The 71,929-nt window shown below is 43.5% G+C and overlaps 3 protein-coding genes across 3 annotated transcripts; all 3 read right to left on the minus strand.

Annotated features, from left to right (window-relative positions):
* Nucleotides 1-13,031: 13,031 nt before the first annotated feature.
* On the minus strand, nucleotides 13,032-42,920 carry MTX2 (metaxin 2). Its single transcript, XM_036386773.2, is given in 11 exon segments — nucleotides 13,032-13,521; nucleotides 15,491-15,567; nucleotides 16,164-16,289; nucleotides 16,693-16,731; nucleotides 17,395-17,487; nucleotides 18,234-18,310; nucleotides 19,617-19,689; nucleotides 28,782-28,828; nucleotides 29,823-29,870; nucleotides 42,807-42,866; nucleotides 42,869-42,920. Coding segments are annotated over 11 exon segments (900 nt in total). The 3' UTR covers nucleotides 13,032-13,313.
* A 13,247-nt stretch (nucleotides 42,921-56,167) lies between these two features.
* HOXD1 (homeobox D1) lies at nucleotides 56,168-57,425 on the minus strand. The gene is made up of 3 exons (XM_054515424.1): nucleotides 56,794-57,425; nucleotides 56,551-56,738; nucleotides 56,168-56,430 (listed from the first exon to the last, which is right to left on the minus strand). The coding sequence occupies exons 1-3, from the start codon at nucleotides 57,423-57,425 to the stop codon at nucleotides 56,168-56,170; spliced, it is 1,083 nt and encodes a 360-aa protein (XP_054371399.1).
* An 8,262-nt stretch (nucleotides 57,426-65,687) lies between these two features.
* Nucleotides 65,688-67,357, minus strand: HOXD3 (homeobox D3). The gene is made up of 2 exons (XM_036386855.1): nucleotides 66,862-67,357; nucleotides 65,688-66,439 (listed from the first exon to the last, which is right to left on the minus strand). Exons 1-2 carry the CDS (start codon nucleotides 67,355-67,357, stop codon nucleotides 65,688-65,690), a joined length of 1,248 nt encoding a protein of 415 aa, XP_036242748.1.
* Between the last annotated feature and the right edge of the window lie 4,572 nt (nucleotides 67,358-71,929).

Genomic DNA, 71,929 nt, shown 5'->3' on the forward strand with positions numbered 1-71,929 from the left:
AGCTGAGAGCACCCACCTGGATAATTTTGTAGTGAGCACAGCTCAGGCGTCCCAGCCCTCCTCTTTGGCAGTAGCTGTTGTCTGGTAGGTTGCACGGAGCATCTGCTACAAAAAGGAATAGAAAAGAAACAAAAAGATTAGTGCACATGTGTTTAGTATCATCTGTGTGAAGGCAATGGGGTATTTCTGTGACTTCTTCTGAAAGCTGGTACAGTTGAGTTTCCTTCTCAAGCATATCCAGCTGCCTGGCTTGCAGAAATCCTGAACAATACAGATGAAAATTTGGGCTCTCTGAAGTTCACAGATAAACTGCAGTTGGTATCAGTGAGAGGCAGGGAGTGAGACTCTGATTTTTCCCTAGTCTGCCTGCCCTGAGAGCAAGGGCATGGATCTGGCTGAGTCCAACCTCCTGCTTTGAAAGTCTGCTTGGGATGCTGAGGTGACCTGCAGGAGCTGAGTGCAGGCCTGTGAGCAGTCCATTCCTAGGGGGACAGTGACAGTGCACAATGAAATAGCCATGTCTCCATGCAGAGAAGTGGACACATCTTTTGAGATCATTTCCAGGCTTCCTAGAAAGGAAACCCTGCAGTGAAGCCCTGATGTCTGGCACTGTGTAGGCATCAAAATCAATAGCAGGGCAGCATCATTCTGTTAAAGACGGGCTTGCAGACCCTGGGATAGTGCTGTCCTCAGCAGGGTTGTGCTTTCTGCATTACTCCAGATTGGGGAGGAGCTGGAGCTGTGTCCTCAGGTCTAGCAGGATTGAAAATACCTGATTTCAACTCACGTTACCCAGTAGGAAAAATTGCTTTTAAATTTCTCTTTTTCTCTTTGTCTTTTTCTTGTTTTTTAACTTGAAGAGTGATTGCAATAATGAAGCTGAAGGGTGACCAAATATTGAATGCAAATTGTTTCATTTAAGATAGGACTTTATAACTTCTGGCAAGCCTCAGACAAGTCATTCCTAAAACCTCCTAATTGCTTATGGCTGTCCACATTTGAAATTTAGTTTACATGAAGATTTAGGAGTAGTGCTAAATAATTACACAGCAGGATAATCTGTTCTTTTATATAATATTGTAATAATTTTAAATCTATCCATGGAGTAGTTCAGCAAAAACTGTTCTTCAGCAGCTATTTTGGGTTAGCTCAATGCATAGTCTATTAGAGGTATTACTTCTGCTGCAGAGTCATGAATCATATTTGCAGTCACAAAGTCACTTGTGTAATGGTAATTAACTATAACGAATACAGGGCTATTTAAAGAATTTCAAGACTGTCTGATGTTCTGTTAGACACTGTTTTTCTGGAAAGAAAGGGTACAAGTCCCTTATTCCAGTGTTCTCAGTGGTTTAATATGGAAGAAAGGGCACTCTCAGGGTTTGTGCAATGGGATATTGCCATGCTTTTGCAATTTCTATATAAAGTGAAAAGAGGGCTTCTTAATTTGGAAAATTGACTGGTAAGGAGGGTATAAAAGTATAGCAGAACTCCTCTGCATATTAAAGCCTTTATTATTGATTTCAAAACCATTCTCTTTGATTATTTATTCTAAGCCCTGTGTTAACACAGGACTTAAACCCCCTATTGCAAATCAAAGCAGAAACTCTGAAAATACTGATTGTTGCAGACAAATTCCCTGGTGCTTCATTTGACAAAAAGATGGATTAGAACAAACTCCAGAGTGTTATTATTACCCCATACATGAAAGATTGTTTCTTTTATTTGTATTAATTACTGATTAGTGCTTTCTGTATCTTCAGCTCTTTCAGATCTTTTGAATGAGATGTATTGCCTTCCATAGTTGCTTATCTAAAGGGAGCCCTGACAGAAAACTGGTGTCTAGCAACTGTGCACAAGGAAGTTATTGTGCTGAGACACTGTTCTTCAGGGAAAACCCTGGGTGAGATTCTTGAGAGGTAAAAATAAGTTCACAGGTAATAATGCAGACAGATCATCTTCTACCCAACAAAACTGTCCTGAGTAAATATATGGTTTTAAATTGAAGTACAGGAGAAGGAAGGTGAGCGTGTGGGGCTCCTTGGCTGTGTGGTGCTTGGGGAGCAGCCTGGAGCTCACAGCAGCCCCAGCTGTGGGAGGAGCGTGGGGCATCCCTTGCTGGATGGATTTCCAACCCTGCAGGGCTGCCCAAACCCCTCCTCCAGGCAGACTGGCACTGCTGGCATTGTCTGCCTGTGGAAATATTCGGGGGCTTTCAGTTACTTGGAAAGAAACCCAGCACAGTGGCTCCCACCCCAGCTGGGACACTGGGGCAGAAAGCTGTGGGACATGTCCCAGCCAAGGGCATCAGGGACAGACAGGGTGGCTTCTGACTGCCAAGGGCCACATTGCAGCCAGCCCTGGGGCTGGCAGCTGCCCCCAGTCCGTACAGCTTGGTGTTCCAGTGGTCTCAAATGGGGGAAGAGTGTCCTCACACCAAATCCCTGAGTCCCACTGCTCAGAGGGAGCAGAGGCCTTTCTCTCTGCCAGGGGAAAGGCACTTGAAGAAGCAGCAGGTACATAGGTAGATGGAGGAGGTTGTGCTTAAGAACTTTAAAATATTATTGAGCCCTTGTTTCCCTGTGGAGATTTCAAAACAGAAAACTCCAAGGCAGGTTGCCAAGAGTTAGGTCTGCAGGTTCAGCATCCTACCTGAGTGTTAGGGGAAAAAAAAAAAAAGAGGTTTTCTGAGGTTCAGTGGTCTTGTTTTCATGTTTTTGCATATAACAAAGTGTTTTGGATGCTAGGAAGTGAGGCAAGGTATCAATTAAGGTATCAATTAACATGAGGCCAATGTTTTGCCAGGTGACTGCATGAAATTCAGTGATGAACCTTTTGTGGTCCAGGTTCTGTTAAAAAGGGTAGTTTTAAAATAGCCTGTTGTACGTCATCAGTTGATATGTCATTTTCCATAATTCATGAGCACTGGTGCAAGATTAGACAATGGAGCCCAGAGTGAGAATTCATTAATTTCCTCCATGGTTTTAGAAATGTCAGAGGTGCAAAGCTGAGAATAATAAAAGTCAAACTCCTTAGATATATCTACTGTGCTAGGAAGAATATTACTCTGAGCATCTCTGATAGTATACAGTGTCTTAGTGTGCATGTGTCTTTAATTGGTATGCAAGGAGTTTATCTGCTTTACTGCCTGCACTTATCAGAAAAGATATAAAATGGGATGGTGATAATGGCTGCCTTCAAAGAAAAAGATATGTTCTTTCAAGGGTGTAAGTGCAATAAATCTTTCTGCTTTAAGGGCTCACTGGAAGCAGAAAGATTCTGTTCTGCTGACAACTGAATGTGGGGAATTTTCCCAGGGGAAAACAAATCACATTTCTCCATTCAAAATATAGTAAAAAATATCACTGAAATGTGATACTCCAGAATGTATATTACAGTATTTCCCACTGAGTCCTTTACCAATTAAGCACACTTACAGTTCTCAAATGGTTAATCAAAGGTGTCTGGCATTGAATACGTTTAGAATACACTTGTGAACTCCCACTGTAATCTGCAGTTCAAATTTAAAAAACAAAAGACTAAAAATAAGTGGTCAGCTTTAGGTCTTTTTTTAAACTATACTGCAGGAATTAATTTGCCAGGAATAAGAGAGACAATGCTGAGGTCATTGCTATTCCAGCCCCATTCTGCACGTCTGTGGAAAGCAGAGTTAATACTACCGGTACCTACCACGTCTCAAAGGGATCTTTTGTGAGTTGAAATCATTTTATTTACTTTAGAAAAGCCCACATTATTCATAAGAATCAAATGTTGTGCCTGACTGTTATAACAAAACAAAACAGACAAGGGTGTTTTAAATTAATCTGTCAGTATGGTGCTTTCCAGTGCTCACTTTGTTCATGCAGCCAGCAACTGATGTTAGCATGAATTTAAATAATTCTTCTTGCTCTGAATAATGACTGTGAAAGTTGAGTAATGGTATCTAAGAAATATCCAAACTTTTGAGGAGCTGCCTCTTATCTAGGACTGTTTGCTTGCTCCTCATCTCCCCCACCCCTAATTGCAGGGGGGTGCTCCACACAGCATATAACTGAACATAATACAATTTGATTTGTGTTGCAGCGTTCTCCAAAGAACAAATCTGTAAAATTACAACATGTGAAAGCTTAACACAATGATATAAAATGGCAGTGGCACGGTTCATATCTTAAACTGACAGACTGATGGTGATTATTGCAAGGACAATGCCCTGCATATGTCAAACGATTTGCAAATAATTTATGTCACCTTATCCTCCATTATTGTTTTTGCAGAGGACATAAACTGTGTCACTAATATTAAACTGTCGGCAAAAAAAAGCCTACCTCAGCTCTTTCCTAGCTGAGAATGCAAAGACATCTGCACAGAGACAAACATGCATATGGCCATCATTTGTCCAACATCTTACACATTGTGAAGGTTTTTTACTTGAAATGCCAACCTATGTGGCAGATGATGTATGTGTTTCTTCAGTCCTGTGATTACCAGCACAGAGCTGCTCTGCAGTGCTCTTCACCTCATCAGTTCCACAAGCTGCACTCCAAGGTGTGTGAAACATTTGCAGGGAGATGGCATCTGACATGCAGCAAGGCAAAAGCATTCTGGTGTGAATATTTGACTCCAGATTTTGTTCAAATCAGGGTCAGATTCTGACCTGGAGAAATTAGTGTGGGTAGAGATTTAGTACTACAAAATAGCAATTTGAAAACTGGAATGAATATATTTTAAAGATGGGGAAGCAGAAGAAAGTGGTGCTGTCTCCTGGGTGACTCCCAAGGGGCTGTGAAGGAGAGGGGAAGGGGGAGGGCTTTATAAATGACCTGGGCTTTATTCTTTGGAAATAAGCAGAGGACAAGGCAATCTTAGTCATTTCTGTTTGTTAAGTTGCATCATCTCAACTGCCGGGTTCTTTGTTTAGGTTTTGATGGTTCATTTATTACTACCAAGAAATGCCTTTGAAGAGTGATTTTCAGAGGCTGTTGTGGTTAAAAAAGCAGCAAAGAATGCAGTGTGGTGGTTGGAGCGTGGAGCTGGGAAACGAGCCTTCAGCCTCCCGCTCTAGATTTTGCCCTGCTCACATTTGGGACAAATTACTTGCAACTGCTGTGGCTTGACTTACTCTTATGTCAGGCAGGTTTTTCTGTGTGACTCATCCAGTCGGTTAAATTCACCAAGTATTTCATAATCCTCAGCTGGAAATCACTCGTTTGATTGCAGATCAGTGACATTTCAAATAAGATGCATCACATAATTTCTATTGGCTGCAGTGCAAGAGATGGCTCCAAATCACTGCGATGAGAAGGACAATGCACTGACAAACTCTCTGAGTAAGGACTGAAAGGGTGCTCCATTCTCTTGCTGCTACTAGTTTTTCCTCTTTTGGATGCCTCATTTCCCAGACTGAGGGAGCTTAAAGTGCAAAGTATTTTGTTCTTTAAACTCCCTCAGGAGTAAAGAATCTTCTTCTTGCCCTTCCAAGCTTTTCTCAGCCTGCTTCGCATTAAATCAGAGTTTATGACTACATTGATAATTTTCTAGTGTTATAAGACATAAATGCCAATGAAATTTGAGAGAACTGCATTATCTATATGAGTTTTAATCTCACTTCCCATTCTTTCAATGTTAAATTTTGTCAAGCTTTAAAAAATCCCAGTTAACACCAATTACCTTGTTATTGCAACTGTTTCTGATTACTGAGTTAGAAAGCAAATTTTGGGCATTTTAATTTTTTGGAAACAAAATGCGTTTCCTGTGGCAGCAGCTTTTGGACTCCCTATAGATGCACAGAGCAGAAGGATGCAAGCTTGTAAGATGACTCTCTTTGCCTAATAAATCCTTGAAAGCATGCTTGTTTCTCTACTCACACTAAAGGGATTTTACTGGCACAAGAAAACTCTTTCGAAGCAGAGGGAGGAATAGAGTCCACAGGTGTGAAAACCTTTCCCAGGAGTGAGACCCTTCCTTTTCTCCATGCAGGAAGACCCTGAAGCATCAGAAAGGGCAGGGGAATCACAAAGGATATCAGGGAGAAGGGGCAGCAGGATGGGCCCCAGGTAGATGCACTGAACCAAATGAAAGTGCCTCCATAGAAACAGGTCTGCAGGAGCTGTCCTGTGTGTGTCACAAGCATTTCCATCAGATGACAGGCAGCTTTTTCCACAGCAGTACCTTTGGGCTTTGCCTCAAATGCGCTTTGGCACAACAGCAAGACCTTTGCACTCACATTTGCATGTAATACACAAGTCATGGTCAGGCCTGTGGTCTTTACACACACATGCAGAAACCTACCTGTCTTTTGCAAAATGTCATAACCTACAATAAAACATGCTGGAAAATTTATTTAAGTAGTTAAAAACTTACCCTTCCCATAATGCCCCCAAACTACTGATCTTCATCAACTGGTTCCTTAAACAAGCCACAACATAGACTTAAAGCTGCAAATGAAAGAGATCATGGTGATAGCCAGTAATCTCAGTTATACACTTCTTTGCTAGGAGGCATCATAGATCAAGGTGCTACACACTTGTGAGGGAAGGAGCCTGTAAAAACTGCAGAGGAACTTAAGGGAGGAATTTACAGGAATTAAGTTAGAAACAGCAGTGAACCTAAAGAAAAGTTTTCAGTGTCATGACAAGAAAGTGGCTAGCTCTTATCTAACAGTCCAAGTGATAACAACTGAAAGATGAAGGATAATTTCCACAAGATAATCTCATGTAATAATCCCATGTGTTGGTGAACAAAATGTTGATCTCAGCAGTGAGAGAATATTATAACCAGAAACAGATGTCTTCAAAGCCAAGAAACCTGGACAAAACTGTACTTTGTAGCCAAAAGTTGAAAGAGATGTCATAGCCATGAGAGTATGGCGGGGCAACCTGAGATGTATGACTGGGGAGGTGGACTTGCTGTTGACAAAGTCTTGGCAGGAGAAGTGACAGAAAACGTAAATTCATGCTGAGAGAAGACAGCCTTGGAAGAGATAGATGCTCTGGGGACTGGGTGATGCCATAGCTTGGCCAGACCAGCTGGGTGATGATTGGTCTACAGAATTTGTCATGGCTAAGCTTCAGTGGTTCCTCCCCACAGTACCTACAACAAGGTTCATTCAAACACATTCTGGTGATTCCTGCTTAGCCTCAGAAGATGGTCTATTGTTTGCAGCAAGCCGTTTGCTGCCATTTATATTTTCTATGAATGATCATCCTTTTCATTCTTGTTTCAAATCTTTCTGTGTGAACTGAGAACATAAACCCTGGAAGACTGATGATTTGAGCAGTGATTGTAGAGAAGGTGACCATTATATTCCTAAGGTCTTTCATTTTCTTCTTAAGTGCAGAATAAACTTCCAGGTATAAAAAAAAATCTGGATGAGAAAACATATATGTGACACAACACTTACATTAAAAATCTTTATTGACAAACTGGGTTACTGTCAACCCAGTACTATCAACCCACAGCTACTGTCAGGAGAGGGGTGAGTTCATGTTGACCTCTCATGTCAGCTCATTGTTTCAAGTCAGCTTCTGAGCACACCAGCTTGTAGACAGGAGTTACTTTGGCTGCCATAGATGTCATGTGTGGCATGGATGGCAGTCCATCTGTGTCAACAATGTGAAGTTCTTTTTCTCAACTAGCACCATATTTGAGGTCTGAAGCAATAGATTGGAATGGTTGATATTCTCTATGGAAAAAGCCTGTCCTTTCTTTCTAGATAATGAATTACTTGAAGCCAAAAGGGGTCCCTAAAGCTCTCACTGTTTAAATTTTTTCTTGTAAGTCTCAACAAGCTAAGATTCAACAACCACTGCTTTCAGAGGTGAGGCATCTCCCCCAGGCTGAGTTCTTTGACCATAGTCAGGGCTAACACTCCATTTTTACATCTCATTTATGAACTCAGGAATCAGCACTTCTGTGGGCACACAGCAGCTCCTCAGCTGCCCACAATGGCCTGTCAGGGAGGGGATGTGGTGTCATGGTCATTTGGTGGCTTGGGGTTGTAGCAGCACACACAGACCTCACGCCAGTGCAACCACTTCTGTGTAGGCCAACCCTTTCTGTGGGTGAGGTACATGTGAAACACACCTGATGAGGCAGCTGTCATTTGTGGGCCCCTTTAATCCCATGGGTGCCTAACGGCCCCAGTGTGGATCCAGGGTGTGAACTTCACTCCATTGATGTTGTGGATCTTGTTTCCTGCACGCCTCTTATTGCCTTCACACAATGGTATTTTACCAGGCTGGTAGCTGCTCCTGTGGCAAAACCTTCCAGCCTAGACAAGCCCTAGAAGCTTTAAGTCTTTCATTTCTTTCGAGGCAGTTACACAACAGGCCTCAAGCTCCCTGCCAAACACTGGTTTTTTACAAAGTTGGCACGGGGGATGTAAGCCAAGTATCACAAACCTGTGAAGCACGTGTTAGTCAGTGAATGACAGAGTAGATCAGCCAGGAAGTTTCAAACTGCATCAGGCTAGAGCCTGACTTTGCTAATGCTTTCTACTTCCTACTCCTACTTTTATCCTAAGATCAGATAACGAGTAGCAGTTTTTCTTTGTAACAATTCATTAATCAGAGAAATGATCCTTGCTGGTGTTTAGATGTTTTACTTAATTTGGTACTTCTGGCCTGCTGCCCCAGTAGTGCCAAAATTATTATTTCTCACCCAGCAGGTGATAAATAACAACTTCAGTCATGATTAATACCATGAATTTCTCAACCTGACTAATGCAAAAACTTCAAACCTGCAGAACAAGTGGGTGCTAATTGTTGTGAGAGCCATTGGAGCTGCACCCTGCTTATAAAGAAAGAAAGCCACAGGAAATGAAGTGTTTTTTAGCAGCACAGCTGATCCTAAGAGGCATCATTAAGTGCAGCTCAGCAGCATTCTCCATGTGTAAGGCTATGCTAGCCTCTTTTTTTCCACAACACTGAGCTTTAAGTACATTCAAGAGGTAGGAGATTGCCAGGTTGTTTTCCTTTCCCTGGGGAGGAAAAGGAGAAATAAAACAAAAGGCAGAGAAAACAGCAGTTCAATGTCTCATTAACACCATTCAGTACTAAAATTTTTATAACTGATATGTGAAAAGTGATAGGTCCTAGCAAAAACTGCTCGCACCAAAACCCTCTCACACGTCTCCCTTGAAATCTCATCACATAATAAAAGGCAGCATCAAGAGGCTACCCAGTCAAGGAGAACTTGCTTCAGAGAGGAAGAGGAAAACCAGAATATCAGGGAGGACTGTCAGCTGGAAACAATGCTCCAATACTATAAATCAGCCTGTGGCTGTCTGGCCACTTTCAAATCACCAGCTGGTTTGCTACAGCCTGTGGTGGAGTAGGGTGGTTGCTCCTTTTCCTGTGCTGTACTTAAGAGTGGCACAGGGCACACAGGATCCACAGTCTAGCTGTGTGTAGAGTGCTGTGCTGGTCAGGCCAACGAGACCTTCACACCTGGAACTGGCACCCTGCATATTTCTGATAGGAGCAGACACCAAAATCCAACAAGAACATGAGCAGGTAACTGCTGCAGGTGCTGAGGGGCGTCTGTGCTGAGCACAGTCCCAAAGAAGCATCTAGGGAATGGAGAAGCAGTCCTGTTTTCACCAGGACTTCCCCAAATGTTTTAGCTCCATCAGGTGAAGAAAGTATCTGCTACTTTCCAACTTGAGCCTTGCCTCTGAAGCTAATTACTTGTAGAAGGAAAAGACTAGGAGAAGCAAACCACAATGGTCAGGTGATTTGTACTCAGACTCAATTATGTCTATTCACTTGTAGCTCTGAGAGCTTTTGTAACTTTGTGTGCTGTTTTGGTTGGGTAACTCCTGCACTTCCTGGTAAGGCATTTTTAGAAGGTGAATGACAATCCATGGTACAGTTGATTCTGACATTTTTTTCTGTTGGAAACATAAATTTTGTCTTAATTTGGGGAAACTTTAGAAGTTCCAGCTATCTCTCTTCACTCAAAATCGCCTGTAAGAACTTTGTAATTTTGAGCCTGAAAAGCTAGGGAAGAAAACCATCATACCCACTGTCCTGCTATGTGAGACAAACCACAGGCCTTCCTGGCCTGATTCCTGTCTGGTGCAGCAGCTGTGCTTTAGGCATGGGAGATCTCCCAGAAACACCCACAACTCAAGAGTCAGTTCTCACAGACTGCACATGCACAGCCTTGTCTACCAGAGGGCCACTCAGAGCAACAGAAAGCCCTTGCTACTACACCTGGGAGAAGGCAGCTCAGTGCCCTTGCTCAATCTCTTTGTGAGAAAGGTTCTTGGGTTAGGGTTGGTTTGGTTTCCTGCCAAACTGTGCACCCACAGAAGTGCTAATTCCTGAGTTCATAAAGGCTATTGGGTTTGGGTTGGTTTGGGTTTTTTTCTGCCTTTAATTTGTTTTATTGCTGGTGTTGTTAAAACTTTTCATTCCCTTTCCTGAGCTGTGCCCAGCATTTCAGGAGCAATCCGCTTAAGTGTCCTTTGTAGGACTGCAGCTTCACTGAGTTAAAGCACAGCTTGCCAAGCAAGCCTTGGTCCCTGGAGCTCAGCCCAGTCAGCTCCACAGCACCAGTCATGCTACCAATGTCACTTTAAAAAGCATAATAGTTTCTTGTATTTATGAGGTACAAAGTCTGTCATTTGGCTAGGATTTTAACAGCTATTTTCAACACGGGTAGCAAAGCCAAGATTTTCCTTTTAAGTTTAGATATCACCTAGAATGAGCTGCAGCCTGAACTACAAACCAGCTCTGTAGCAAATATGCCAAGAAAGAATCCTCTTCAGTCAAGGAAGTAAGGAATGCTCTTTTCCATTTAAATGAAATTATCAAAGTCACACACGAGGAATGAGGGGTGGTTAAACTTTCAGAAACTTCAGTGTAACTTGAGAGCTCAGTCTCTGCTTGTCCTATCACTTCAATATTGAAAATTCGATGTGATTTGCCTGTCTCTGTATCCTTAAGTGGAGTCTGAGTAGCTCAGGTGGATTTACACAAACTTTGTTTGCAAGAGATCAGTATCTTTTGCCCAACCACTTCCACAGCATTTATTTTCTAGATGAGACATTCAAAGCAGGTTAATGCATATCGTTCTGTGGGGTTTTTTTACTACTCTGAAGTTATAAAGCTCACTGTATGCTACTGCACAAAATCTGCAATAACTTGCTGTTCAGCATTCAAGGTGTTGTATTATCAGAGCTTGCTCTGCCTCACCTTGCCAGAATACAAAAAGTTTCATTCAATGCTGTTTCAAAGCAATTGCTGAAATTCAGCTACAAGGTGGCTAATGGCCACTGAAGCCTTGAAAGAGGAGGAACACGTGTCCACCTGCACTTTTTAAGACCAATAAAAATTAATAGGCAGGTTTAAAAATCCATTAAGTAAATTAGTTCTGTAGTTCAGTCTACTGGTAGCAGAATTGTGAAAACAACAGAAGCTAGCTTAAAATCTTTCCTCGTGAATGGTGCTCTGCAAATAGCAAGAGGGTAAAAGACCAGTTTAATTACTCTGGATTAAGATACTTGAGTTTTCACACAGGATTTCCTCATCACCACAGCATGCTAACTTTAGTCTGAGTGCTCAAAGTAGCGTGTATCACAATATTCTCTCCAAACTTTAAAAAAAAAAAGCAAGTTTGAAAGAAATATCTGGGTTCTCAGCTACCAACTGGTTTGATAGTAGAAATAGCCACTAAGCAGTCAACAGCTGATGGGGTTTAATTTCAAAAGGTATTCAACATAGAGACGTGAAATTCCAAGACTGAAATGCAGGATAAGGGCAATCTGCCTCTCCTGGCAAGAGTGGTTTAATGAAAGACCAAGACACCCTGATACACTGATACTTAGTGGATTTGGCTGCAGTAGGACTTAGGACTGTTATATCAAAAAGCAGGCAGTAAGAATTCAGCTCTGTTTTCCAGTCCAGCTGGCAAGAGCAATCCCCACAAAAGCAGTGAGTAAGCAGGAGTGGTTCAGGAGCCTGTCATGGGAGATGCAGCCAGTCCAAGGCATGCAGCTGCTTTCTGCTCAGTTTAAGAGAGAAGGAAATAGCAGCCAAAACCTCATGACCATTGTATAACCATTTATAACCAGTTCAAGCCATTAAGTGTTCTTACAGTGAAGCATATAGTCAAATGAACATATTTCAAAGTAAGAACACAATGGTTCCAACAAGCCAAACAGCCTGAGCTGGTTCCCAGTTGTGCCCATGACTTCCTGAATGCACAAGGTTTGTTTCTGCCACCAGCATGTTCCTGGTGGTGCTTTTGGAAAAGCATCAAGTACAACTGACACAGCAGAACAGAGCAGCACCATTTAATGCACTTGAAATAATACTAGTCAGATCAGTCCTTGCCTGCACACAAGAACTCTCCCTTGAAAAGTTCCAAGTTGCCAGGGTTTTTGGAACACCACAGTGATATTTCTTTGTTTACTCCTGTATCATTGTGGCTACATGTACCATGAATAATGTGGAGGCAGAAGGACCTAGACATGCCAGCCACAGGCTCACAGTGACTCCTTTTTCTATGAGAACCACATCTGGTAGATAGATCAAAGTTCACAAGCAATGTCAACATACTGGAAGTGGAAACAGTGAGGCAGACACTTACATTAGTGTGCAAAATTAGCAAATTAGTTTCTTAAACACATTGCAGGACAAGCTGGGGATTAAAACTGGGAAACTACAGGATGAAAAAATATTATAATCAAAAAACCAAAGGTGAATGAAAGATAAAAGCAGAGGCAAGACACACACAAGATGAAGGACTGACACCCAGAAGGTACTTTGACACAAAAACAGGAACTGACTGAATAAGTTCACATTAATTGTGTGCTACAGAGCTCCAAGACATTTTTTTCACCCAATTTCTGATTAAGTTTTAGCTGAGGCAGACAAACATTAAGATCTCTAATGCATACTTTCATTCTCAGCCTAGTAATTGTAACTAGTTCACAACTTTCTTCCAAGTGTCCTGTCAAATGGATCCCATTCATGAACTACACAGAAATTAAATTTATTAAAAGAGGCATTTAGAAAGATCAGGGATCAACTTTCAGTGTTTTATTTTTTGAAACAGATATAATATTTTTCCGAGGTCATTTTACAGTAAGTGGCATACAGGCTATTAAAATGGAAACACTCGTACAGACATTTCAGCTTAAATGTGCACAGTATATTCTACAACACAAAAACTGTACTGAACATTTATTCTTGCTCCAGAATGACTTGGCAGCTTCAAAAAGCTAACACACATCTCCATTCTCAAAATCCATTTATAGAGCAATGATAAAACCAAAACTATGACATGATCCAGCCCAAGCACCACGCTTATCTCAGCAGGGACCTCTTGGAAGATCGGGCTGCAATTGCAGTGCTGTCTCTCTCCTGACCCTCAAAGTACTGCTGCTCTATTCGCCGACAAAACGCTGTGAGGTTACTGTAGTTCTTCACTTTTTCAGAGAGTTCATCAGTGATTAGCTGAGTAGTAAGGATTGTGAACAGATGTCCAAACACCAGAGCATCTAATTCAGTTGGTCTGGAAAAAAAAAAAAAGAAAAAAGAAGAAGAAAAAAAGAACAGTTATTTTGGAAGACAAGTCCTGATCAAGAAAAACCGTGCTGTTCTGAGTAACCTGTAGCTAGCCATACTGCCTAAGAATTGGGATGAAATCAAGCAAGGCTAAACCAAATGTATGAAATCTGTCTAAAGGGTGTATTAAGAACTCTGCTTGTTCTCAGGATGGCATTTTCCTTGCTTTAGGGAGCTTGGAAATGTGGAAATAACATCTCTTAGACCAGAGAGACTTACTGATCTAGTTTCAAACCATGCTCCACCTTTTAGTCCTGTAACAAGGGCAAGTGCTTATCAGGTGGTTTGTGGGTCTTCTTTTTCTTCTGCAGATGTGTGTTGAAAAAATCCAACTATTATCTCACAAGGGGGGAAAAAAAAGGAGATGAGTGGAAGCTTATGACTCCCATTCCTTTTTTTGTGCTCTGCAACAGTTTGGAACTACTCGACCAACAAAAAAGGGAGTTCCATGGTGGCAGCTGCTGGAAACATCCCTTTTCTGAAAGGGGATTACACAGAAGAAAACAGGTGTTTTGGGAATGTTTTAGGTATGATGACCTGTCTGAATTGTCACCTTGGACCTTTAAGTAGTCCATGTATGTAAGTAGTCCATTTTAAAATAATTAATTTTTTTCAAATCTATTAATAACTTCAGAGTCCCTCTCTACTAACCTTCAATGTATGCAGCATGAAGCTTTCCTAACTTCCCTTTTGATTTGTGGATCACTAAGCACTCTCCAGTGGAGATGTGGACCTCTGCATAACAAACTTTAATCTGTCAGAAACAGGCTGCTTTTCTTATTTACCTCCCAAAGACTCGCAGAAGTCACAGACTGAAAACTACTGGACTAAAACCACAGATTTTCTTAGTAATATTTGAGACAGCTAAAAAATTTAAAGGTTGAAACCAGCAAAAAAGTCTGGTTAACAACCAACCAACACAAATTCCCCAAGTTACAATTCTTTAGAAATACAGAAAGAAAAATTAATATACACTATGTTTAATAATCAAAGGAGAAGATGCACCTTAAAGTCATCTTCTGTAAGGCATATTTTTGTATCCTCTGAATTAAGACTACCCAACTAGTCTCAATTTGGAATAGACTAAGGGGCAAAGCCACAATGCAGAGAAGTAACCAAATGCTGCCATTTGAAGACATCTCCCTGTTCAAATGCAGTAAACTGAAATCCAGACCTGAGCATTTCTAGACTGATCTGTGCACAGGGGACAAGGGGGAGCTAATGTGATGTTATTTAAGTGTGTAACTTAATTGCATATTGCAATTTCCAAAATTGTGAATTATTGGAGAGAAAAAAAAAATTAATGAGCATATTGCAATTGAAAGAAACTGGTGAGAACAGAGGACATTCCATGGAGGTCAGGTAATTTCTTTTTTCTCTCCTGGCAATGTGAATCCTGTTTTTCACTTTGCATTTAGTTCTTTGTGGATCAGCTAGCCTCTCCCCCAGTTGTTAGAACTCAGACACCCTCATGCTAATTCAGTTCATTCAGAACTGCTTCTCGTGTTAAGCTGCCCTGATCAGGTTGGCACAACATACATTCACTCCTCTAGCAGAGAATGTTACCTGAGAAATTCAAGTAATGCTTTAAATGTATCATTTTTAATAAGAAACTAACTATATAAAAATGTACATTTGTAGCCTACATAAGTTGTGATAGAATCTGCAGAGAAGACAAGCAGAAGTAAAATGAAATCATAAATACAACAAACTTCCAGAGGCTTTCCCTTTAAAACCTTTAAATACTTATTCCTGAAATTTCCTGTTTAGATTCCAGTCACACATTTGTATTTTTGCAACTACTCACACAGCATTAAAATAAAATAGGATTTTCATATAAATACATTTGTATGTATGTGGCTATATACCTATATCTCATATTGCTGGGTGCAGTATTTCAATGAAAAGTAACTTACTGCTTATTGAAGAAATATGGTTGTGTTCCTAATCTCTGGGAGAGAGCATGACAGCACTGATCTACATCTTCAAGCACCTATCAAAATACACAGGAAAGAAAGAAAAATCCATATTGTCAGGAAGTAACACCACTGCAAGAAATAACCTCCTTATTCTATTTGCACTGACAGTGGCAACAAGGAATGTAACATGTTGGAATACCAAAAGCAGTTAAAGTCAGTCAAACCTACACAGCAGGCAGGTAGCAAAGTGTTACTTAATCTAACATTTGATGCAAGGCAACTCTGATTAAGTGCTTCCCATAACATTTACAACTAAGCTTAATGAAAGGTACTGAGTTAAAACCCACAACCTGCCACGATCCCACAAAGAGTGCCTATCAGCATCATACAGGAAACAGGGCACAGAACTCACAACCTATTTTCCAGACTATGGCCTAAACTAACACTGACAGAGTTGTACAGTCATGGCAAAACATCCTTCCTTGGACCCCATCAAGTTGCACATAATTTAAAATTTATTGCTGCTGGAGGCAAATACCTGACTCCTGATAATGTTTAAAGTACAGGACATACATTTCACTACATCTGTTTCAGAAACATACTACTCTCATATGCCTATTAAAAAAAAAAAAAAGAAATTAAAGAAATAAGGTTCACTTTTCATAGTTACCTGTTCAAGTGTCTTCCCAGCCCATCCAATGGCTTTCATCTTCCTCCTAACCTCCCACTGCTTCTGATAGGACAAAATGCGGTTCAGAGGCCAGGGGTAAGGAGAGCCATACCTGGGGTGAGTAATCTGTGTTGAAAAACAGAAAGGTACTGTGTTATAATGCAAGAAATACAGATACCTCTTGAACAAAACAGCTGATATTTAAACATTTCTCTCAGAAAAGGAGCTGCAGAAGAGAAAAGCAGCTGTGTGTATGCTCTACTATTTGCACAGAACCCACTGTTTGCAGCATAACTATTTAAAGCTATTATTTCAGAAACATGAACAAAACCTGTATCTATTCTGCTGTCAGCTCCCTCCAGTAACACAGCTTCCCTAAAATGTGTATGAAAGTGAAATTAAAGTGAAAAGACTTTATCATTAATGGTATAAACCCCCATGTTTCATTTATGAGTAGGGACTTGCAGTTGTGAGCAAAAGTGTTTTCTCATTAAATTTTAATTAAGATGAATGCTGCGGAACCACTCACCTCCTCTACTGTAACATCATCACACCACTGGAGATAGAGCTAGGAAAAGAAAGAACACTTACTAAAACTCCCTAATAAAGGAGAATACAGAGACAATCATTTTTCACTAGTAGAATTTTCTTTTCTAAATTAGATTAAAACTTCCATTTCATTTCTTCTCATAGACCTTTGATGTACAAAAGAAATTAAAACTGGGAGGCAAAAGCCCAGCTGCTATTCCTTACTTTACCAGCCCCAAAACTAGGCTGAGACCAAAAGTCTGTTCCTGTTGCCCACACCACACCCAGCCCCAGGCACAGGTGACCAGCCCTCACTCCTCAGCCATCTGCATCCTCCCAGTGCTTCCCACACTGCTCCCACACCAGCACTGAGGCACCTGAACTGGCCACACACAGGCAGCACAGAGGATCCCAGTGGGACAGTGACAGGGGGTGGCTGGCCAGCCAGGGGATGCAGTAGGACCCCAGGAAACACTGGCATTTTCTGTCAGTTACTTCAACAGCTGTGTGCCACACTTGACACAGGTGAGGGGAAACCCACAGGAACAGGTCAGCAAGCAATCCACAGTGTAGGAGAATTTGTTCCTGTCATTTCACCTCAAAAGCTGATGACCTAATTTAGGAACAACACTTTTTCCACTACAGGGAAAAATCCTAAAGCTTTCTTGCCTACAGGGTGTGCAGTTACTAGGGTTTGCTGTACCTCTGCTGTCAAGAGCATATTATTGACCAATTCCATGTAGGCTTTCATCTCAGCTTTTTGGACTTCATCCAACCCATCACTGAGAGAATGGCCCTAATGGGGAAAGAAAAAAGACACACATGTAAGAATGGGTATTGGAATATTCAGCAACATATGACCCAAGGACCTTAAACATCAATGAGCTTTGGCTCAGATCCTATTCTCTTGCATAGTTCAATAAAAAATTACATGTGAAATTTTTACATACAGTATCCTTTACAATTAAAACCAAATCATCATTATGTAACTAATCTAATCCATAAGGAATCTAAGCTAATCTACAAGAAATTTAGACTGTTATCAGTTATAGATGAGCACACTTTGAGCACACAACCTCCTGGTTAGTGTACCCCTATAGCACAAAGTAAACACAAATTTACATCCGTGATACAAATTCAACTTCTCAGTGAAAACATGGCGTTTTTTAAAATAGAGGGGAGGGCTGGGGGTGGGAGAATAAAGGCAAAGTTGAACAGTATCTGACATTTCAGGATTTAAAACAGTCAATTCTAAGCTTAAGACCTTGAGACCCAGAGATAAAGCATGTAGGAAAACAGTCTCAGAAACTGGCACTGGAATGCAGCTATTCTGCATAGAATTTACTGGGAGAATTTGAGGAAATTACAAAGAAAAATATTTTCACCTCACAAACTCCTGTTCCATAATATCTGTCTTTTAAAAGAGTACTAGATTCCTATATTGTTTTAACAAATTTAGTAAGATTCCAGAAAAGCACACTAAATCAGTGCAATGCTAAGCAGGATTAACATTCATAATTAATGAAAACAATGTACTTTTACCTTGGCTTTTACAAACTGGACTATGGGTCCAAGTTCAGATACTACTTGATTTCCCACATGAATAAAGGGTACTTTGCCTGTAAAAGGAGAAAGGTATTGGAGTAATGAGACAGAGGTGGTGGGGCGAGAGAAGGGAACAGATGTAAACCTTCTCTGAATTATCATTAAACCAATATAAAGAAAGGAAACAAGGGAAGTGAGTAAAAGTGAGTAAAAACAGTAAAGGGCTCCAGGAGTAAAGAAAGGGCAAAAAGAATACATGTAATTCTGCCTACATTTAAAATTGAAGCAGAATCATTTTCCCTCTTGTGCTCCTTGTTTTTAGGAGAAGGAAGTGTTCAGACCTAAATTACAACATCAAATGCCAGCAAGTGTGGACATGAGATGTGAGTGGCAGAGAAGCCATAGCATGTAAGTGTCACCAGTCCTAGTCCTGCACATGCAAGATGTTCCTGTGTGCCTTGATTCAGCATTGCAAAGCTCTATTTGCTAACAAATAATTCATATACCTGCATATTTTGCTTTTGCATGGGTTTCACTCCTCCCAAGCAACTGTTGGTTTTGGGTATTTTTTAAATCACCTAATTTCACTGCTTTAACCAAAAATATCAGTACCAGCAGTAGAACCCATATAGCTGGCAGACATATACTGACAGGCACTTCCATATGGCAATCACAGCCAGAGCCAGGGAACCAGTAAATGTGGACGTCCTCACATAACAAAAATCTGGGACAGAGCGCGAGGATCTTGGCACCTTGTGTTCTGTAATTCTTTCTGATTTTTAGGCAATTTTCTGAAGCTGGTGTCTGGGCATTTTTAGGCAGTCACTTCCAACAAAAACAGGCTGTGTACCCTTCTAATACTTAACTTTTTGGTGGTGGGTTTGAATTTTTTTCCAGACAGTCTCATGGATCTGAGGAAGATTTAAAATCACCTGTCACCATTTACAGTGAAAATGCACCATTTGGTCTCCTGCATTCTGGCAATCAACTCCCACACAGAGAAACAAAAGAGAACCTTTCTCCTGTATTGTTCCATTCCAGCAACAGGAAAATATAACAGCATTTCCTGGAATATTCCCTGGATGCAGAATAAAGCCATTTTAGGACACATATGTCTTTCTGCTTTAGGGCATTTGAGAGAAGGTTTCCACCAGGCACTGAGCTGCGTGAACACTTTACACAGGTACTGTTACACATGGTGCCAATGTTATTTTGCATTTCACTGTTTTGATTGCTTGCAGAGGAGAAACTGCTCTGGAGAGGAGGGGGAAAGGCAACCCACACACAGCAGCACTGCCTGTTATCAGCAAGACAAGGCCTAGTTGCCATGGTATCAAAATGGAGGTGTAACACAGTAATCTAAATGAAGGCCACACTTACCAGATGGGGACATGTACTCGGCGTTTGCCCTGCAAATCACCCGGATTGGCAGATTGCACATTTGCAAAAAGGCCTGGAAACAAAGAGTCGCATTTGAAAAGCATTCATACACCAGTGGCAAACAAATGTGGTGTTCTCCATGCATTTGCCTGTGTTAGCTGGCTCCCAGCACACACTTATGAAGTATAGCTCCTTGCATACTGTTCTTAGGAAGAAAGAGGAAGGGTAAGTAAAAGAAAAACAAAGGAATATTGACTTCTTTAGACAACTATTTATCATTCAAATGCTGACTGGAATTCTTCTAATGCAGTTTCATCTATTTTTATTGTTTTTTCAAGATGGGCAAAGAAGCAGTATCTGACAGACACAATTAGTGCTGTGGCTGTACAAAACTGAGTGGCATTTTGCCCCTTTTAAAAACCACAATACTCATTTCTCCTGGCTAAAGCTGGCTAGTCAAGGCAACGTTATGTAACATGGCAAACACATATGGCACCTTTCCACATTATAATTACAATTTTGCTCTGTGATACTGTCAAGCACAAGTCTGGTTTGGGACAAAGTATTATTTTTAATTTACGGGATTCATGGAGAGCGTAAGTGATAAATTTGCCATTTCTTCTATCTGTGTTCTTAGATTCAAAGCTTTCTCAGGAGGGTAACAATTTCTGTCAGCACCTGCCACTACCACAAAATCCATAGGCTGTTTCTGTTGAAATACCAAAATGTCAAGACAATTATTTGCAGTTTGGACAGAACACGGCAAATAAGGAATCTCTTACTTGCTAGAGATTCTCACAGCTCAGCTCACTCCTATCATTCATTTTGTCTCTGCAATTAGAGAGGTGACAAGTCCAGATTCCAAAATTATTCTATTAACTATTTATACAATGTGACTTGAGGTACAAAAGGCCTAGAGCAACAAGGCTCCCACCATGAAGAAAAAGAGTGCTGTAACACAGCACTTTGTACACAAGCCTCCTCCCTGCTCTTCAGAGAGCAGGATCTGGCAGTAAACCACATTCTCACAGCTTTAGCTGCTCAGACTCTAATCACACACATGAAAGCAAACTAAACCCTAACTTTAAGATTCGCTACTCTTCATAATAGAGCACAGATTCTAGTAATGTTAGAAATCATTTAGTCTACCCTCAGCTAAAAAATTAAAAATTAAAAATAAATATAAGAAGTCCCTAAAGTAAACACCAAATCAAAAACCTGAGAAAACTTTCTTGGAATAGTCATCTTCAGTTCTGATGAATGCTTCATTAGGACTGACACTGAAAAGAATGATTCGTGCTTAAAACTGGATTAACCCATCCAGTGCTGAATTTACCAGATCAGTCTTCCTGCGAGGTTCTGAAGCAGTGACCACTGACCACTGGAGCTGCCCCTTCAGCAGCTTTACAAGGCTTCTTCCAGCACCCCCTTCAGCATCCTCATGCCAAGACCTGTTCCACTTCAGTCTTTGTCTATATTTAGGATTGGCTTTAAGATGAGTGATGAAATACAGCTAAATACGTAATTTACTCTGTAATATTAATAGTATAATCTAAATAAAAAATACAATCAACCCAAGAAAATAATTTTTAACAAACCCTGCTATTACATCTTTTAAAAGATAGAAACCCAGGTAATACAAAGACCAGTATATCTGTTTGTTATGAGCTGTGACTTGTATCCAAAGCATGACCTGCTCAACTTTAGGTGCTCCTTACAAAATGTTCTGCAGCAAAATGAAGGAAAGGTCCACAGTATAAGACAATTTTAATCCTTATTGAATCTACACTGCTTAACTAATCATTAACTAGAGAAGTAGGCCAGTATCTACTTCTTGCTTCAGCTTGAACTAATGGTCCACTGGACACCCTTCATGTCAACTAAAATATTCATGTGAATCAGTAAAAGACAGCAGTATTATCCCAAATTAGGAGGGCTCAGTCTAAGAAACAAGCCTTGCAATTTGCATTACTATGAGTACTTACATTCTTTCACTGATGTAACTGACAGGCTTTGGAAATTATTAGCATTAACAAGTCAGGTGGTTTTGACTTTTCAAGCACAGTGAATGCATTCCATATTTATGGAAATTATAGTTTCTTTTAGAAAAAAAAACCATGGACAAAGATCATGACCAATGCATCCCTATAAATATTCACAGCCAGAAATTTTTTTCTGATGCATTCAGCTAGGTATGCTAGATATTAGACAATAACTGATATTAGATAGTAAGTGGCATGAACTATTACCAAAATAGTTGAAACTGGAACAGATCAAAGAAATCTTAGAGAGAGAATATAGAACAAAGCAGCAATTTCTCTGAGTCTTTATCTCATTACACGCTTTAGCCCAGTGATCAAGGGAGGATTTGTTCCCTTTTTGACCACTCACACAGAATGTCAAGAACAAGCACATTTGGTGTGCAGATGGTATGAGACCACCATGGCTTCCAACTCTGATAAAAGATGCCACGGAACACTGATTACTTCAGCTCAGAACATCTTGTTTCCCTTTGGGTATCTCACATACACAGTTTGAGCAGGCAAGTTACCCTTGCTTTTCTTGTGAGAGAAATCTTTTTCTGTGAGCAAATGGGAGTGTACTCAGCTCCTCTGAGTGCTTTTGGGCAAAAGACTGAAGGCTGAAACCACCCCAGTGCAGTTTCACTGAGATTTATGAAGATTTATGAAGATATCAACACCCCTTCAAAGACAAGGCATCAGAAGTTGAGCAATCTGAAAGACCAAGGGCCCAGGCTCATTCTAGTACATCAGAGATTATTGTTAACATCCTAAATTTGGCTGATCAACTTAAAAAAGGACTGAAAAGGGCCAACTGAATTCCAAGTAACATACAATCTAGTTAATGACACCCTTGTGAAAATTCACCAGAAAATGGCAAGCAAGACAGTAACAGCAAAACTAGAAACAAGATATTTAACTGAGCACAGCCTGTCCCACCTCGCAAAGTTGCCTGTAGTTCCAACAGCATTACACTTCCAGCTCCCTTCTCCTCTGGAAAAAAAAGTGTACTACCAAAGAACAAAGAGGGTGACCCTACAGGCCTCAAGCTGGATCTCCTCCAGCACCAGAGGAACAGAATGTATCCTTTCTTTGGATGAGCTTAATGTAAGAAACAGATAAAGGCGTTAAAAAATAAAGATTTGGCTTAATAGGGTCTGTCAGTTTCTCTCCCACACATGCTCTCTGCCTTTTTCCTGCAGTCTAACAATCTCCTCTCTCACACTCTTCCAGCCTCTCTAGCTGTAGCATTACCTAACACCCAGAAAGTGAAGGAAGAAATATGAAAAAGAAAACATTTTTAGCAATGATACCTCTCTTTTTCCAGGCTGAAACCATTGCATCTACAGTGCTGCTACTGCCCCTGTGCACCTTGTTTTTAATGGGAGACTTTGCTGTAGACAGAGATGGAAGGTTTCTGCACATCCATGAGGAGAAAGGGATGAGAGCAATGCAAACAGAAGCAACCAGATGAATAATGTCTGTCCTCCCCTATGGTCCCAATATTTACTCTTACAGAGTAGGGAAGAAAGAGTTGTGGACAATGAACTGAAGAAAAGTATGGGGAAGCATCTCAGTGCCTTTCCTGCCCACTGCACACTGCCTGTGGTTTGTACTGAACTGCCTTGCAATCACAGAGAGGAGCATGAGCCACTCTGCTTTCAAAATACGGTGGAACAACCAAGTTGGTATTTTTGCTGTGAGAGAATGAGGTTGTATTGGCAACTATGTAAACAGGGCTGATAGGAAGCTTTGGGATGACACTTGTTACAAAATTAATCAAATATTTTATGCCTATCATTCATTTCAATCATGGCAGGTGACACCTCCTGCCAGAATTATGAAGTATATTTACAACAGCACTGCTTAAAGGACACAATCCATGTAAAGCTTGCTTCTTATAGCCCACCCAATTTAAAATTCAAAATTTAAGTAGGATGTTTGATTTCAATTATCTAGAAAAACAATCAGAGCAATCACCTTTGCACTGATTTGGCACAGTTCAAAAGCCCAGAAACCACAGCCAGACACAGGACAACTCAGCCCACCTTTCCCTTCCTCCTCCCTCCCCACCCTCCTCTTCTCACAGGACTGACATTCTCATCTCTGCTGCTGCCACCCCCAGAACAATGCAAGAAAGGGGTTCCATTGTGTCCTCCTCTGATGACAAATACGGGAAGTGGCTGTATATGAAATACAATGGGAAGGCACAGGAGAAGGGAAAGAGGAGTTTTTTTTAATTTATTACTACAGTTGATTGGTTTAGGAGTGATTTTCACTCTTGCTCTCCCTTCCTCTCTGCCCTGCCAGCTAAGGACACCGTCAGCCGGACACACGACACGCGCTGGGCAGCCAATCACCCTGTCACAGCTCCACCACAATGCTCTCCTCTTCCCCTACAGCTTCCTCCCAGAAAAACACATATGAGCAAACACATACACTCATTAAAAATGAGTTACAACTTGAAGTAAATCATATCCAGATTGCAGTTTCTGAGATCAGAGGCAAGAATGAAATTACTTATGCCAAGACTCAAATAGCTCACAATTTACGTCGCCACATGAGGAACACTATTTTCAGATGGCACAGTCCAGGCTTCATTTGAAGAAGATATATTCATGGTTAGTTTTTAATAAAGAACGAGCCATTCCAAACCATCTCTTACTCAGCAGCCCTTCTAAAGGCACTCACACAACATACTGTTAGGAAGAAGGAGTGAAATGCATTTTCTGTTTTCATTTTATGTTATTTCATGAGCATACAATGGACAGTATGTGATGACAACTAAAGAGTTATTCTCTACTTTACTGCAGGAACACATTTTAAAATTAAAACCTATGAAAAAATCTACAGAATAATTCAGTTTTCATATCAAACAGCTGCAGTCCCTGTAACTGAAATAGTGTGTCTAAGGTTATAAATGAAAACTGTTCAGTATCATTGCTTGAGTGACAGATTAAATTCCTAATCCAGTTATGGTAATGGCCACATGTGTAGTTTAACATAAATTAAGATCTTAATTATATTTGTGACTATTTTAAACAAAATAACAAATTCCTCTGTACCTGTGAGTGTAATTTATAGCAAAGCCACGTTCATTCTCCAAAACAATCTATTTTATACTGCATCATGGCACTGCCTCTAATGGTATAATGTAATTCTTGTTGTAGAATGTACAAAGAGTGGATTCACTGGTAGCACAGAGGTTTTGAAGATAAATGAAGATTCTATTCATTCAGAGGTAATTTCATCTTAGAACTATATGAAAGATGTTTCACTCACAAACAGTACCTGTACAGCTTGGGATTTAAGAATGTTTTCAGCAACAACACAATGCTGCTAGATTGATTATGTTGATACTGCATTCCTCATCATGAAAAATTCCAGCTTTTATTCTCTTTTAAAAAAAAGGGATTGGCAGATTTTCATTTCAGTACCAAGCTTTTGTTTAAGACTCAGCAACAAGTTCAAATTTCTGCTAATGTTTTGTCTAGAGAAAAACCAAACCACAATTCATAGAAACACAGAGAAAAAAAATCACAGATCTGTCAAGGGCAATTAATCATGTCTGATTTACACATTTATTTGATTACTTGTTGAAGTAAATAAGCAATTGGTCTGTGTAACACAATTTTAAATTGCTCAAACTTCCTTCTATCCTTCAGGCCTAAGAACAGACAATTTTAAAAGCACTTTCCTGGAATATGTTAAGACCACTTACAAGGACATTGACTGCACAAGCAATTAATACATATCTTAACCAAATGAGCTGCAGGCTCTGTGACCTCAGGACAGCTGTCAGAATTTCCAGAATTCTGAACATTTTAGACAGCCTTTTGAGACTAACTGCATAAAGATTCCAGAAGAACCTGTAATAAAAGAGACAGTCTCAACATCCACATTCCTCTTCCTGACAAGTTGGAACAGTGCAGAAGATGCTTTGAGCTGCCATTTGAGGCAAGAGGCCTGGCAGAGTGCAGCTGTATTAACCCCCTCCCTCCTACTTGGCCAGGCACTAAATAAAATGGCTTTACCTGCACCAGGCATCAATAAGGAGACAGAGCCTGGACAGACCCTCTGCTTCAGACTGAAATACACTCTCCTATGGTGATTCAGTTTTAATCTACTTCATTTTTCCCCTCTTTAAAGTTGTAGCATTGTTTTGCTATTGAGATATATCTGTGTATTGCTTTTGGTGGCTTTTTTCACTGTGATAAGCCAGATAAGCAGGAATGCTGTATAACGATAGTTGCACATGGAGAATGGTACATGTCATGTCACCCAGGAGGTGTGTTTTCACTAACATTGATGGGAAGAGGGCTGAGTGTCCACAAGAGCAGAGCCTTCATTCTGTTACATTCTCCTTTCAATAGCTCGATATTCATTACTGATTAGTATTTTCCCTTAATTTTAATTAATTTTCAGTGAAAATAAAATTTCATTCAATATCAAGGCTTTGCAGCCCAAGATCAAGTGGACTTGGCTGTATAATACACTACTTCAAGTTAACAAACAAGAAGTGCAAACACCAAGATCTACCAGAGATAATCCACTTGCTACTTGAAGTTATGTTGTATTTTCAGAAAACACAAAGAATCTGAACCCAGTAAAAGCCAAAGAAATTGCTAATTAGTCTGATTCCAAAATAAACAATGAGCAGAAGAGGAATTAAAAAACAAAAATAAACAAAAATAAACAACCCTACCAGAGAAGTTCCACAAGATGAGAACAATTTTTGTGTTTGGTTGGTTTTTAACTACTATAGGCACCAGCACAGTTACTCAGCAATTCCCAGAAGACTGTCATCCCTTCTCTCATCTGACATGTGGTTATTAAGAGTCCAGACTTTATTGCACAATGAGAAGTTGTAAGTCCAATCATTATTAAAACAGCAAGACTCAATCAACTTCCTATATTCAACGTGCAGCCCCCTCTCCTCATTAATTACATCTGCAGTGAGAGCAGCTTGCTCTGCTGTCTGCTTGCTCTGCTCCCTCAACCAGCAGTACCTGAAACGCCATCTGTGTTGCAGGGTTGGCAACTGTGAAACAGTCAAGTTTTACTCTGGCTATTACTTACTATGGCACATGGATTGCATGTGTTATTTATGTGTAGATACCAGTGTGTGTGTCCCTCTGAGACCTGAGAGCAGCTTTACAAAGAGGTGCTACAAGGAGATTTTATAAAATACCTGAAAGACTGGCTACAACACATTCAGAGTCTAGCAGTTAAACCTGTGTTTCTTAAAGATTTGGTGGTGGCTGATTCCACATGCTCTTTTGACTCAAATTGCTCATGTTTTCACCACATGGAAGTTCAACAACCTCAAACAAGTTATGCATCTGCTGTGGTGATATTGATGTGCCCCAAATCAGTAACAGGGGGAAAAAGAATGACAGTAGTAGGAAAGAAGTCCCAGGTACCAGGCTCCTGTTTCTCCTCCTATCCCTCATTCCCAAATTTTCCTTTGAGAAAGACACATATCCCCCAACTCCCACCACCCCCTTAAAAAAAACCCAAACCAATAAACAGACAAACAAGCTCTCATCAAAATAAAAAGCTAATTCCTTATGCAAAACACACTGATGTATTTAAACCTCTCTGATCACTACATATCCTACTATCGTTTCAAAATGGATCAAAGACATCCTTTCCCTGTCACAACCATGTTACACAGATTCTTCAAAATTGATACAATTCCTCAATACAGAATTATTCTATAAAGTTTAAGATCAGATATCCACCAGAGCCATATTTATAGTCATGGCTACTATCAGCTGTCCAGCTAGAGAATATTGAAGAAAAACAAGGATTTTTAATATATTATAGTTAATTTATCATCTAAGTGACATGTGTAGGATAACAATGTACTAGAAACAGTAAAGAAAAATGATGCATTAGAAAAGGAAATTTTAGGGTTATTTTGTTGGTGAGATGGGGGGGGGGGGTTGTGTTTTAAATACAAGCCACATATACATCTATTGCTAGATGGGAAGAAAATTCATGAGAACCCCCAAAAATACAATTGTTGGGATAAAAAGGAACACTGAGATCAATATAAAACATACTACTCAAACCAATAAACACTGCCCCATTAATTAGGTGTATCAGAGGTGATTCCTCTTTCCAGCAAAGGATAAAGCTATCTTCTTCCTGTGATCGAATTTACTCTTAGAGCTATCTCCTAGAGTGCCAGACTGGAAGGAAAAGTTAAGAGATCCTGGAAGTAGCTACCATGATCAAGTGATCCTAACCTTTTCACCAGTAATATCAGTTACAATCTCCACGTGTCCCATTTTTGGTAATGAAATGTGACCTCTTTGGACAGCCCTCAAAGACAGCCTGCTGAAGCTTCTCTGAGCTAGACCACACACAAAAAGCAAGATACAGGAGAACAGTGCAACTCCCTGTTAAGCAAAGCAGCCACAAAACTGCTTTGAAGGACAAGAACCTTACAGACATCCTGCTCCCCACCACTCTGACAGCCAGGCCTTTGCTACTAACAGGGAAAACGTCCCCTTGAGATTTGGGGTTACTGAACCTAACAGGTTAATGGAGATTACATGGACTTCACAGCCACAGAGGTGCTATTAAGTCAATTAGAGGTGCAAGTTTGTCAATTATATGGACTATTTCTAAAAACCACATTGGAGCTCCAGTCTGTACACATGATGAAATTGAAAAAAAACCTACCAGAGACACAGAAAGACGTGACGCTCACAGCTTGAAGCAAATATGCCCTGAGTTTGGGCATATTTGGGCATAGTATGAGCTGTGAGAATTAAATGACTGGCAAACATCATGAAAGATGCTACAAGACAAACGTGCACAGCAAGTGACAAAAGGTATGAACTATGCAGTTCCCAGAGTAAGTAGGCAAGCAGATACTGTACACAGACCAATATAAACAAGAATACAAGGAGCAGAAGTCTACATAGGACTTTCAAAATCCTCAAACCATTTAGGCTCTGGCACTTCAACGACAACGTAAAGCAAATCAGAGGCAGGAAGTAAGTCATTCATTTTGGCACAAATAATTCTTAAATTAATCTTTTAGATAAATATAGTTATGTTACCTAGATAATAATTTAAAAACTAAAATTGCATCTTTAACATCTTTAGTTTAGAAAATATGATATTTTACCTGAACAGCAAGGGAAGATGCATTATCAGAAAGCAAAATTTGGTCCTCTGTTGAAAGAAAAAAAAAAAAGAAGAAAAAATAAACCACACAACTACAAAAAAACAGTGCCCCTTTAGCTACTGACCTGTAACTGTATATGATGCTGGGTTGCATTTCTTATGCATAAAACAAGGAGCACATATATAATTATTATGCAGCAGGACTAGAAAATCTATAATATAAATATTAAAAAACAGGAAAAAAATACCAGGAATTTTTCTCCCACAAATGCAATTGCACTTATCATATATTATCACCAATGTTCAATTAAAAAAAAAATAAAAAACACTACAAGAAAAAAAGCAAATGCCTGACTTTTATGCCAATTACTCTCCTTCTAATCAAAGTTAAATAAAATCGCATCTTCATACCTCCTCTGGCTAAAAAGTAGAAGTATTCAGAAACCTATAAAAGCAGCTTGCAGCTAATATTGCACACTGTGTCTAGGTCTGTCACACAAAAGAAAGATGACAAGTTCACTGCAATAAAAATTCCATGCTTAGAAGACTAGAGCTGCTACCTATTAGTCTTCATTACTTTGCAGTCTTCTGACAACTGTAGCAGGCTGCTGAGCCCCAAATGGGGGCCATAATGTGATCTGATGATATATGAAGAGCTGCTAAAGGGAGAGTGAACCATCCTAGCCTATACATTTTAACAGTTCCTTTTTACTGAGAGCCCACTTTACCACAAGACTTCAAAAATCTGCTGCCTCAGCTATTGGTGCAGTAAATCTGCCAACTGTGCCTGCAACCACATCATTTTACACTGGCTACAGCAGCCAATATAATGAGTCAATAATAAACCAAGGACCTTATAGGCCATGAATAGCTGGTTTATATTGGCAGATGCAAGCATAACTAAAACTTCTGACCAAACAAAAAAACACAAAGGACTACTTTAACAGTTCCTGTGCTTCCTTCCAGTTAATTATCATAGTGCATATTTAATGTGTTTTCTAAAAATAAGGTAATTATTAATTGCCCAAACCAGGGTACCTACCCTTCAGTTGCTGATACAATGCAGCATTTTCAGGCCAAGGCTCTGCGGCTGTGGAAAGAGAAGAAATTAATTAAGCAAGCTGAATACCAATGTGCTTATAAATGCTAACTGAACACGAGTGTTACCCAGAGCAAGAATTTAGACTGCAAAGACGATGATGCAATATTTAGCCTGCCCTAAAAATGTCCCACTGACAAGCTCTCCTGCTGTACTTCTCTCCTGCTCACGGGGTACATCATGGAGAAGGAAGTCCCAGAATGTGATGTTGCAGGAAGAGCTAAAATTCAAGCTACATTACAGAACGGCCTTGTAATTCTGAAGCAACTGATGCAGCTATTTTCCCTTCATCATAAAGATATCCTTGTGCACATTCCCATCCTAATTCTGGCCACTCCCAAGAGCAACTATTTATTAAGATACTAAATGAAGAATTCTGGAGAGAACAGAAGAAGATACAGAGGAAAGAAACACAAACCTCCAATGTGTGAAGAATGCTTTAGGGAAATGGAAAAGCTTTCTGCCTTTTAAAGTTGCGTCCTCACAATCCTATGTAATACCCACAGAGCCAGGAGCCCAGGCATGTCAGAACTCTGCCCACCACGATGACCAGAGCTGCCTACAGCTTTAAGTCATGTACTGCTCAACCCTAAAATGGGAATGTCAATATGCATTCATGAAACTGAATCATCAGTTCAAAACAGTTGAGCAGTTGTTAAAAAAAAAAGACAAGGAAATAAAAGACAATCACATCCTCTAGTTGAGAACCATTGCATGTAATCAATCATACACCATATGAATGTAAGGGAAGGCAAAAATAATAATCAGTACCAATTTACTGTTAATGGTAGCATTAAGGTAACAGTTCATCACATTTTTTGTATCCATTACATTCCTTATTAATGTCTGATTAAAAATCTGTTTTTAAATATTGGTTCAAACCTTGCATTCTACCCAAAATAGCCATTTGTAAATAAAATTTATGTTCTAATCATGTAAATTATTTTTTAAAGCAATAGTGTATATAAATAGCTATGCGTGGATCAAGCATAAATATGTCACCAGATTAAGTAAGGCTTTGCATCTTTGCCTTTAGAACTCAAACTGAAAAAGTGCACAATTTTCTAACTACCATTCCTTTTGGATACTCATGAAGTATTAACTTTTGTGGGAGTCACACAAAATGTAAAGCTTAAAACACTGTACACAGTTTTGTGAAGGTCACTGCCTCTAACATTAAGGCATAGAGCCTATCAGAGTGATACTAGTACGGGCATGAGAAAGCAACTAATCACATTTAAGTGTCATGGAAAAATGTTTTATGTTTTATTGTAGCAGTTATTGGTTTTACACCCTGCCATTAAAGTTTTGCCCTGAAGTAAAAATTCTTGAGGTGGAAGTACATCTACATCTTTAAATAAAAAGAAACTAAGATAGTGTCTGCAGTACTACAACCTTAAGCATTTAAGATAATTTATCTAATATACATTTCCTCAAGTCCACTGAAGTCTTCCAGGAGCAAATGAAAGGAGGAAAATAAGAATGTTATTACTATATTTTAGCAAAATTATCAGTTCTGGACTCTGAGATACTTGCAGAAGTAACTAAGTGACAAAGTTACAATGATCTTCTAAATGCTCCAGGCAAACAGTGAAAACATCCTTTTTACAGGCCCAAAAGGGTACAGAGAGCTTCAATTGCATGCACCCATTCCTACTGAAACTTTTTGCCTGATCCTCTTCTGACTGAAATGTCAGATTTATAACTAATTCTTGGATTCCAGCCTAAACTGGAAGTCGCCTATGGCTGAAATATTTCTGGACCGCAAAAATCAAGCAAACTTTTCCTTCTCAAACAAAAGAGCTAGGTACATTCCAAGAAATTCAGATTCTAATTCCAGTCTGATTTTGGCACTCAGCTATACACAGCCATGGAGATACAGAGATATAATACACGCACACACCCCACCAGCTTCTTGGCACACAGAATCCAAAACCACACTGCTGCTAAGGCATGCCACATCCATGCTATAAACTAAAATACAAGTAGAAGATCGTTTGTATATTTTTTGCCCTTTTCAGCTTAAATCTTACTTCCACAATCTACTGATCACATACTTATTTTCATGAACCAAATCTGCTGACCCTAATTTTGTTAGTGATGATACAAAGTCTTTATCTCACAGTCCTAGTACACAAGAGCAGACACCCAACCTGAGGGAAGCAAAGGACAAGGAAAGTTTAAAGCCTTTGCATTCACTTACACACAGTTTAGTTGTGTACTAATATGTTTCTGATGAGTAAATGAAACAAGGACAAACAGCCAAATGAAAATCCCAGCCTTCATTATGAGTACACCTGGAACTCCAAATTTCAGGTGTTGTAAGAAAATGCATAATACACCCTGCACTTGGCACCTGACAGTCTCCAGAGTGAGGTCACAATTCTGACCATGTTTGGATGAGGTAAACACATTCTCACAAGCCTTGAACCAAGTCTTCAGTTCTTTGTATGCAAAGAAGATCAAAGGTATAACTGATTTCACTGTTTCTATACAGATTAGATTTTAAAATTATCAGTTTCACATTAAGATTCACATGTAATTACCTATATCCTAGAAAATAAACAAATTCTGCAGTATGCATTCAGAATTGCATGCAGATCATGTTCCACAACACCAGATGTACAAATACCTGTGCAATACTCTGGAAATCAAATAATTAAACACCCATTCACTATCTGTCCCATACCTTACAATTTCTACTCATTCACCCTCTTCCAAGATGTCTAGAATATGAAACATTTCTTTCAGATGAAGCAAGAAGTTTAAATACACACTGCTAGGTAAGGGGTGCAGGCTCATCAGGTCCAAGCTAAATTCAAGTAGGAGCTCCCATGCTGCCTTTGGTTAGTTCCAAGGTGCAAACATGCAGCCAAGGGACACCAGAGCCCTGCTGGGGAAGAGAGGAGCAGGAATCACTGAAGGCTTGTCACATGTCTGCACAAGAGGAGAAAGTGTGTAACATCTTTAATGTGCAGCAATGACTCTTGCCTTATGAATGTAGGTGAAGACATAATTTGTAGAATAATAGGCACTAATATTACACGCTGCTTCAGTTCTGTCATATTTCCAATCCATCAAGTTGATTAATGCTATAATAACTCCTCACAAACTTATCATTTGTGCACTAATGAAGTCAAATCCAGTTTATCCTTCGGCAACTATAATCTTCTGGTCTGTAGATGTTCATTTCCCTGCTAACCATGGCTACTGTGGCACTCGGTATATAAAGAGAAAATTAACAAATGTGATGTCAATTCAGCTTCAGAAGCTTTCAACACAGAATCACATTTACGTGTTAGATCCTACGCAACAGACATTTTTATCATTACTTGCTCACAGGATGAAATAACTGCCTGGAAGCATGCCTTACAGGAATAGCTTCTCTACATTTCTTAGAAATAAGGAACTATTTCATTCTTTCTTCTGCCTCCATAATCAGAGGAATTACTATTGTGTGGTTTTCAATGGGTCTGTCTCGCAGGCTTGCAGTCTTTAGTAAAAATTGTTTTCCCACCCTACTGAAACTTTTCCCATGATTAACAAATTCAAATATTTAGTCTTTCATGTGGATTGACTGCTGTTCAGGACAATCAAATCTCATATTATTGTCTTTCCCTACTTCTCTACCACACTGCTAGTTGATTAAAACAATAATGCCAGTTATAGGAAACAGCCTATGGGAAACAATCTGTGGGATTATTCCCCCCCCTTCTACCCTCCCCCATTAACAATGTCTGAAAAGGGCTTGAGTTCAAAAGTAACAGGGAAATAAGAATTAAAAGGATGTGGACACAGAAAACATCACTACATTAGCCTTGTAATCCTGGGTGCTGAGAATTTAGCAGACACAGCACCCCAACAAATGGGGAAGTCAAACAGCAAGCAAACTTACTCCAAATCTTCTTTGGTTTTGTGGTTGACTAAAAATGCATGAAAATTTCACTAAGCTAAATGAATTTGTTAGTCTAAGTGTTTTACTTATTAACAGTTTAGCATAGAAAATGCTGAAGATTTCAAAGTGATAACAGGGTTCTTAGTTGTCAAATTAAAAGAAAATTCTGTGAACTGGTGCACTGCACATTCCCAGTAGAGTTTGTAACTATTGAAACAGATTCCTAACTCCTCACCTGTCATATCGGAGAATGACTCAGAAAAAAACATAAATTTTGCTCTTAAAAAGCAACTTCCAAAGCACAGAATGAATCATGATAGTCACATCAAATTCTTTGCCACTGAAGGCATATTGCATTAGGTGCACTTTTCAGATTTTCACATAGTGTGAAATGTTTTACTTGAGCAACATTAAGACCAGAGACAGACATTCAAATAACAATCTGATTTCAATGTTTCCAGATGTTTCAGACTGACATTTCAACAATAGGACTCTACCTACCCAAATACTTTTGGGACAGTAAGAGAAAAGAACACAAATATGTGTAAGAAGACTCAAGAGCACTGAACCCCACTACCAGCAGGAGATCAGCAGCTCACCTGAAGCCTACACATCTCAGCTCCAACTAGAGCTTTCAAAACAGGACATACTACACTTGCAAACTGGTGAACCTTAATTCAAAGAATGAGAGGCAGCACTAACATTCCCCCAGTGAAGTCTGCTCAAGAGGAAGCACCATATCACTAAGATGCTCTACAGTGCCTCAGCCCCACCAATTCCTTGGCTGGGCTGGTCAGAATCTATTTATGAGTGCACAAAACTTGATTTCAACTTCTACACTCTGAATTACTGGGAAACTCTTCATCCTGTGTCAGTGCTGCCAGGATGTACGGGGGAAACAAACATTTTTATCCACCTTCCCCCAGCAGCTTCACGATGATGAAAGAGATGTAATGAAATAAATGGTTTACAGTTATGCCTTTAATCCTCTTACTTAAAAAATAAGACTCTGACTGTGAAAATGAGAAGACAAAATACTTTGCATGTTAAATTGTGGAATATGCTAAACAACATTTTAGCCACTTCAGAGGTCTAGTAAGAATAGCCAGTTTCAGCAGTAGGGCAGGCAGGCAGTGTGATTTGCCCTGTAGTCTGCCACTAGTTCAGCTTGCTGGCAAGCTGTGGCATTCTTGAATACCAGCCACAGACAAAAGCCACAGAGCTCTAGACCCAGGCATCAAGATGTTCCCTCCTGAATGAGACATGAAGTCATCAACAAGTTAAAAGTTTTTAGGAAAATACTCAACTTGAAATTAAGTCTGTTCCCAGCTCTCAGCAATACCATGGAATTCTTTTGGGACAAGAATATTTTTGGAAGGCAATGCAGATAGAAATATTTTTCTGTTATAAAAGCAACCTATGCCTAATAGGAATCAAGGCTAATAAACAGTAAATCAAGATAATTACTACCCCAAATCTCCTCCAAACTAAAGTTTACTATATTCTCAGTTTGTCACCAGTTTATTCTGTGATACCTTCTGTTTCTGTAAATGCAGTATGCAGCTGACTAACAATCTCTTCCACACAGTTCACTGTGTGCTGTTGTGTAGGCAAGGCTAGGACCTGGCCTGGGAATATCTGACCTTCTTTAACACAGCAACTTCATGAAATATTATGAACTTGTTACGGATCATATAAAAGTAAAGACTACTCCTTCTCTAAAATCACCATATTTGCATGGATCACTTTCCTTTTTGTTACATTTTTCTTAAACACTTTGATACTTAACTTACATTAAAAAAAGAGGAAAGCTAAAACATCTGTATTTACCAGTTTGGTTCACATGGCATTAAAGGCCTGCTGTAAGAGCCAAGAGGCAAGATACCCTCTATTAAAAACAAGCAAACAAAAATACTTGGCATTAATCTGAATCACTGTATTGCAGTATTACAGCTGGAGAGATTAACTTACATATTATTTTCAAACAGTTTCCTTTAGCCTCTCCCTAGGTACAGATTTGATTAAAATATAATGAGGATTCTCAAAACTGCTTTTTCACAAGAGTAAACACTAAAAAGAAATTCAGTCTTACATCTGGGCAACTATATCCAGCAATATTATTTACAAGTCTCTAAATGTCATGAAGCAAACATTACAACAAATCAGGAGGAAAAATTACCCTTTTTGGTTTCCAAAGACTGGTGACATGGTGGGGACCTGCTGCTCAATACCAAAGAATCACAGAATATTCTGAGTTGGAAGGGACCACAACATTCTAAATTTAGTAACCAAAAAAAAAAACACATGGAAAGCTATTCCCCAGACTGCAGAAACAAGGAAGATTTATAAGACACTTGATATTAAAATGCATCAAAGAAACAGTTCATACTCTTTTAACATAAATCTGTGTTTTCAAGCAACAATACATTGTTTAAAAAGAAAATGCCAGGAACTGATGTGTTTCTAGTATTCAGGAAATAAGTGGAGGGGTACATTTTGCCTAATACAGTGAAGCTGCAGCCACTTTGGAACCAAAGCAGTTAAATGTCTACATCTCATACATTAAGAGTGACCAATAAAAGAAGTACAAGAAAGTTGTGAATAAGCTTCCTTAAGACCTACCAGTTCAACCCACCCACACTGAGTACACATCAATTTCATGTAATTGCCTGATCCTGTAAACTAACAAGGGCCAAGAAAAAACAAAAGCATCAGCAACTCCCTGGCTCTGCTGAAAAAGGACCAAAACATGTTTCATAGTGCCTTGCCAAATGAAAACCAACTTTCACACTAGTTAAACACTCTGCATTAAATCATATATCAAATAATTACATCATTTGCTTAAATCTGTCTCTGGCCTGCTCTGTAGAGATATTACAGTTCAGATAAAACATGACTGTCCAGTAATTATTGATTGAGCAGATATTCGATGTAAAGACTCAATCTCAGCAGCAATTCTCAAACTTGAGTTTCCTGTAGCTGTACCACTATGAGAGTCAGCATGAGACACTACTGCAGCAGCCATTTAACATGACATAATCTGCTTCTTCACCCTCCAAGAAAGCTATTAATTGCGTGTATTTAAGCATTAGTCCAATTCTGTTACTGTCTTTGAGTTGACTTTCAAGAGTGTACACATCTGTGGTTCAATCCTCCAGGGTGCTTTGCACTCTTGCTACTCGGGCAGGCCACAGGAGGGAGATCCTGTCAGGAGACAAGGCCAAAAAGATCTCAACAAAATCAAGTCCATAAATAAAAGTTCTTCCTAAATCAACATCTGGATTTCTTCAGAAAAAATCAGACAGCGTGCCAGCTAAATGATCTCAAAAGATTTATTTATAAAGTCCTGACAAGCTGGAGTTATTTTACTTATTTCTGATATTAAGCATAAGTGCTTCATCTCAAAGAAGTTCTGTAATTCTTAAAATTAGCTTTTTATAGATCTCTAAATCAATCCCTTCCCTTTGTGCTACTTAACTCCCTTGCTCCTCTTTGGTCCTGACCCAAGAAGTCAAACTTCAAGCACAGAAGCTGTGAAGAGCAAGACAGTGGAGATCTGATACTTATTGCCTTGATTGATACTTATTGATACTTAATGCCTTATTGGACTGGAACATTTCTTAGCCATGATATCTACATTTGTAGATATGTACATTTTTAAATCAGTCCTTTGAAAGCTCTCCTAGCTTGCGACCCCTCTTTTCTGTGATAGTCTGAACTCTTCCTCCCCTAAAGATGTCTGGCAGGCAGTCTGACCCCCACTTCTGTGGAGTGCCCCAAGGAGCTCCCAGCTCCCTCGTTCACAGCACCCCTGCTCTGGTCCACACACACCTGTCCCACCAGACAGGACCAAAGCATCCCATAGCTGCTCCAAAAGCTGCTTCCCACACACAATTCCAGCTCACCCAGCCCTGGCCCCTCTGGCCGTTCATTAAGGCTCCCCTCCACTGTCTCATTCCCATAACCCTGAGCACAGCAGCACCAGTCTTGCAAAGGTGCCAGATGAGCTGAGCTCTGCAGGCAGGAGAGCTCTGCAGGGTACAAGTGCAGACAGTCAGCACTGTGCAGCCAGCCAGGGGTTGCTGCCAGCAAGGGGAAGATGCTGCCTTAGGCCCCTGGGCCTTTAAACCAGCCACAGCAGACAGTGGCATTTGCCATAGCACCTCTCACACTCTCCCTCACCTCCGGGAAACACTGCACACTCCCTGCTTCAGAGCCTAAAAACATTATCCTATTCTCTTAATCACACCCTCACAGTCTCCCTCATTTCTTTTCCAAGGCTTTCAGTGAGAACACTCCAGTGCATCCAGAGTTTCTCCAATACAGCATTCAAATGCCAAAAAAACCACACATGCAGTTGAGCTTTGGAAGTTCTTGCTAGGAATGCAAACACTACATTGGCTTCACTGTCATTATACCACAGCTAGAAGGCAGAACTGCTAAAAATTCCCACCTCTCAGCATTTTTACTTTCCAATTCAGTATGTACAAACCTATTTTTTTAGTTGAGCTCCCATCCTCCCCAATGAGACTTGTCCTGCATTCTCTGCAGCATCATTGGAATTTTTTCCTTTGATGTTTCCAATACTTCCTGAGCATTTCATGGGTTTTATTACTACATATAACTTCTTAAGGTTTGTGTTAAAACATCCATGTTCATGTGATATCTATGTCATCTTCTTAATAACTAAAGACCAGACAGTAAAAGTAATAATAAGAAAAATTTGAGAGCATGGTGTGTACTTTCTCTCCCTCCTCACCATGGCTTGCATGCAGCTGCAGTTTCTCACTCCCTTTCAAAAGGGACAGCTGAAAATGCCCAGCAGCGTACAACATGTGATGCCTGCTCAACTAGAGCAAAGAACAGCAACCAAGCTCTTTCATTTATTCTTGTTTTGAAAAAAAAGTGACTCAGCTGGTCCAAACCTACAGGAACAGACCAGGTTAATGCCTCAGGACAGTCAGAGAACAGAGCATCCAAGGACCAGAAAGAAAAAAGGAGTGAGAAAGAGAAGAAAAATCTGATTCCTCTCCAAAGCTGCTCCCATTCTTTGCTTTTTTTTTCTATGACCTCTTGAGCTGAGGCTCCAAAACAGCACTCCCATCCAAACCACTTGCCATGGTTTCATCAGCCAGGGAAAGTTTACTTTCAAATTCAAACTGGACAATATCAAAATAGGTGCTACATTTGGTTTACTGATTTTGTTACCATTATTTCTAGAGCAATCTCATTTCTGGAATGAGAAAAGAAGACATCGCTTTAACAGAAAACATGTAACAATAAAATGCTGATTAGAGAAAGACTGCTTAGTCTTAATGGAGACAGAAACAATTATAGAAGCATGCTCTATTATAAACTGTAATTATGCTGCTGCTTAAAAACAAGAAATAACAACATTTCAAAATGAAATATGTACTATACTACAATAATTGTGAAAGTAATGTTTTCCCCGACCTAAAAAAGTAGATTGGATAAGCAATCCACTCAAAGGATTGGTGGAAACCAAGTCATGAAACATGTCTGAGCATAAATTGGCAGGAGAGACATAAGAAACTTGCTTATTGAAACTGAACAGGAGTTAAAAGGGATTCCTTTCAGCTTGATTACCAAATGAAAAGCACACATGTAAAAAACTCTGTAAGATAAAATCATGTAACCTGACAGATTTGGTATTTTCAAATAAACTCGAATTTTTCATTACAAGAACCTCTGCAGCAGGCTTAAACAATCTCTGCTGACAACAACCCACTTTAAGCAAGAATAACTATTTTTTTCACCTCACACATGGAGGAAGTGCTAACACTTACCTATGTGCATTTTGATGCAAAAAATGCATACTCAGTTTAAATATCGTGCCTTCGTGTATGGGAACAATTTAGGTGGTCAGGTTTTACTCCCAATGAATTTTTTCTCACTCAGATTGAAGCTTGTCTCAATACACAAAACATACATGTCAAAGATTTATTTGTACTCTGGCATGCAACACTGGAGGCAGACTCACTATGAACATAAAATACCTTAAGGCAGGAGGGCACCTGCTTTTCACACTGCATTCATTTCCCTTAGTATTAAAACCAGCCTAAGACCCTTGGACAAAACAGCAATAAACAGGAGTCATTTTCCAGAGATCAAAGGACAAGCAACAATTATTATTTTCTCTCTTTTGAAGACTGACCTAAAACTAATGTATTTTGGGGAAAAAATAAAGCATATTGAGTAATTCAGTGATCAATTAAATGTATGCTCAACAATCATTTAGAGATTATTTGAGCAGTCATCTTCTCAAAACTACTAGAGTTAGATTAATGTTGTAGACCACTTGAAAGCTGGCACTCTAATTCTTCTTACAGCATAAACATTCATTTCCCATCCTGTTAATATGTGATTGATGCTGAGCTACTCTAAATAAATTCTCTACCATATTATTCAATTAATATTTTCTACAGTTTAGAAATGGATGATTTAAACTGTGATGCCTCTTTCTCACGAATGCTTACAACTCATGAGGCTACGGAAATACATGTTTATTATTCCTTGAGACATCATATCAACCTCTTTGTATTTCTGAATGAGCAAATGGCTGAATGCCACTAATGCAAGCATGACACTCCACGCAGGTGATTCAGTCATTGCCTTGTGTTTAATCATTAAGGCATTAGAGCAGGAGGCTGTGCTCAGCATGGTCAGGTGAATGCTTGTTGCTCAGAGAGGATGCAGAATTACTGCAGCACAGGCAAGTAGCTGAGAACTGATGGGCACAGAACCACTGAGGCTGGAAGGCACTTCTGGGATGTCCAGAGGAAGCCACAGCAGGTTGCCCACCTCCACTCTCCTCCAGGGATGGAGACTCCACAACTGCACTGAGCAATCTGCTCCAATGTTAAATCATCCTCACACTGAAAGAAGGTTTTCTCACATTCAGAAGGTGTTTTCTGTGTTTCAGTTTGTGCTGAGATGGTGAAGTGAATGCACAAGGCACACGCAAAGTGAAGAGACGTATTACTTTAAAAAAAAATCCAAATACCTACACAAAAAGTTGGTGTGCAAAATAAAGTTACAATCCTCTTGTCTACTAAAACCCTCCCCTAAGCTTTTAAAACATTTCTAGAAAACAAATTATGCTGAGCTGATTGTCTTAAATACCTGTATGTAAGGACTCATGCTTTATAGCTGTTATATGCTAAGAGCAGCTGCAGCTCATTGCACCTGCTGTGATAAAGGGACATCTTCATGAATAGGGACCCAATGAAAAGCCAATGAAATCTCATTTTTAGGAATATGGAAAACATTCTCAATCATTCACAACCACAGATATGGGATAAGATGCTATTAAAACAAGGTGTAGCAGTATTCTTTCCTTGCAGACACACCATTTTTCTTCCTCACAAATATTCCTAGATCTGGGGGATATCTTCTTAGTACCAGAATTAAATACTCCCTATGTCTGTGTTAAGATCTCAGGAAATCCAGCTGTGTGGTGGGCATTGGCCAAGATCCTGGTTAACCTTTAAATCTGAAAATTCTTTCATATGAACAAATTGAGCAATGTTGCCATTATTTACTTTCAATCTGGTGTCTAATACAGACAAGCTACAAAGGTCACAACCCACTGGCAAATGTATCTTTTCTTTTTAAGGTAGATAACTGCTTTTGAAACGGTGAAACAACAGCTTTTTGAATAACAGAGCAATGAGATGCCTACACACAGTATAGTCTTGAGTTTGTGTTTATAATTCCAGAAAAAATAAGTATTAGCAAGCTGTCACTCTAGAATATTCATAAAGGTTACAGAGCAGACAGGAAAATCAAGATTCAGTCATGTACGCCATTATTCTTGTATTTCACAATATAAATAAAATATACTAAAGAGATCACAAAGGCAAGTAAGTACCCTATTCTCCACATCCCAAGGATCCAGAGCTCTGGCCCTCAACATAAGCATGGCTTGTGCTAGCATCTGAGTATTAGCAAGTGCCAACTCAAGAGGCCAGCACAACTTTCAAGCTTGTCGATGGGTACCTTTACAGACCTAGACTGAAGACCCACCACCTTCACATGACCTACAAGTCAGGGCACACTCACAATAGAGATTCCTATGTGGAGGCCTCTATCAAGTGGCAGAAGACCCAGCTCCTGAGACAAAACTCAGCATCCTTCTCAACAGGTCCGTATTAATCAACATGCTGCTCCCTTGCAGTATTTATTGTCTGGCAGCTTGCATAGCAGCAAAAATTCCAAAACAGGGAATAAGAAGAAAGGAGAAACTGACCAAGGCACTTATTTTAAGCATGCAACACACTAACTGGCTTTTGAACTTCCTAGACAGGCATTATCTAAGGTTCATGTTTTGGTTTTTTCCTTGAGAGCATATAATTATAATTTTTTGCTAAACAGCTCCACAGTGACACACACTTCTTTCTGTTTTAGCTCAAGGTCACGTTCGGCGCAGACGGCGCAGCTGCAGCGGCTCCCGAGAGCACTGACAGGTAGCAAAGGTCCCGCCACACGCCCGAGCCGCCCCGCACAGGGGACACCGGGGACACCGGGGACACCGGGGCACAGCGCGCACCGCGGGGCACGGGCCGGGCACGGCGCCGCACCGAGCTCTCCCACGCAGCGCGGCTCAGCGCCAGCTGCCGCAATGAGAAACACGGTTTGCTGGACCACTGAGGAAAATGAATCCGTTTCAAAGAAGTTATTAAATGAAAGTCACGATGCGCCCCGGCACAGCGGGGGTTGGGGAGCCCATAGAGGAGGGGACCTGGTGGCCGCGCACGGCTGCGCTCGCAGAGGAGCCGTGCGGAGGGACCTGGCGCCGTGCTCCGGGCCGGGCTCCGTACGGCCCCGCTCCGTGCGGCACCGCTCCGTGCGGCCGCCCCCCGCCCGCCACAGTCCCGTCCCCGCGGCCCCATCCCGAGGGGTCACCCCGGCACCGAGGCCGCGGGAGCCCGGCGCCGCCGCCGCCCTCACCCCGCGGCTCGGAGCGCGGCGCCCGGCGCGGCCCCGGAGTCCCGCCCGCCCCCGCCCCTCACCGGCCAGCTGAGTCACGAAGGCCTCGGCCACCAGCGACATGTCGCGGAGGGAGGGCGGGCCGAGGGCACGCACAGGAACTGGGCGCCGCGCCGCCGGCGGGGCAGCGACTGCATCCGGGGCCGGGGCGGGGCCCGCGGCTCCCCCGCCCGCGGGGCGCCGGGCCGGGCCGGCCGGGCGGGAGCGCCCAGGGATGCTCCCGGGGGAATCCCCGAGCACCCCGGCCTGGGAGCGACAGTCACTGCCCTCCGCTATCCCAGCCCGAGGGCAAACCCCGGGAGCTCCCGGCGGGGCGCTGCCTGCTCAGCCTCTGCCCCCTTAGCTTGGACATGGGGCACAAAGGAACGGAGCCCCTAAATGCTTCCCGAAGCGTCTCGGGGACAATAGGTTAGAAATAAAGGGTGTAGCTCCCTTTTCTTCGTCCCAGGTTGGGAGTCTTAATTCCAGAAGACAAACTCTGCTTTTTGGAACGTACACCTTGCCTTGAAGCAACCATAAATTTGTTGGTCTTAATTCTGTAATATAAAGACTACTTAAGTGTTGGAAAATGCTATAAAATTAAATACTCAGTGTGTTGATTGCAGAGAAGATAAAGGATATGTGAATTACTTGTTTCATTATCTCACAGTCCCTCTTGATCCTCATTTCTTTAGCAACACTTTAATAAGAATTAGAATATCTCATTTTATCAAGTATGACTTACACTACTGTGAAAGACAGATAGCACAACATTTCAGTCTTGTAAAATCTTAAATATTTTATGTACAAAGGACATGGGACATAAACATGTATTAATGTTTGTAAAGTATGTGAAACTGCCCTGGTGACACTTACTCTTGAATCATTCTTCACATGAATATATTGAATATATTCTTCACATGATAGTGGAAGCATGCTATTAGAGCAGTAGCAAAAGCAGAAGAGCCAGTAGATACATTGGAACAATGGACTGAGGACTTAGAACAGTGAAGTTTAAGAGAACTGATTATTTTTAAATGATGATGAAAGCTTCATTTCTAATTACAGCTGTAAGTTGAATAGCATTGAAATTACAGAAACTCTGAGCAGTCTTGAGAAGCTGAGTGGCTTTGCATTAAGAGATTGCAAGAGTCTAAATTAAGCTGGTTTGTGCTGTTTGAGTCCTTTCATCATTAGAACTACATAGAAGGATAAAAACACAAGCCATGGGGCAAAAGGCCGAGCTTGAACTAAGGATAGGCTAGGCCAAATCCATATCTTAGTAGCCAATTAAAAAATAATGTTTCTTTGAAGAGCTCAGTTTGATACAAAGATGTCATCTGCAGAAATGGAGACAGATGATGCAAAATAAATCAGGGTACAAAAATCAGGAAGTAATCTAGCAAGTAAGAACAAATAAATATCAACAGAAATCTGCTGTCAAATCCAAATAATTAGCCAAAACAGGAGGAAAACTGAGTGGTGCCCAGGCCATGCCTCCAACAAGTGGCAGAACACAGACACTCGGGCTTCTGTCTCTGGGACCGGAGATTGGGGCAGTAGTTTTGTTTCTGCATTCCCAGTCCTCCTCCCTGCTCCAAATGAAAGGACTGTTTTAGCAGAGCACCTTGTAGGAAATCCTACAGGGAGATCTCCAGGGACAATAGATGGGAGCAATGAAACTGACTGCATCCCCACCTTCAACTTTATTCAGTATGCCTCTCTCCTCCAGCTTTTCAGGGAAATGCATCAGTCTCATGATGAAGCCTGGCTTCCTGCAGGATCTGCATGTGAGTTGTTTCTTCAGATGGCCTCACCATTAACAAACTTTTCTGGTAATTCTTGCTCCATGCCGTGGAAAGCTCCCTAGCTTCCATAGGTTTCAAAGGCTTCACAGTAGATCTCAAGGTGCACCTGTACCTCTGATTTCAGTGCAGAGAAGGATGAGCTTTCAGCTGGATTTTCAAGGGAAGCTAAAAGCAGAATCACACTGTCCCTTGGGCTTCACATTTCAGAAGGTCAGCCCTCAATGAGGGATGCTTACACAGGCACACCAAAAAGATGGAGTTCAGTTTTCTCATAGCCCATCTCTCCACTGGGCTGCCTTTATCCTGAAAGGTATTAGTTGCTAGGGTAAACTGACTGCAAGTGAAACAGGACTAGGACACATATACATACATTGCATTTTAAATAGTGTGGAACTTGAATAGGATTAATATTCTGCCTAGGAAAAAGCAACTGTTCGTATTAGTTCCCTTAATATTATTTAGACCATTTTTAACATCTCTTTTTCTCTGTTCATATTTTACAAAATGTATGGCAAACAATAACAATACCTTTATCTGCAGAATGAGTCCTTTGCAGATATAATTTTACAAAAGAAATTGTGACAGAGATGACAACAAAAGACTTTTGGTCTTGTGCATTTTCTCAAGCTGTTTGCTTTATAACACTATTTTTGGCCATTCAAATTACAGTCTAGCTAGCCATATGGATGACAGTAGATAAGATTAAACAAATCACGAGAAAATTAAGGCATTTAAATTACTTTCTCCAAAACTGAGAATGCTGCTAGGTGTCACATGCAGTTCTCAAGTTCATGAAGCACATTATGGGCTAAGTCCAGTTTAAGGTGGATACAAGAGTATTGTATCAGCCCAACACTGATTGGAAATATTCCTCTTCAGAGAACTGTTGAGGTGGTAGAGGACACTGCAGAGTTGATCTGTGTTGCAGTATAACCTTTCTTCATCCCAAGACAGCAAGTTTGGGCCACGTGCTGCTCAGCAGGCCTCATCAGAGCACTTTCTCAGTGCACAGCTGGGGATGACTGCCCAAAACCCTGCTCTGCATTTCCACAGAGCAGGTCTCTAACAAGCCAGGCCTTTCCAAGACACAGGAGGAATGGTGACAGTCACAGATTCAATTAGCAATGGATCTGTCAAAGAGAACTGTGCAGAAATTTTGTGCATGGGTGAAGTGTCTGAAGACTACTTGTGTGGTACAGCTGGAGTTTTGAGAAAAGGCCAAGAAGTAGACAGACATAGGGGGGAAAGAAACAGCACTGAAATGCCTTCTCCTTGCCTGGCCCACAGTCAGGCAGCCCCTCTGGTGTAACTTTAGGACATCCTGGGGGCTGCTCAGCATTATGGTGCCTGTCAGTGTCTTTAAAGAGCTATTATGGCTGCTGGAAATCTCTACAATGAAGGAAGACTTGAGTAAGTCCTTCCCTGCCAACACATCTAGTGCCAGGCAGCAGCAGGAGGGTGTTTGTAGCATGACTTCATGCCAGAGGTTCTCTGTACACTAAACAGTCTGGCAAGGTACACAGACCAACAGAAACAGATGAATCTGGACCAGCATGATCAAATGGATCTAATAGGGCATTTGGTATATTTTTAAGGCAAGCATTTGCCTATCAGCCATTTCATGCAATCCACTGTTCAGTATCAGGAACGGTGCCAAAACTACTCAAGCATGAGCCAAGTTGCAAATTTTTCAGTTACATACACAGTCCTGTGAGTTTACTAAGGAGATACCATTATATGAACCTGAATTCAAAATTGAGGGCAAACTCACCTCTGTAACTCTAATGCACTTCCTTGGGAAGTTGGTGTAAACGTTTTGTGGTAGTGTCCCTGATGGAGTAAGAAATAAAGTTGGGTTTGTGAAAGTTCAGGTGTACCTTACAATTGCTTTTCATACTTATAAAATTAATTGCATGCTGCTGACAGTATTCTCTTATTTTCATAATCAGATAGGCTCAAAAGGGTTTCATTGTTGCGTAAACAAGATAAGATATGATTTCTAGGAACATGTATCTATAAAAATGCAATAGTCAGAGCACTAACATTAATCACTTCACACTTAAGGAAGATATTGCGTTCTTAATTGACAAACAAAATAATGCTGATGCATTTTCCAGCAAGCTACATGAAGATAGAAGGGGTTTATTAGAGTTTTAAGAGATACAAGAACAGCATTTCTGAAAGCAAACAGGGAATCACAAACTGTATGAATGCCATTAGATTAATAATTTTCTTCTTCTTTTCTCACCTCCTTTTCTGTATTCTTTTATTCAGCAGGGTGAGATTTTCAGGGGTGCCAGGCCTACTTTAGCACATCTGTCATCCCTGCAGCTGCACTGAGTGGACATCAAAGCAGCTGTGCAGAAACCCAAACTTCACTATGTTATTCACTGAAAGTGTTACCAGCCCCCAGGCTCTTGTATATCCCTGTCATTCCCAGCAGCTGCTGAGGAATCTGTGCTCTGAAATAGTTAAGATCTTGAAGTCAGACCTTGATCTTCCCAGCTTTACCTGAGCTTTCCAGAGGAGCTCTGCAGGTGGGCAGGGCACAGCCTCTACAGCCCATTCCAGTGCTCTCAGCCCAGGGCATCAGGCACTTCCACAGGGACAGGGACATCAGCTCACAGGTCAGAGTCTAAATAAGGAGGAGCCATGGCTAGGCAAAGAGGGCAATGACCTGGACTGAGCTTTCAATAGATCCACTGGGTCACTGGAGGGGAGGCTGTCCCAGCTGGGGCCCAGGACCATGACAGTGTCTCAGCTTCCCATGGAGGTTATTTCTCCATGCCAGTGGTGGATTTAGAGCAACAGGTATCACACAGCTTATGCTTTATGGGATCAGGATTTGACTTTTAAACAAAATCTCAGATCAGAGGGGCCTGCAAGCAGGAGCTTCCAGAAGGGAGGCAACAGGTTTGTCCTGGTTTCCCTGCCTGTGCTACTGCACAGTCCACCCTGCCTTCGTCTGCTTTTCTTGCCAAACTCTGCCTTTGGTTTCCTTGGATCCAACCTCTGTTAACAGGCTTCTTCCATATTTGTCTATCTTTTTTTTAATCCCTAGTTGACCAGACACCAAGAAGTCTTTTTTTTTTAAGCATGGATCTGGACTACATTGTCGAAATGGCACAAATGTCAAAGCAGCAATCATGACTCTAGCTTGCAGTAGCAATGTCTGTAAAGGTTCATCCTGATATTTGTGTAGCCTATACTGTAGCAAAATCCAGATCCATCTTGTTAATGAAAATAAGAATAATGATTCAGTTTGACTGTAGGCACTGGTTAGGCAAGTCTTCTCAAACTCTACAGATGTTATCTGGAAAATTAAGGAGCTGCAATTGAATTCATTTTCTGGACAAGCATGGTAAATACTGAGGAGGTTTATTAATTCATCAAAGCTCCTTGTGAGAGGGTCTAAATCCTTTTCTGAAGGCCAGCATAGAAATAAAGTACTTTCTTCTTCTTCCTGTAGAAATGATCAAAACTGCCTACCCTGCATGGAGGGAAGACAGCTGAAGTGAAATATTTATCTGCAACACACTGTAAGAGGGATGTGCTGTGAATTATTGTAGAGCTGGGCAGGAGATAGTTGCCTTGTCCCAAAAGATTTTTTTTATTAAGAATGTGTTGCTATTCCACACCAGGATAAAACCAAAATCCTTTGAATGATCTAAGAAAGGGAGAGGGAGCAAGACCCACCTACAAAACCCTTCATCAGTCATATATGTGGAGCTCTTGGAACACCTGAGAAGAAAGTTTGGTCGAGAATTCATCAGATCCAAGCCATCCCATTCAACCTCCACAGCCCTGGGGATTGCTTTAGGGAGACCAACATGCAGGAGCAGGGACATAAGCCCTGCTGACCTTGCATGAATGCTGTCTCTGCTGAGCCAGGATGGGGCTTAGGTCTTGGCTTTTCATGCTGTTCATCTCACTTCAGCAAAAGAGTTGTGACTGCTTCTGCCTGATTACTTTGTCCTCGTAGAAGCAACCCATTGTTTATAGGGGCTTTTCCATTTTTACAGCTAAATGCTGCAGAGCTGAATGGTCTTGTATAAAATTTTTACCTCTAGATGGGAAATCTCTTTTAAAAAGCTTACATGGAAGTGACTTTATTTTCTGAATCATTTCCCCCATGTATCTCATAAATAAGAAGTCTTCTCTAGTGGGGTTTGTTGGGGTTTTTTTCCAACACCTCCACCTTAGACACATAGCCTGATCATCAGAGTGCCATTCTATATTTTTAAGGGAGGCTGAGAACTGATTCAGTCGATACAACATAGCAGAAACTTCAGAAGTTGAATCTATTCCATCTAAAATCATTGTCTTGTTCCATAAAAGGAACAAGAAAAGCTTTGCCATATCTTCATTACAGCTGTAGAAGTTCATACTTGACATAGTTTCTCCCCAGGGTACAACTGTGGTAAGGAAAAAAAAATATGCTGACTGAAATAACTTGGATGTATATACATTAAAAACACATGGTCTTTCTGGTTGTAGGTATGAGTTGGTGAGGCTGGGCACCTCCTGAGATTTGTGAGGAGATGTGGCAGATCAGATTGATCCTTTTCCTGGCACCAGCAGAAAGATGTGAGAAAAGCACCAGGTGTTTCCTTTGGTCTTTGTAGAGACAGAGCAAGCAGAAATAAAAACTTGTGCAGCAATGATTTCAGAACATTTTGCAAATAAGATGCACTTTTTATCTTTTTGAGCACTGGGACATGGAAAAGGAATGCCTGGTTGAGAAATATTTTGAGCCACGTGAGCCATATTCAGTTTACATAAGTGTACAGGGAGCACAGGCTAGCTAAATTTCAACTTAATCCAGCTAAATTCCAGCCTTGTCCAGCTAGCAGCCATGTGTATGCATGATGCTCCAAATCCCTTACTTCCTCTCAATTCCCTGGAGGCTGGCAAAAGTTACAAGAGTAATGTTGCCAGGATCTGAAACCCTCTTAGTCAGATGTTTGGAACTAAATGTGTTTAGTTGAATTAATGCTGGTATAGAAGACTTGCAGTGATGAGTCAGATTGCTGGTCTGCCTGAACACTCAGCAGAGCTGGATGCAAAGAGGACCAATGCAGAACAAGCCCTGAGACTGACAAATCCAGCAAATGTGAGCGATTGGTGATGCTGCTGGTACATCATGTGGCCACTGGTGGGGCTCAGGCTGCAGCTGATGAAGACTTCAGGACACAAATTGCAGGCTGGCATTGACCACAGATCTGGGTGTCTGTGTCTGGATGTGACTGATGCCAACAACATCTGGTTGTGCCATCACACCATCATATTTTTATTAAATACAATGAAATTCAAATTTAGGACATTTTTCTTCAGAAAAACAGGCCAAAGCCATGTTCTTCCAATTCTTGAAAACATGGCCATCTGCCTCTGGGATGGGTGAGCTCTGTTGCAGGCCTTAGATTACTGGTGATGGACACAACAGCATCACAGATGAATGACACTGGCAACCTGCAGACAGGATGTAAAGGTTTTATTCTTGTTTGGGTGTGTCTTTATTTTTTTCTTTCAAATTTATTCTTACACCAGATTTGTGAGAGCCCTTTTCTTGTATAACTCTTGCTGTAACAATTGGCACATGTAAAGTCCCAAATCAGATTAACAAATCTATTTGATTTAGTGCTACATTTGAAAAGCAACCAGAGCACCAGGTGGTCCATTTCTTAAGTGAGACGTGACATTAAGAGTGTTCAGCCAGTCCTGTCCTATTTTTTTTTTTAACTTCCTGCCTGGTCACATCGAAGTCACAGTTCTCACAGTGCTGGTTACAATTACAAGATTTTACAAAATCTTGGACCTATTAGAAGAAGTCACCCTGTTACATGCACTGTTGGGGGCTGCTCTCTCCAGCACGAGAAAATGGGGTTGATAGCTCATTGATGTCATGTACCTACTACACATTTCCTGAGCTGCATTTCTAAAGGGAAAGATAGATTGTTTTATTGATAGGCTTTTAACACTGTTTGATAATTATCATTGGATTTGATACACTTGGATGTTGAAGAAAATGTCACTCCACATAAATTGGGTAATTTATAAATCTATAAATGTCTGTGTATTAAAAATAATTATACCAATATCTATGCTTAAGATATGGATCAAATACTAGAGGTTGCCAGGATTAGAAACTGTTTCCATTATCTGAACAGTAACTGGGCAAAATCGGATCTGAGTAGTCATTAAAAAATTTAGTGATATTTTTATCTGTTTTCAAATACCACTCTAAACTTTATAGTGTTTAATCTAGCTTACTTGTTAAAGGAACATAAAAAGAGGCATTAGGAATGTAGATTTAGTGTAGCACAGCCGTTAAGATGAAGAGTAATGGCAGGAAAGCCTTAGCTGTCAGATTCTCCTGCTATGCTAATGTCACCAAAATCATATTACTGGGTTACAGGTGTTTTCCATTGGCTGTATGGGCAGAAGGAATGGTTCTTTTTGCCCCACAGAAGCAGGTCTCCTGATCCACTGAATTCACACATGGGTGGCATTTTATGCTCACCCACAGCAGCATGGATTGATGCATTGCTGAGGTCCTTGTTCTCTCTAACCCAGGTTAGTGTGTCCCCCGTGCTGGCAGTGTAGGGGTCTCACTCTAAGGTTAGGGCCATAGGCCAAACTGATTGAGTTAAACCTGTTAAACACTTTCATAAGGCATGATACACCATCCTGCTTAAAAATGCCACATTTTTCAGAACAAAATGAAATTTTTTGAGCTATTATTTGCAGCATTATGCTTTCTGGTGAAGCATAGTAAAAAAGATCTATTTTCCAGGTGGTGCGAAGTCTGCTAGGCTAGTAGAAAAGAAACTGACTGGATTTATTCCTGTGTTTGTTTGTTTACTTAAACTAGTGGTTTTCAATCTTCTAATCACCAGTGGCTGTTGTCTTTTGAAGAAACAAAACCACAAGAGTACCAAAATTATTTATGAAAAGCTCTTTCATGGACCAGTGGTCTAAATTTTTTCAGTATAAAGGAAGCCTTGTCCAGTTTACAAAAAGTTCTCAGGACTGTATCTCCAGCAGAGGTTTTAACACTCTATGTAAGAGTAAATTGGCTTAAACAGCCAAGGAAGATTTACAGCTGAGGGTTACTTTGTTTACTTGGCTGATGATCAAGAACAGCAAAAGACTTCCAGATAAAGCTAACCTACAGTAAGACATTGGCTCTGTGAAGCATCTTTTCCCTAAATATTTCCCAGAATTATTTGGGGGCATTTTAGAGATGTGGTTAAGTAGACATGTGAATAACAGATATTGTTATGACAGGGAGAAGAATGATTTGTCATTTGGTTCACCTTCCTTTATCAGGGTGACTTTCCTTTGCCAAAGACTCCTTAGTTCACCGACATTAAGAAAAGTTATAAATAAACAACATTGAGATTGAGTGAATCACATAAACACATAGCTGTATGTAGCCATATATTGCAAATAGAACAGAATGTGTGTCCCCTAAACTTCAGTCACCTCTTAATGACAAACTGGTAACAGCCATGTCTCATCTGGGATTTCTCTCCATACCTATTTCTCTTCAGTTGTCAGGGATTTGCAAGCATTCTTGGGGCTTCCTTGGCGCTTAGGCTAACAGTGTGGTGCAGGACAAATCATAAGTATTATTTCTTAGCTGCTAGAGACAAGTTCTTGGAACTCCAAGGAGGTGTTTGCAATTTGTAATTTTGTCTGCAAAGATTTTTCTTAGAAGAAATAATAGTCTGTTTTTTCCTCTGCTAGCAATCTGTACCATTATTTGCATAAACCACAGTTCTGGGTTGTACCGATAAGTAATGAAGAGGGACACTTTCAAAAGGAGATTAAAATGTGGGGGTTGGGTTGCATATTTTTGTTTTCTAGCTTACTGCTGGCTACCTGCATGGTCAAAATAAACCTGGATATGCAGCTCATAGCATAAAACAGAGTCATTGGTTTGACCCTCAGCAAAGTGCTCCCTGTGCTGTAATTCCAGGCAGTAACATACTAAATGTGATCCTCTTGGGAAGACAGATACCCAGGCAAGCCTGGGTTCTTGCCTAAACTTGGTTTTCAAAGAGGTCCATTCTTCTGTTATCATTTACCTATCCAAAAGATATTAAATCTCTACATTCACATATACCACTTAGGAACAGTAATTTTACAACTTTTTTTTCCTCTTGGAAGCCTTCCAAATCAATATTTTTGTTCTGTTTGAGGCAAAATGGGAACACATAAAAAATTACTTTGTTCATATCCCTTTGTAGCCTGGGGCCCTTTGAGCAACAGTCAGTAGGCAAAAATTAATATATGACTGAGAGAGAATGGTCTTTCTGTGGTTTCTGATGATGGCTGAGGAAAAATAAAGCCAGGAAATAGTGGTTTCATAATTTGTGAAAAATTATATGGTGGTGAGTATCTATTGAGTCCAGTCTGGAATATTGTGTTCCGATTGCAGTGAAAACTGCAGCTTGTGCTCTTACAACTAGCTGCCAAATCTAAAACTTGTTTCCAACTGCTAGGCATCAAATTGGGCATGTGTGAGACACAACTCTTGGGATTAAGTTTAAATGAGTGAATCTTAGACCATTTATTTGACTCATGTGTGCACCCACGGGTATCACAGGCATTTTTATTTAATTATTTAAGAATTGGCATGTGACTAGCATTAGCTCCTTCCTTTGGGTAGCTTGCTGACAGAATAGTGCAAAGGAGCAATATCTAATCCTCATACAGCTAGAACTGTTTGTGAAGAGAAGGATCCTATTAAACTGGTCCTGTCATGTGAGCAGAAATCAATTAATACAAAGTACTGGTTCTTAAGACAGAATATAGTTGTGCTCATACCACCAAATTCAGACTGCCATAAGAGAGTCATAAGGTTTCATCTTAATTTTGGAGTAAATCTCTGGTCTGTGTCATTTTGATGGATACAGAACTGTGCACTGCTACAAGGCCAGGACATGTATTTATTTATTCAGGAAAATATATGTCACAAAAACATTCATTGCAAAAGACTTAGTGTGCTCTAATGGTCTGATCCAGCACCATGAAATCAATGAGAATCTTTCTTTCCATGCTGGTAGTGCAGGAGTGTGCCAGCAGTACAGAAAGCACTCCTCTGGCCTGAAGTGCCTGGCACAAATGTCAAAATCATTAGGAAAATAAAAGGCTGACAAACAAGCAACCCCATAGACATGCGACAAATTTGGAGGCAACTGAAAATACAGCTGTTTTCTAAAGTTTGTATGTGAAACGTGTTCTGAGAAAAATGGGTTATTCCAGCTGTATGTCGATGCTCACTTGTACTATTAAAAAAAAACAAATGGAAGAGTAATAACAGAGTAGTTCATAAAAATGGACCTTTAAAACAGCTGCAGAAAAGAGCTGGTTAGTAGTGTACTTGCCTTTAAAATTCAACTTGCAAAACAAATTTGATTTATTCAAATTTTCATTAATTTTACCAGATTTTGCTTTATTCTGCTTTAAGTAGCACCTTCAAAAAAATAAAAAAAGGTGGCAGAAATATTATTTCCTGGTTTTTAATGAATGATCAGCCTGCAGTATAAACAGTTGTTTGGTGTCATTACTTTAATGAAGAACTGCAAACCACACATTTTGGTTGCAGCTAGTTTCACACGAGTACTTCAGTCCTGGGAATTTTTAGGGCTATGCCATGAAGTGAAGCAGCCCAAGGGACATGAACCATAACTCTATGTACAGAACAAAAATGTACCTCTGTGCATGCACAACAGTGAGCCTCTAGCAGTGTTGTCCTTTGCTGGTACAGTCAGGATATGATGTGTGACAACTCTTCTGTCTTGGGAAGTCCCTTCCTTTGGATGCTCACTATGGGGAACATCCATCTCCTTGCCTAGGAGGCTCCTTGCCTTGTTTAGCCATGGACTTGTTGCCACAACATCATCATAACTTGCCTGCCCAGCTTTTGGGAGTAGCTTCCCAAGGTTCCCACCAACCTCCACTGAAGCTTCCATCAGCAGTGGCTTCCCAGTCCCTCAGCAGAATCTTCAGAAGAAAGTCTTAAGCAGAAGGGCACCTGGGGGGATGGAAAGTATTACAGAGAGAAAGAATCTTCTTCGTTGCTGACTTTTGGACTTGAGACATCCATCTTCATCTTCCCTCTGTGGTCGTTTTACCCAGCAAGCATCCAACAAAGACAAATAGTTGTTGGTGTCTGGGGCTGGCTTCCAGACAGGGACCCAGTGCATTCCACAGGTCTCCTTGAAGTCTGTCTCCCCTAGTCCCATAATTGCGTTTTCACCCCAAAGTCCAACACTCAGCAGAAATCCAGGGCAGAAAGAGCTTGTCCAAAACAAAAGTCCTGTCCACAAATAAATAAAATCACCTTCATGTAAATCCAGATGTCATTCCTCTCCACATTGCTGTTTTGCTTTCCCACGCAGAAATGAGAAAAAAGTCTAAGCTTGGTTCCTTTGCCCACTTTGATACTGTTATTTTATCTGTGGGAATATTGCCAGTCTTTTTTATGCAGCAATCCAAGCAAAAGACCCAGGAATCCTCTTGGCCTTTTGCTAGAATTAGTCTTTGGTCAAACCCAAGTGTCTTTCTGAGCTTCAACAGGTCTTGAGGTTTTGCGTGTGGTGAGATTTGTTGCAAACAGATTTATAATGATGCAATTTTTTAACCATGAGATACAATGCAGACTGAGAGGGCTAAATGAACTGATTCTGGCCTTAGATGCTGCAAGAGGCTTTATATTGTCTACGGACATGTGAGGGGAGCTGGGAGTCAGCAGAATGGCCACTGGCCCATCCTGGGCTGCCCAGAGCCTCTGCAAGGGAAATCCCAGCACCTCTGCAGTTCAAAAGGGAACAGTTGCTCCTCTTAAGACTTTATTTCTTTTTACATTTTACCTCGCAGTTTTTTTCTGTCAAAAACAGACTTTTTACTAAATCAGTCACATCAGGAAAATAAATAGTAATGGATGGATGGATGGATGGATGGATGGATGATGAATGAATGAATGAATGAATGAATGAATGAATGAATGAATGAATGAATACAAGCAAAACCAGCCTCTTTTTTGCAGCAATTTTGCAAAGGGCAGGGCAGAAGACAAGGACACTTCTTTCAAAAGGGGATCTTGGATTCATGCCATGACCATCCCTGACCCTTCCTCTAAGAGGAAGTTTCCCTGTTCTCCTCTGCTCTGCCTTCTCGGGGTGTCTCCCCTTCTGTACCAACGCTGCCTGAGCCCATGGATCTGTCTTTTAAATGCAAAACGGAGAAAGGCTCGGGAGCATGGGGCAGCCCCTCCACGCACCCACTCCGCCCGAACCCGGGCCAGTTGGCAGAGCCGCTCGCTGCGCTGCCTTGGGGGAGCGGCGCTCTCCGCTAACTCCCGTCTGCACCCGCCCGCTGCCTCGGCCCGCTCCGACCCCGAGCAGCGGCGCTCCGGGCCGGCGGTTTTCCCTGAATCCTCATAAATAAAACTGTACATAAAGTTGCAACAGAAAAAGCAGCGGAACAGCACAGCCGCGGTCCGCGTGAAGGCACACCCGCGCCCGCCGGCCGCAGCTTCCCGCCCAGCCCCGACGTCCCCCGGGTCCCTCCGTGGGAGCGGCGGAGCCTCAGGCGGGGCCGCCCGGGACAGCGGCGGCGGGGGCGGCCAGCGCCTCCCGCTCCCGCTTCTTCTGCTTCATGCGGCGGTTCTGGAACCAGACCTTCACCTGGGCGTCGCGGAGGCGCAGCGAGCGGGCCACCTCGAGGCGGCGGGCCCGCGACAGGTACCGGCTGAAGTGAAACTCCTTCTCCAGCTCCGTGAGCTGCCGTGTGCTGAAGCTGGTGCGTGCGGAGCAGGCGGGCGCTTCCCCCCCGCACGGCGCCGCGCCGCCTGCAACGCCGAAAAACACCGCGCTTCAGCCGGGGCAAAGGCAGGGGGTGGAGGCAGGAGAAGGGCAGAGGGGAGCCGGGATGGGAGCAGCCCCCGCCCGCTCCCCGCCGCCCCACTCACTTCTCCCGGGCGGGCTCCGCTTCGCTCGCATCCACTCGAAGGTGCGGGGCGCCGCCGGGGCCGCCGCGGGAGCCGGGCAGCCGGGCGCGGGGGCGGCCCCGGGGCAGGGCGAGAGGTGCCGGAGCCCCCCGCCGCCCGCGCCCAGGCAGGGGCAGGGGCGCTCGGGGTCGGGCGGCGGCGAGCGGCCGCTCCCGGGAGGGATGGACGTGGCGTAGGCCGGCGGTCCGGCTCCCCGGGACGGGCGGCAGCCAGGGACCCAGCGCCGCCGGGGCAGCGGCCGCGTAGCCTAATGCCTGCGGCGGGGACGCGGCGCTGGCCGTGGTGCCCAGCGCCAGGAAGGCGCCGTCCCCTCGCTGGCGGTGCGGGGCCTGCGGGGCACCGCGGCACAGCCCCGGCGGAAAGGCGAGAGCAAAGTACCCCAGCTCCATGACCCACGGGGCAGCACCGCGCCCCGCGGGGCAATATTGCCCTAATATAGGCCCTGGAGCGGGGCACGTCCCGCCCCGCGGCCAATGGGAGCCCGGAGGGGCGAGCCCGAGCCGAGGGTCCCGGGCGCCCCCAGCTCCCCTGCCCGCGGCCGGCTGCCGGGGCTGGAGCGGGGCTGCAGGTGGGCAATCCTGCCGCGCCGCACCGGGATTCCCTCGGGACAGGCCGTTCCCCTGGGCTCTACGGAGTCTCCGCACACTTGGGACGTTTGCCGGGAGTTTCGAAGGTGAGCGAGCTGGCGCTTTCCCGCTATCCGGGCGCCCGTCTGCGCTCTCCTTTGCCCTGCAGCCGGCCAGACTCCTGGGGGCCCCCACGGGAGCCCACGCGGGCACTCCCCGGCCTCCCCACCCGGAGGCTGGGGCGAGGGGCGGGGTGCTGCTGCACCTCATGGCGCTTAATGGTCTCGTTCCGTCAGATAAGTGCTCTGCAGCCTCTCAAAAATGAATCTCCTCACCGTTAGCAGGCTCACACCGTTAATGGACTTTTATTTTTCCCTTGGCGATTCGGCATTGTTTACTGAGTGTTTATAGCTGGCAGAGAGCAGCAAGTTGCTCTACCCAGCCAAATCGTCCAACTCTCTCTTGGTTTTCAATCCCCCAGAATGGCAGGAAACAGCAACAAGGTGAAGGAGGTGAAATCTGGACTCCCGAAGTGATCATCTTTCCCTAAACGTCTCCAAGTGACGTTTGACCATCCAGTCTGAGCCACGCTGATGTTTGATTTGGGTAATGATCGGTTTCATCCAATGTCTCAGCCGATAACCATGTGTCAGTGCAGTTCAGAAGAGCAGAAGGGTGTGCTGGGCAGAGTACACCTGGGCTTTGGTGACTTGGGACTGGACCTACAAGGAACATGAAGAAGGGCTACATCATGCTGCTTTGAATTAGACTTGCAACCTTCTAATTCTTAGTAGGTGGATGTGGAGTCAGCGGGGAAATGCAAGGGTTGTACTTTATTTAAAAATATATTTTATTTCTAAACAAAAGCATGAAATTTGTATGCCTTCATCCATCATCCAGTGCCTTCCACTCAACAGCTCAAGAAGCTCTACAAGCTCTTGACAAAAGTGCCATTTGCTGTGGTCAGGAAGAGGCCACAAATTTTGCAAGGACCAAGCATGATGCCAACGTCAGGAAGGCAACCAGAATTCCCAGAGAAGGAAACATTTCACTGGATCCCCTGTGGATTTCAGAGGGCCAGACTGGTGACAGGAAAAGGATATAATGGGGTGACATAATCAGACCATTTCACTGACTCAGTATCAACTCTTTCCATGGAGATTTGTGCTCTGCAGTTCAGCTCCACCATTATGCCCAGCTGATGAATTCAGAGCAGATCTGGTGGGTTTTTCCTGCAGGGGCCCAGAGAGGACACATTGCTAGGACAGGCATGCACATCCTGCAGAGGTGCAGGAGCATTTCCCTGCACAAGGACTCTGATCAGTGACATGGCCTCCTATCAGCCCCTCTTTCTCCCCAGCTAATATTGTTCATCTACTATAAACCAACTCTTGTAGAGCAAAGGCTGGCTTTGTACAGATTATGTCTTAAGGGTGCTTGAACTTCAAGTCTACAGACACAGCAGTCACTGAAATCTCAGAGTCCTGACACTTGCTGTTCTCCCAGCACAGACTTGTTCACTCTGATGGGCTGTGCTGCCCTTATACTCCAATAATAGAGTACACCTAATTTCTATTTTCAGGGGGTGCAAGTATATAAATCAGGAGAACAGTTTAAATCAAATACACTTTGTCAGGAAACACACATTTGGAGGAAGGGGTTAAATTCTGGATGATGCAAACTTTCTCAGCATTCCCATGGCAATCAGAGCAGTTTGGAAAACATTATCTTCTGAAAAATCAGAAGCCTGGGAACACCAGGTTTTCTCTTTAGCAGAGAATGGCTGTCCATGCAGCAGAGCACCTGCGCTCTTCAGTCTCCTCTGCTGTAAAAATTCCTGCCTGCAGTGAAGGAAAGAAAATTGGCTTCAGAACAGGGCTGCTGCTTTATTTGGGTCTTGTGTTTGCAGAATGCAACTGGTTTAATTACACCTAAGACTATTCTAAATGCTAGAAAAGCTGTCTGTGTTCACACCAACATACGATCTTTCCATTTACCCAGCTGGATGCTGTTACGAGTTTCCTGTTCATTACCTGTTTGTTTTGGCAGGACTGTTCAAGGGTGACAAAAGCAGAAATCAGTGGCTAAATACAGGACAAACATCTCTTGTTGATATTCTGGCTTCTGAGGGAGGGCTTTATCTACATGCAGGAATTTCAGTATTCAGACTTAAAAAGTTAACTTCCAGTGATAGAGAATAGAGTGACTGAAGCTGGTTTTTTTTACAAGGAGTCTAATGGGAAAGATGAAGGACTCGTTGGATGCCAAAAGAAGGAAGAAGAAAAGTGGGGGAAAAAAGAATGTGAAGAACATGGTGCTGTCAGAGACAATTTGAGAATGGCTGGGAGGTTTAGGGATGCCTGTGTGAGTAGTCAAGTGATGGCAAGACAGGGGACCTGCTGGGGCAAAAACTCTGTAACAACAATGGACCAAATGAGTCCTTGTGTCACTCTGTTTCTGGGAGTATGTGGGCCTCTACAAAGCCTGAGAAAGCCACTGTGGAGCCCAGACATGATGTAGGAGCAAGTCCAGCCAAAAGCCCTGAGTCCCTGTTGGGTGCAGACACCAGCCCCTCACCCTAGGGAGGCTGCTTGAGCAGCCTGTGTTGAAGGCAATGGCAGCCTGAGCCACAGACACTGCTTTGAGGCTGGGACATGTGGCCTGTCTCCCTAGAGCAGGAGCCCACCCTCTGTGCTTGTAGCTGACACCCAGGAGATCCAAGAGATCCCTCCCCAGCCCCCAGCCTGGAAGGTGTGCATTACCTTGTCCTTACCCCTCTGCTGCTGCAGCAGTGCCAGCTGGGCAAAGCTGGTTCTCATTGCTAAGGGGGATGTACATCCATGGTGTGGAGACAGCTAGGGTGGGGATGGGCATCCTCAGGGGAGATAAGCAAATACTGGGAATTTAAGGAGTGGCCCTGTTAGCTCAAACAAACCACTAAAGGCTCCTGTGAGAAAGGCTATTACAGAAGGAGGGGAAGCTTTTGGGAGTTTATTTTGTAAAATGGGAATATACCCAGGGATGAACAGACACTTCAGGGCAGAGATTGGGAGTTGTTCTGGCACTGTAGGGAAGCCATCCTCAGCTCCTGCACTAGCACAGGCAGCCACAGCAACCCCTCAGGAAGGGGTGTTTCCCTCTGCCATCAATGTATCCCTGCAACAAGTTCCTCTTTCCCAGCTGACTCCTGGGACAGGAACCTCTGTTTTCCCAGTATGTGAGATTAACAACAAAGATCCTCTATATGAACACAGAGGATAGTCTATCCCTTCTTCTGTAAAGATTTGCTCTGAAGAGTGATTCCACGCTGGCCCCTTGCCATGTAAAGCCCTGTTTCCAGTCCCATGGCTGTGAATTTGTTGGGACAGAAATATTACACATCTTGATAACCCAGAGGTGTCAAGGTAAGCCATGCTGCTGTGTGCAAAATGGGTGCCAATGAGTTTGCAGCCAAGATTTCTGTCTTCTCTTGCCTTTCTTGCTCCCAAAGATCCTAAAATGTTTCTTAGAGGAAAGATTGAGGCTGTGTACCTCAATGAGCACAGGATTGCCTACCGCTCCCAAAACTTCAGCTGTTGCAAAAAAACTGCATGTCAGCAAATAAAAATTGAAGTGTTCAAGTCCTACATTCATGAGTATTTTTATCCAGAAGACGTCCATCCTGTCTAGTATAAATTCCTTGCTGTTTTCACTCTGCTTTGTGCTTATTGTCATTGCAGCTGAGCCTTTCTGTAATTCATCCCAGAACGTTCTGAAAGCTTCAGGACCCTGGGCTCCAAAAGGAGAGACAAAGACTCACCTCTGCTCCTGAGCAGCATCTGCAGAGGCTTAGGGATGTGCAGGCACAGGTACCTCACTGAGTCCCATTTTGTGTCTTGGCCTATGTGACCAAAGGGGTTCAGTCTTGCCCTGTTACTCCATGGCTCTCAGGCTCTGGAACTGTGTTCTGCTTCTGCTGGATGGGGTTTCTGCTCCAGTCCCAGCTGGCTCAGGTCCAAGCAGATGTAGGAGGACCCACTGTCGAGTAAAAAGTGCTCTTGGTGTGATTGCTGACCCTTAATAGAGCCAGCCCTGTCACTCCCCTGGCAGCCCCACTCCAAGCAAGCAGCACGGGGTACCCTCTGCTGCCTCTCACGTGGGACCAGAGAGGCATTGCCCATTCAGGGATTAACTTGCCATTCAATCCCTGGAAAGTGGCTGCAGCCAACGGAGCTCTGGCCCAGCTTACCTTGCACCTTTTAAAAGCAGAGGGATGTTGTTCATCAGTGTATAAGATGGCATGACACCCGGCCACCACCACGGCCCTAACTGCCCTGGCAGCACCAGCCCCTGTGTGCTGCCCACCCAGCTCCAGCCTGTGTTCCCAGGCAGGTGTGCAGTGCAGTGCTGGACACCTGGGCCTGCCCACCGTGCAGCACACTGTGCCTTTGCCAGGCTGCCACAGTGTGTGGCACTGGGCATGCACAGCAGGCTGGCATGTAGAAGATGGCATCACAACCTGCAGCTCCTTTCCTCTCTCCTCAGCTGACAGTTATCAGCAAGGCACCCTCCCAGAGGTAGACCAGCAGCCCCATCCCCTTTACCCTGTTTTTTCCCCTGGTCAAGTAGTCCTTTTAGTGCCTGGATGTCCCTGCAGGCTCTTTCAAAGGGCTTCCCATGAGGCTGGAGGAGTGCAGACACCCATATGGTGGATCCTGCCTTCAGACTTTTTGCCATGGAGCCCAAAAGACCCAGCTGGCCCTCAAGAAAGTCAGGGGACTTCTAGTTGATGTTGGTGGGTTCCCCTTTCTTAGCCAGCCTCCTCCTTGCATTCCTTTGCCTCCTGGGTGTGCAGCCAGCTGCATCCTCTTCATCTTTGGACAAGGTTGCCTGCAGCCCCAGATGACCCTGGTGTGGTCTCATAGTGGAAGCCATGGGGGTGCCCCTGAGTCCCTGGCCTGCCCATGGAGCAGGGCTGAGAGCCTGCAGTGTCTGCTCAGGAAGCACTTGCTAATGGAGCAGGAGGCATTTGGCTTTGTTTTTCCAGCCAAACACAAGTGGCACCTACAAAACTGTGGCATCCCTGGAAGCCCCTGGCTGTGGCTGTCTAGGGTCCCTGCCCTGGTGCTGCTAACCAGGCCATGCACAGTGGGACACTGATGGGCCCCCCCTCCAAAAGAAACAGGATGCAAAAGGGTGGCTCAGCCCTGCACTCACTGCATGGAGATAACACAAAGCCTCTGCTCCTTTTTGCACTGGGGAAACTGCTGGAATGCCATTAAATGGTGGGTTACTGTAAAGGCCAAACCAGAAAGTGGAGACCCAAACCCCACTGGTCTGAACAAAATAATTTGCATGGCCTCACTGAAGCTCCGTGCACCCCTGACACCTCCCAGCCAGTGCTCTCAGCAGCTGCCTATCCCAAATAGTGCAACATCACTGCCAGCATTTAGAGGGCCTTGCTCACTGACCCTTTTATGGGTCTGGAGCAGATGGAGGGAGCAGGGAAGGAGAGGAAGGGTGCTGTGCCTTCTATTTGTAAAGAAAGGCAAAGGTAAGATCAGCCCCAGGCCTGGCCTTGGCTGACTAGTTGTGTTTTAAATAGGTGACTGGAGTTCATCACATCAGATGCTCTTGCAAAGGAGCTGAGCTCCTGATGAGTGTAAAAGGGGGTTGTTTATAATTTATGGGTTTTAAACGATGGGCCAAGAAAAAGTCTGGCTTGTGCCAAAGAGTATCTCTCCTCTAGATTGCTGATGCTTGTACAAACATTGTAAAAATGCCAGCAATCTTGCTAAAGTTACATTACTTCTAATAATTAGGTTATCATCACGGACTTCTACTGCATTACAAAGAAGACACCTCTGCCAGAGTCACGGAGAAGAAAGTGAGTTTATTTACAAGAAGATTCTCCCTCACACAAGCTCCTCCTCCCCCCCTGGAAACCATGGCTGCTGGCCCTGTCTTCCTGCAACATGAAAGGAATTCAGGGCAGTGGGCCTCAGTAACACCGTGTTTGTGGTCAGGGCTCCTCTGAACTCCCTTCCTTCCCCAGATCTCTAAACAGCCTTTTCTTTCTTACCAGATTTAATGAAGGACTAATAGTGTAAGTCAGGGCAGACACTGTTTGACTAACAGCCTGCAGAGCACAAAGCAAAAGGGAGAAGGACACTGGGTGTCCTGCAGAAATGGTGGTGCCTTGCTGTTTCACAGATAGAAGCAGGTGAAGCAAAATATATTGCGTTTCAAGAACACACAAAAAAACCTACATGGAGAATTTTGTTTGTGGGCACACTCATGGCAGAAAGTTTTGGAGAGACAAACATATGTATATATTTATGGCATATTACAGAAGTATAAATCACAAGTGGTGTCTAGCATTACTTTTTGTGTTGTTTGTATGTTTTATTTACTCCTGGGTGGTGCTTCCATAGAATACAATTTTATGGCTTAAAAGGGTTAAAATATGTCTCCAAACAAAGAATTTTATTCTGTTCTGTTTTGTTTACAGATCTGTAACACATATATCCAAATTTGCTTGGTTAAAAGTGGAATTTAACAAAAGATACACTTTTCACTGTAGCACAGCATTGTTGAAATCTCACAGAGGGGAAAACAAAACCCTAAGTAATATTTTGAATCATTAGTGCTCAGCTGAACAAAAATACCAAATGGCAAGGAAGAAAGCAGGGATGGGAAAGAAAAGAAGAATAAATAAAAGAAAACTTGTCTGTCTTGACCAGAATGGGAGGTGGCAAAATATTTCTCACAATAGGAATGCCAGGTCTGTCATTAGAGGATGGAGTAGGAGCTGCAGTGTTTGTCAAACTGGAAAGCGATGCATCAGAAGCTTTGGTGGGGAATATAGAAGTTTGGATTAATATTTAACTCGACACTTTTAGAAAGAGACAAGAATAGTCTTCTCAGAGCAATATATACTGTCAGGAAGAGACTTTAATCACAGCGTTTACAAAAGAAGTATCTCTGTAAATCCAGCGAGTTCAATACAGCCGTGTAACTAGAGAGGAGGAAACACGAGGGTTCAGAGCACCGTTCCCTTTCTTTTTCCTATTTTTTAATCTTCTCGTTACTTTATTTTTTTCTTCCCCGTGTTAACTGTCCTGTTGGTGGCAGGGGGAGGTGGCGGTGCCCGCTGCCGCGGTCAGGCCGGGTGGGACTGTCCTTGCCGGGCACCGGGGGAGCGCGGCGGCACCGCCCAGCCCCTGCCCGCGCCCCGTCTCAGCTTCTCCCTTCGGCTGTGTGTATCTGATTGTCAATTTTCTTTCAAAGTTTACATTTATGAAAAAAAAAAAAAACCAAAAAAAAAAAAAACAAACCAAGAGGAAAAGCTCGGCCCTCCAAAGATGTCTAAAAATTGATTTATGGTTAGTAAAAGACAACAGTATAAAAATAACAAAGGAGGTGGCAGCTGCTGCACAGATTGCTATGGAGACCCTAATGAAATTAGCACTATCAGAGGGTTTCTAATTTTTTTGCCTTCTAAGCTTCTAATTTCTTTTCTATTTTGGATAGCCAGAGTGTAATTAAAAAAAAAAAAAAAAAAAAAAGAAAGAAAAGAAAAGAAAACAGCCCACCGAAATAATATGCGCTATACATATCCAGCCAATAAATAAATGTTAACCTCACCGAGGTTTTCATATTCAGGATTTGATCTGAAACAAGATGGCCAAGAGCCCCTCTTTGTAGATCGCCTCCTCAAAGCGGCTGCGCCTCCATCTAAAGGTGGCTTCACGCGGCCGAGCCAGCTGCCGGCCAAGCCACCGAGGCGCTCGAGTGGGGCCAGCCGATTAGAAATAAATACTTTAAAAATACTTTCAATATTTTTTAAAGTGTAACGGCTCTTTGTGTGATGCCACAGTTTGTTTTACTCTATTAATGATTTACGACTTGCTGTCTTAATTAATCCTTACATAAACTACAAACACCAGCCACTGTTACAACTGTTCAAGACTACTCTCTCAACTAGCTCAGACCGATTATACTAAATAGGTGAAACGTAAGTCACCACGGACCTGAATCCCTCTCCCGAAGTATTGGTGAAGAAACTCTACAAATACCCACATAAATACATTAAGACGAGGATAAATAATCAGTGATACAAAAAATGTCTCGCTTAAAATAATAAATACATATCATTTAGTCCAATGCGATCCTTACGTTACGGAAGAACTCATAAATTAACTTCTCTGAAATAAGCTTACGCGCGGGCGAGTTCCGACGGCTCACGACTGGTCTAAAACACCTCAGCATGACGCGCTGCTAACACTACAGCATCTCTAAGACTTACCTTCAAGTACATCATTACCAGCTTATCAGTCCCTCGGTTGGCAGTATATTGCACTGTCATGCTTAAAACAGCTCTAAGAGAAAGGCTCCTGCTCACGGACCTACTCGGGGCTGCGGAAGAAAGAAGGGAGCTGCTAAGGGAGACAAATCCACTAATACTGTTGGCACTCGAGAGCACAGTAACACTGTCCCGTCAGAAAAGTGAGGTAATGGAGAGGGGAGCGGGGCCCGCTGGCCGCCGCCCCGCTACAGATGCGTGAGCTTGGGCGCCTCCTGCATCCGTCCCTGAGAGGTGTGGTGAGAGGAAAGGTCCGTGTAGGTAGGGTGGGGGTCGCAAGGTCCGTGGTGGTGGCCGCCGGGGATCTGGGCGGCGCAGCTGTAGTCCACGCTGGCGGAGGAGGGGTGCTGCAGGTGCCCCAGGTTGAACATGGGGCCCGAGGCCGGCATGGAGTCCACGAAGTTGCCCCCCACGTAGACGGGGCTGCCCTGCAGGCTGGGGTTGGCGAAGCCGCCGCCGCCGCTCTGCATGGGGTGGGGGTCGTACTCCGCGCCCGCGTAGCGCTTCTGCTGCGGCAGGCAGCTGCTGAGCGGCGCCGTGTAGGCGGCCAGCCCGTACATGCTCTGCTGGGACTTGGCGAACGAGGTGGGCGAGGGCGCGTCGTAGCTGAGGCTGTTGACGCCGGGGAGCTGGCTGGAGTAGCCGACGTGGTTTGGGCCGCTTAGAGGGGGGCTGCGGTCCGGGGACTGTCCGACGGGGGAGTGCATGATGCCTTTGGCTTTTTGGTCCTTTTTGTACTTCATCCGGCGGTTCTGGAACCAGATCTTGATCTGCCGCTCGGTCAGGTTCAGGAGGTTGGCCATCTCCACGCGGCGTGGCCGGCACAGGTAGCGATTGAAGTGAAACTCCTTCTCCAGCTCCACCAGCTGCGCGCTCGTGTAGGCTGTTCGCACCCTCTTGGAGGCCGGCCCGGGGGGGCTCTTGTCCTCACAGCTCTCTCCTGCGGGGAAGAGGCACAAAGAGACATTGGTTCCCCCCACGAAAGACAGCCCCCCCTTCCTCCCGGGGTCCCTTGGAAACCTGCTATACCCTCTCGCTCTGTCGGCGCCCGGGGAGGGGGTGCAGAGGGCCCGGGGGCGGCCTCCCCCTCCTCCCTGCCCCATACACACCCTCCCGCAGCTGCCTCCCCCCAGAGACACCGACCAGGCGTCCCCGGCTCCCCGCCCCAGGCCTGTCCCACCTGCAGCGCCCGGCAGGGCTGGGACCCCTCAGCGGGGTGGGGTGGGGTGATAGGAGGGAGATGGCAGCTAGAGGAGTAGCAGACAAGGCCCGGAGCAGGAGCTCAGCCCGAGGCGCTCAGCCCGAGGGACTCAGCCCTGCTCTCCGGGCGAGCAGTGGGTCGGGGCGGGGGTTTTGGGCTACCTGGGGGGGCGCAGGTGCTTTTCTGCTTGGAGTTCTGCCGGGACTCCTTCATCCAAGGAAATATCTGCTTGCTGAGGGTGGCGCTGGCCGAGCCCGAGGAGTTGGGGCCCCCTTTGGCTTTCTTCGGGGGGGGCACACTGGGAGGGGGGTTGGGCGGGGAAGAGGGCGGCAGGGCCGGGGGCTGATGCTCGCCGATCCCCGGGGGCTGGCTGCCCCCAGGGCCGCCCCCGCCCGGCCGCATGCAGCTCCCGCTCAGCTCGCTGCCCTTGTGGGCCGGAGCGCGGCCGGGCGCCGAGCCCTGGACGGAGCAGGCGGAGCCGGGGTACTCGCCGTCCAGGCCGGCCTGGCCGTAGGGCTGGTGGGCCGCGCCGTAGGGGTAGGCGTCGGCCTTGCTGTAGGTGTAGCCCCCGAAGAGCCCCGCGTTGTCGTAGTAGGCGGCTTTCTGCATCCTCTGCTCTGCGATCGCCGAGGCCCGCGGCCCCCGCTCAAATAACATTGACCGCCGCCCCGCGCCTCACGTCCTCGGCCCTGGCCACTCGCAGCCACCTGGGCAGGGAAACAGCAGGGACACAAAAATGACTTTTAAAGGGGGAAACCGGCTGGTAGCGGCTGGCACGGGCCGGTCCCAGCACCCCCCGCACCCCGGCACCTTCGGCCTCGGCCTCCCATCCAGGGGAGGGCTGGGGGACATCAAGGAAGGAGCAGGGGACCCAAAGAAGGACCAGGGGACGAAAAGGGAGGAGCAGGATCACCAGGCAGGAGTCAGGGCAAACTGGGCCACACCAAGCAGAGAGCAGAGCACACCAGGGAAGGACCCGAGCCACTGCAGGGAAAGAGCCACCCGAGAGCCAGGGTGCGGGGGGAACGGAGCACATGGGCGGGACATCCTACAGGCCACCTTTTGAAGCATTTTGGGGGATGTTTTATTTGCTTTGTTTTGCCTTTGGACCATTCCCGCTCGAGTTTGGCTGGATCGGGTTGTGGGCAAGCTCTCTCAGTGACAACTGTGCTGGGTGGTGTCCCCAAAGAGCCAGTGGCCCATTTCGGCCGAGAGCATCGCGCCCCCCGCCCGGCACGCGTGCGCACGGCCCTGCACGGCTGACATGATGGATGGAGCCCGGGCTGCGGCCGGGCAGAGGCAGAAAAATCCCGTCCCCTTTGTAAACCCGCCCTTCTTCTTTCCCCGGATTCCTCCAGAGTTAAAGTATAACCGGCGCCATTCACTCCCTTTACTTTGCACTATAAAGGAAGTCGCAGGTCAGCTCCCCTATTTTAATTCTGTAATGAATTAAATTCCCTCACCCAACGTTTCTCGTCCCTTTTATTTGTACCCAGTAGAAAGAACCTGAGACATTTGTGATAATTTTTAGAGGGTTCTTTTCTTTTTTCGGCCGGCAAACTTATGGCTCTCCCCTCCCCGCCCCCCGGCTGCCACATGAGGCTGCTCCCACCGAAAGCGCACGGTCCCCTTAGGGCAGATGTTTTGAGGCAGGGTGCTGTTACCTTTCTCCTTGCTGCTCCCATAACTTCTCTGTGCTTAGTACAAGATGGAAATGTTCTGCAATTTTGGTGCGGCTTTTTAATATTCCCTGCTCCTATTTTTCTTGTGGGGTAGGGGTTTTCTCTGACACTATTGGTAATTTTGTAAATTAGCACATACTTCACCTGACAATATAAGTCTGTAAATCGACATATCTTGATACTTCCTTGTATTTCTGCAGGATTTAAGCCTACTAATATACCAGAGAAAAGTGGCTAGAAATCTTTAAAAGATGTCCGACAATTAGAGTTCTCCTGCCTATACTCATGCAATATTAGGAGAGTACTCTTCCTTCTCTCGCAAGTACCGCTGGTCCCGCCAAATATCCTTGATCTGTTCTCTAAAATTCACCGGGAAACACATCTCTGTAAGTGAAAATAACCTCAGCGAGCTGCGATTCACAGCCGCTCTCGACGGTTTATCCCGTGTCACAGACCGCCGGGGTCCTTTTCTTTCCTAAACAAAAGCTTGAGATGATCTGTGGAGCTGACAGAACGGGAACTGTTTTTCTCTCCTGGAAAATTTTTGTTTAAAAAGTCTGCAGAAATGGACGGTGGCAATAAAAATGAGTTTTAATACGATGTAATAATCTTGACGAGTCTTGGACGTATTTTTGTCCAAATAACTCTGTCTCTCTTTTCCCACTTCTGTCTTCTACATTTTCGGGACCGGTCTGGACTGAGGACTTTTGTTAGCACAACACTGCCTTAAGCGTAGGCTTTTATATGCCTTGTGAAATATAGTTCCCAAAAGAATACACAGAATCTTAAGAAAGAATATTGCTGTTAAGCTGTTAAAAGCCTTATTTCTTTTCTGAAATACCAACTGCTTGTGAACTCTGCTTGAACCTAAAAAGGAGGCTATGGGCCATAAATCACATGGACAATGCTCAACTGTTTGGTGGCTCATCTTTAGATCTTAAAAAGAGAGAGAGGGAGAGAAAGAGGGAGAGGGAGACCCATCCAGGGTTTGATTTTCCACGAGTAAAAGGCCCGGGGTGATGTTTTTATAGGTAACACCAAAGCAAGGGCTCAACACTTGGTGGTTTGGCCAGAAAGAGCCTACAGGGGAAAAAAAAAAAAAAAAATAGTGACATCCAAATGGTGAGGCCGAGCCGTGGGAGGTGGGCTTGGAGGCACCCAGGGTAGGAAACCGCAAAGTATCCATGTCTGTGTTTCAGATTTCCCTTCTTCCTCTCCAGAAAGGTTAACCTCATCTGAACTGTTAGGCGTCGCACATGATAATGGGACTTTTTGTCCTGCCACTGGTTCCAGTGCTTTCGCGGGATGCCGAGACTCTCACGGCTGTGTCCGGAGAGCAGCTGGGAGCCCCGGCGTCCCCGGCTGGCCCAGGCTGACACCGGCCCGCCGCTGCCAGCCGCTCTCCTCCCGACACTTTCATATTAAGCAGTTCTCTACTAAAACTTCCACTACACTTAATTCTGCTTCGGATCGATATCTAATATGATACCGAATAAATAAGAGGCGGTGAGAGCGGCCAGCGAAGCGGTTATTAAAGCAGCCGGAGCTCTCAGGGTGCATATCAATGCACCTGTCATTGCGGTTGTAGCAAAATTTATGACTGCTAGCGCCGTGGCAGTAAACGCTCCGGCCAGGAATGAAAAGGAAAACACTTCCCAAGCCCCGGCACTTTCAGAAGTGCAAAGCAGCCGGCGCGTAGGAGGGAGCCCGGCAAAAGAATCCCCCGCTCGGCACGTTTCCCGGCCGCCGGCCCGGGGCAGCCCTGTATATAAGGAAAGCGCTGGGGCCGCCGCCGGGCCCGGCCGCAAGCAGGGCAGCCGGGCACCCACCGCTGGGGCTGCGCCCGAGCCGGGCATGTCCCGTCTCTGAGAGCTCTGGGGAGCGCGAACGGGCCCTGCGAGACACGGAGCGGTGGCCGCCGTGGGGCCTCTTAAACCAGCTATGGAGCCCCCCGGGATCCACCCGCTCCCCGCGCCTGGGTCTGGGCCTTGGCTGCTCCCCAGCCGGGCCCGACTTCGCGGAGCAGGGGCGGCTTTCAGCGGGGCTTTCTGCGGGCCGCTCTTTATCTGACGGGGCGCCGCCGCCGCCCGGGTTCCGCCGAGCAGCTCTCCCCGTTCGGCGGGCGCGGGCCGGGGCAGGGCCGGGGCCGGGCTGTGCTCCCTGCGACGGGCCTGTCGCGATAGGGAAAGCGAGAGATGGATGGAAAAGGAAATTTAGAGAACTCACCAAACTTACGTTTTTTCTTGATTTTTGACTTTAACTGTGTGAGTAGGATCTTCAGGTTCCTTTGGATAATCCGTGGGCACGGACCTGCAACAGAAGTGATAACTCTCAGCGGAAACTGCTTTGTTTTGGACTTTCTTCCTTAGGACTTTGTTAATAAATGCACATCTCGTCCGCAGCCCCTCACCGTGTCTTTCCGTCCGCGTCAGATCTTTTACCAGACAAAGGGTAGATGTTTCTCTTCATTTATTAATAGAGCTTTGAGAGAGGCGGGGAGCAAACAAACGTGCAAAATGCTCCGGTTGCGGGTGGGAGCCGGGCAGGGCGGCCTGCGGCAGCCGCTCCGACGGGCCCGCACACCCATGCCTGCCTTCCCGAGCAGCCAGCCCAGCCAGCGCACGGGGGAAAGGGAGCGCCTTTGCGGGGCAGCTGCGGGCACCTTCGAGGGTCGCAAGCACCTCTCCGGCCGCCCGCACCCACGGCCCGCGAGGAGTTCCGCGGAAACGAAGCTAGCGCGGGTCTCTCTCCATTTCTCCCCCCAGACACCGAATAAGACCGAGAGAAAAACAAGCGAAGAAGTCCCAGCATTGAAAATGCGCTGCAAACGTTTGCGTCTCGAAATTAGTATTTTGCCTTTGTCTGTGCAATGTGTCGATTCAGGACTTTAAGAACTTAAGAGTGCTAGAAAATCCCCCACAAAGAAGCCTAGGTCATTATAAAGACGATATCTAGCCACCATAAGCCTTTGAAATGACCTTTGGCTCGTATAGCAATAACTCACCACTTAATGAACAACCAACGGAAGCGCCTCCGATAGCTCACACCACAACAGATCTTACAACTTTCCACCAAGTCTTCTCTCTCCCTAACCAAACTCAGTAGGATGCTACATTCCCCTTCCAAATCACCTTAATTTATGCTGGCAAACTGGAGTTAGGGAAGTGGAGCTTCATGATTACACATGATGCTCGCTCAGGTTCCTGGCCCAGGCCTGTCCCGGTAACGTCTTATATAATGTATTCACGTGGGCGTACGTCAACTTTAAGTGCTTTATTTTTTTTAAAGAGAATTCATTAGAAATAGCACTTTACACGGTGTATGAAGGCAACCTAAAGTGGGTTGCACCTTAGCCCCTGAGCGGAGAGATCATAATATTGCAAACCAAGTCATTGTTAGCCGCTGTTGATTAACACGGTAAGTTTTCATTTTGTGCCTAATTAATTATCGACTTCTCATCCCTTTCTGAAGCAGCTTCTCAGCCTCACAAGCGATAGCCTTCTAGCTCTAGACATGCTTTATTTAGCCAGAGCGTGGCCAAATACCA

This window comes from Molothrus ater, chromosome 7, assembly GCF_012460135.2.
Source record: "Molothrus ater isolate BHLD 08-10-18 breed brown headed cowbird chromosome 7, BPBGC_Mater_1.1, whole genome shotgun sequence".
NCBI lineage: Eukaryota > Metazoa > Chordata > Aves > Passeriformes > Icteridae > Molothrus > Molothrus ater.

Bases quoted from the DNA above. Each gene is read 5' to 3' on its own strand.
- HOXD1 (XM_054515424.1), bottom strand. From the start codon at position 57,425: ATGAGGTGCAGCAGCACCCCGCCCCTCGCCCCAGCCTCCGGGTGGGGA. The intron at 56,739-56,793 runs GCCCGTCCCGGG...CCCTCCCGGGAG, and splicing joins GCGCTGGGTCCCTGGCTGCC to CGGCCGCTCGCCGCCGCCCG. The intron at 56,431-56,550 runs GTGAGTGGGGCG...TCGGCGTTGCAG, and splicing joins GCGGAGCCCGCCCGGGAGAA to GCGGCGCGGCGCCGTGCGGG.
- HOXD3 (XM_036386855.1), bottom strand. From the start codon at position 67,357: ATGTTATTTGAGCGGGGGCCGCGGGCCTCGGCGATCGCAGAGCAGAGG. The intron at 66,440-66,861 runs GTAGCCCAAAAC...TCTTCCCCGCAG, and splicing joins AAGCACCTGCGCCCCCCCAG to GAGAGAGCTGTGAGGACAAG.